This window comes from Durio zibethinus, chromosome 4 (assembly GCF_047325235.1).
Source record: "Durio zibethinus cultivar Kanyao isolate XHJ-2024 chromosome 4, ASM4732523v1, whole genome shotgun sequence".
In the NCBI taxonomy this organism is placed as follows: Eukaryota; Viridiplantae; Streptophyta; class Magnoliopsida; order Malvales; family Malvaceae; genus Durio; species Durio zibethinus.
Genome location: NC_143165.1, coordinates 19,263,265 through 19,335,353, shown reverse-complemented (window position 1 = coordinate 19,335,353; position 72,089 = coordinate 19,263,265). Strand labels below are relative to the sequence as shown.

Below are 72,089 nucleotides of genomic sequence, written 5' to 3'. Positions count from 1 at the left end.
TTTTATGGTTATTGGCAAATTTGTCACTTAAGCCAACAACTCACCTAAAGAACTAAGAACTAAAAAAGGAAAATGAGAAGTGAGGGATGATGAAAATGGGTGAATAGCCTTTCTATTTATAATGGAAGGGTCAGCTAAGTGGGGATATGCCTCACAAGAATTTGTTTTCAACTCAAATTCAAATGGATAAGCTTAACCTTGATCTCTAAAGCTTCATGGCCGATTAGACTTTCCATGGTTGAGTGATCCTAGTTGAATGGTCTTTTGATGGTTCAATATTGGCTTTTGCTTTCATCTTGATCAAATTTTGGATAATCCCATTTAATGGATTCGACTAAGGCTTGGTAATTCAATAATGGTTTGATTTTTATCCAAGTTTTTTAATTTTAAATTGATAATGTCATACTCTAAGTTAGATTCTTCAAGGCTAAGCAAATGAGTCATGGTGAACTCCAAATTTCTCTTGGCCGAATACACCTAGTCTTCATTGTAGAAATAGTACATGGTAGGCCTTTTGGATTGCCTTAACTAAACATGATAAAGTTGGAATAATCCTTATGTACTTTAAACACTTGCTTTGCCACATGGATGGATGATGGGAAGTTGTAAGGTTCAGCTACCACTTTACATTATATGGTCGAATGTGCATCTTCATGTATGGATTGCATGAAAATCAATTCTAAAAACGTTAACCCTAAAATCATGAAAATAACATTAAAAGTACCAAAATCCATCAAAATTTTAAAATTTAGCACAAATTTTAATATGTAAAAACTCTATATATTAAGGTAATATCAAGGATCCTAGCCCATGTGGTCCAATCAGAGTTGTTCTCACTCATCAACTACATATATCCTACCATCAGAGCAATAATAGTTTTCACTTTTGTCAAGAGGTGGCAGTTGGAGATAAACATATTTCATATGCCATTTAGTGAAATGACTATCTCGTTGGATGATATGTTCGCTTTTCTCTACATACCAATCATTGGGACCCTGGTATGAAGTGAACATATTATTATTAAGGTTGCTTGAAGTTTCTTATGGTGATGTTAGAAGAGAGACCGAATCAAGTAAGGGATCTATTGTTTGACTATCTTGGCTATGTAAGACCTTTAGGCATGTCACCGATGCATTAAATGATGAGACGATTACACGACCATCTCAAGCTTTTTTACTATATTTGCTAAGAAGTACATTTTTTATGACAAGACCATAATAGGAGTTTCAATAGCATACTTACCCCTACTAGAAGACCTCACTGTCACTAGAGGTATGCTTGGGGGATGACTAGCCTCACTTACTTGTATAAGCAGCTTGTGATTGTGAATAAGGCACACATGCATTAGATCACCAAATATCTTACAATTGTTCATGTATGTATTTATACTTGTATAAGCAGCTTGGGATTGTGAGTAAGGCACACATGCATTAGATCTTTGAATATCTTACAATTGTTCATGTATGTATTTATAATTATTTAAAAATATATTATCATTATTTGATTTATTTATGGGTCATATCTATGATTATTTAATCAAATATTACTTATGTATTTCATGTAGGTGTAAAATTATGAGCATTTTATGTCCTTAGGCCTAATCGTCAGTTTGACATACTCAAACGATCTGTTGTATGCTCAACGATAGAAGGCTCGTACTTATGCTGATACATTGCTTACTTTACATGAAAGGTTGGATAGGTTGATAGAATCGAACATGTGTTAGGCCCTATATGTCGATAAATGGGAGGGATATCTAGCGCATGAGAATGCTAATAGACAAGAGGCATATCCATTCCATGAGATTGTCATTTTCACTAGATGTATCAAGTGCAGGACAATTGTAAAGCCTATCACCTGGAAAGGGTTCTATGTCAGTTCGAATTTGTACAAACTATTTTGAGCAGACCATTGGCCTCATTTTATGCTTGATAAAGACTATCATTCAACCAATATAATGTTGCATATAGTTTTCTAAACTAGTACTAGGAATGATGGAATATACATGTTGTGTCAATTAAGCATCAAGGCCGGACATGTCAGAGATCAAAAAAGTGTTCATCTGACTACAATGCTTGGTTCATAACTATTGCACACCCTTAAATTCAAAATTTCGAGCATCGATACAGATTCCATCCTCTATCAGTTAATACTACACATACTAGTGGTTTAGCAAGTTAGAAATTAAAACATTTTAAGATTTTTTTTATTAATTTGTTAATTTTAATTATATGATATTAATAGTAATAACTTTAGTAATATTTTTGTAATGGATCTCGGTTGCTATATCTTTTATTGATCATATCTTGGTTGGTGATTATGCTTAGAGCATTGACTATTAGAGAGACGTCATTATCCAAGCACAAGCCATATTAGACAGACCTGACCATACTGTTGTAGGTAATAATAGTTAGTCTAGACTGGCATTGACTCCTGCACTTTTAGTTTGTACATTCAAATTGCCTAGACCATCCAAGCTTCATATGCCCATTCCATCCATAATCCCATCGACATTGGCACTTTCAAAAAAGATAGTAGAGCCCACTTCTAGCCTGTTTCTATAAAGTCCATTCGTATCTCCTGTCCTGTTCACATCTGTGTCATCCCTACCACCAATAGCATTAGCCACATCATCATCTTTGCCTAGTTCTCCTCATTGTGTAGATGATTGTAGAACCTAATCCACCTATATCATGTGTATATCATCGAGGCAAGCAATCAAGGGAAAGGTTAATGGATAGGAATAGGCATATTTATTACTATATGATGATACTGATTTTATATTTAGTTAATTATGTTTAGATACTGATTTTATATGTAGTTATGTTTATGTTTAGTTTATATTTATAAACTATTCATTAGATTATTATCTATTCAATGTGACACATCCCATTAGATGTTCAAAACACATGTTTTCGACATGTTTTTTACATGGAAATAAAGAGTAAAAAAGCAAAATTATTGTAAAAATTCGAAAACATAAATCCAATTGTCTTCTTCCATTGTATATATAAAGCATGAAAACATATATTAAAAGAATGAATCTCTCATATTTGAAAAAAAGTCCCCTTAATTAGTAATTATCCATTGGACAACATGTTCATAATATAAAGCACAAACAAATATAAACCATAAACATTAATATAAAATGTTTAGGATCATTACAAAAAATAATCAATCAATGTATATAGTTTCTCGAATAGTTATATCAGAATTTGAATTAAATAATAACTTAAAATCCTCAATGCATGGTACATATAGAATCCCCCACCGTCGAGCACAATTATACCAAAATTTACACTAGTTGCATGCAATGGGAGGTATTGGTACGAATGGTTGTAAAAACACTTGCATAGTATATCAATGTTATTTATATAATGTCATTAACACCTGCATAAAATAAAAATGATAAATGTAAACAGAAATTGACAACCCTAATTAATAGTACCTGTATAAAATGATAATCATTAACAAATTCAATCATAATTAATTTGTGCTCCAATGGTGCAACCAGTACAAATTACATATCTAATAGGGAGATATGTCAAGCACTGTTTCAAATCGATGTGGGCTAGTACAATGTTATATCGAAAGGCAATCAAATTACCCATATCAGGTAAGGTCATCCACTTTTCACATGATGCAAAAGTTTTGAAAAATGATAAAATTTGTAATAACCCCTCAACACACTTCACAAATTCATACAAAGTTAAATAATCACCTCAAAATCGATTTAGCCCTTCAATTAAATCTCGTTGCACCTATACCTAATCATTTAATCTCAATCCAAGCAACCTAGCAATAGCATGAAACCCACAATTTCCTTCGACCTCAACATCAATGATGTTTTATATAGACAAATGTAACTTTATAGGCAAACTATCCAAATATCATATTTTCTATTTACTATAGGGTTAGTGAACAAGAATTTTTACGATCTGTGTAGTTGGTTTCTTTGAGTTTGCAATGCTTGCTGGTAATGTAATATTTTGAGCTGATAACACAATCTCCTAGTGTGATGGGTTACGTCATGTAGAGTTATATGCTTTTAAAGCTCTACAACTTTTTAGCTTAGCCATCTTTAATGGTGGCATCAAGACAGTTATGGATGAATAACCAAGTTCTTGCAACTTTTTTTCCATGGCCAACTTACCTAACTTATCACATTCATTGAAGCATTTGATGATTTGGTCAACCTCATCAGATGTTGCATTATCTTTACTTTTCATTAAATCCAACTTTTTCCAATATGGATGCACTTCAAATAAAGAAATTAGACTTTCCATTCTTATATGCTTTGCAACTTCATGAGGACAAGGTAATCTATATGTGCTTCTAATCACATAACCATAAATATGTGCACCAATCCCAACATGATTAGCTTACTTGACTTCCATCAATATCATATTCAGTGTAGATACCAAACCTTGCAACCTTTTAAACTATGAAGGCTTGAAATTATGCTACACAATGGTAAGACTTCATTTAAATGAAGCTTTGATCTTTATATGTTAGAGCTCAATAAGTACATTGACTATCTTTTATGGTGAATCAAAATCTCCTTACAATGATCTAGGAGTGCCTGTTTAATTTCAAATATGCACTCTCGGCCTTAAAAGAAATAATAAAGGTATATTAACGATTTGCTATGAATCATTAAAAACCATAAATAATCTTAGTAACATAAATCATAACCTATTTGTTATAACATTGCTAAAGTGCATTATTTTATTCGTCTAAGTTGTAATAAATCTGTCCTTATACTTTGTCAATCACCAATCTTTCATATATTTTAATACACTTAGATAAGTTTGGTAACTAATTTCTAATGAGTTCAGATGCTTTTCATACTCATTATAAGTAGATGAATACATTAGTACACTCTAACCAGACATGAATGCCTTCCATTTCTCTTTTCACTTAAAAACTTCTTATAATTCGTAAACACATATCTATTGATATGCAATATACAAAAAATATTGATCGTGCTTGGAAACACTACCTTTGTAGCATTCATCAATGCCAACTTTTTATTAGTAACAATGACAATAGAAAATTTACTAACAAGCATCAAATATTTTAACTTATCTAATGTTCAAATGTAATTCTCAACATATTCAGCCTCCATATACACAAATGCAACAAAAAATGTCATCTTAGTGGAAGTCACACCAATAATTTCAAGCAATGGCATATGGTACCTATTTGTTTTATAAGTGCAATCCATAATCATGATTGATAGGAAGGCTTACAATAACTTTAAACTAGTAGGATGAGCCCAAAATAAGTATTTCACACAATCATTTGACTCATTATACCTATGCCACTCCAGGTATTTATAATCTATTAACTTCTTCATCAATAGTTGCATTTGTGATCTATTAGCTTTCTTAACATATTTGTGTTTTTTATATTCATTGTATATTGTCTTTATAGCATTGACATTCTTCTCATCATATTGTTTTATGGTGAACTATATATTTTTAGGTCTAACCAACTGTTTGAGATATCAGCAACTAATCCTTTTTTTTTCAGTTAATCGACCTGCATATGAATGTCTTTTTAATTATTGTGTTGGTAGATGATTGTGAATTCCACAGACTACTTTCAAGCCCCATTCATCATTTGTTTCCAAATTAATCCCATATAACTCAAATAGGCAATCACACTTTTTTGTTTTCGTTCTCTTACTTTTTTTTTCTTCTACATTGCCCTTATTCTTAAACTGTTTGTATTTTCAACTCATTCACATGCCAATTTTGTTCTAGATTTCCTCAAGCCTCCCACCTCAAAGTTTTTAATCACTATCATGAAACCTTGTTTTTTTCCAACATGTTTAACCCATGAAATCAAAGTTTTTTTACTACAAAACACCTACAAAACATTTTTAACTTATTATGTATATACAAACTAACATTCAATGCTTTTATGCCTTCCAATAACTCTAAATCTTAAAAATATAATCTTACCTTTTCTATAATAAATAAATCGATGCAATCATATCTAGTATCTAAGTTGTGTGGTGATTAATTCTACTTTATCGGTGCAATTTCCAAATTGATTTACATTTCACAATATGTTAAAAAAATATTATTAAAAGAAATATAAAGATTGGAAAAAATTATATTACATTCTCAAAAATTAATTTTTAAAAATTAAAATAATTCTCGAAAATGAGTTTTTAAGAATTAAAATAATTCTCGAAAATGAATTTTTGAGATAAAATTATTCTCAAAACGAGTTTTTGATAATTACATTATATTTTCAAAAATCTATTTATGAAAATACAATATAATTCTCAAAAATATGTTTATAAGAATATAGTGTAATTCTCGAAAATAAATTTTTAAAAATTGCTAAAATTCAAACTCGGTTGGGTTTTGTTTCCTTACATCGTCAAGCTCTTTTCCCCTATTGTTGTTTCTCATTTCTGAATCCATTCTTACACGATTTGTAGGATTTAACTAAAATTTTAAACATTGGGTTTTAGTTTTAAAGATTTAGAGTTTAGTATATGAAAAAGAGGGATGAAAAAGGACGAATGAAGAATGAAGAAGAAAAAAAGAGGAAAAAGAAGAAGAAATGGATGTATAAGATATTAAGGGTGTTTTTATCATTTCCTAAAGCCCAAATTTAGTATTTGATATGTGGGTATTTTTGAAAAAAATATTTATGAAGTGTATACAAAAGTTTTTGCAGTGCATTTAGAAGCCTCATCTAGAAACCAAACCTAAATTTAAAGAGAGATGTGAGAGAGGTAAGGGAAAAAAGGGAGGGATCTCATAGCACACCAAACACCAACAAATAAATCATAAGAGACTTCTTGATAACCAAAAAAAAAAAAACCCTCAAACTACAACATATAAGAGAGAGAATGGGCAAATTCAAAATTAAAACCAAAAAATTAAACAAAGAAATGAAAAAGTTGGGAGATAAGAGAGTTTACAAAATAAAATTTGTAAAGCATTTTTTTGGGTCTGATGAAATGGACGTAGAATTTGGTGAATGATGATTCCATACTTTCACAACCATCCAAAAAAATCATGTGAAAAAGAACCATTCAATATAATCACAGACCTATCAAAGTTCAAGGAGTTAGAAAAAAAAAAGATTGGAAGAAGAAGAATGATGTGGATTAAAGGAAGAAATGACTTAGAATTGTTTTGGAATTTAGTTGCATAATATTACCTTCTTTTAGAAATAAAGTTTAATAGTACAGCAATTAAGGAAATAAAATTATAAAATAACTTAGTTTGGGAAAAAAAACTAAAAAAAATGCATATCAGGATATCATTTTCACACATTTACTAACATTCCCAATTATCCAAGTCTCTCACTCACTTATTCTAAGTGTGTAATTGAGTCGACCTGAATTAGTACACTATAATACTCAAGCTCGAGCTCAACTTGAAAATTAAAACTTAAAACTCAGTGTGAGCTCGATCGAATTCTATTTATTTATCTCGAGCTTGACTTAAGATAAAACATGAACTGAGCTCGCTCGATAAAACTCATTAACTAATAAAAATATGTTCTTCATAATTTACAGCACGCTTTCTCTTTTTTTAAGCTTTTTAACTTAAGCCCCATACCTGCAGAGCCAATAAGCTTTGACAGTTACCACAGCAAATAATTTTAGTGAATGTTTAAAGGTTGGGGCATACATCAAATTTGTTGAAGAAATCAGCAACTTTGCATCTAAAATTAACACAAACCCAAGTCTTTTCTAGCTAATTAGAATTGAAAAACAATATATTTATAGGCAAAGAAAAAACAAAAAAACTAGAAAGAGTGAAAAATGTGATGATCTAACCTTAAACGGTGGGAGTTGAAGGATGAATAAACTAGTGGATCCAACATACCTAGCAAAACAAATTTACTAAAAGAGTAAAAAGACAGTAAATGGAATAAATCAGATAAAAACAAAGACACCAAAATTAGGAAAGAAATTTTTTTTACCTGAATTTGACCGTAAACTATTGTTGATCAATGGTAGGGGTAGGCATGTGGATACAACATGTTAAATTTACAGACAAGCTATGTTGAAACGAAGCATGAAAGAAAAATGCTAGAAAAGAAAAAAGTGGCTACTAAGATGATATAAGAAAAGAAATAAAAGAGGCATCGATGAAGGAGAGTGAAAAAAAAAAAAGCAAATGAGTTTAAAGTTTTATATATATATATATATTTAAGAGTAAAATTATAAATTTTAATTAAAATAATAAATATATATTTAAATAAAAAATTTTGATTAAATTTACGAACCACTCGAATAAGATATTAAATTACTTGAATTTGACTCAATCAATAAATTAAATTATTTAAATTCTAACTCAATTCGATAATATTTAAATCAAATTTAAATTTTATTCTAATTGAATCTAAATAACTAATGATTTTTAATATATCTTTCACGGTCCTAACTCTACCAATAAACAAAGCAAATTGAATCCAACCCACGTTAACACCTTTTACTTCGTACCACCCTTTTTTTCTCCTAAAATCCTTCATCCGGCCGCTCTTTCTATATAGCCCCCTATTTCCCCACCACCAACACCTCTTCGGTGGTGTTCTACCCGAACTCCGATCACCCACAACTACCAACAACAACAACCCCTCAAATGGCGGCCGCCGCAGCAACAACAGTTTCCTCCGACGCAACAACCACTACTTCTTCGGACGGCCCCGTCCTTAGCCTCATCAACAAACGCATCCGTGCCCTACGCAAGAAATACAACCGCATCCTCCAGATGGAAGAATCCGTCTCCCAAGGCAAAACCTTAAACAAAGAACAAGAAGAAGTCCTCCGTTCCAAACCCTCTGTCTCCGCCCTAATCGATGAACTCGAGAAGCTTCGCCAGCCTCTCTCATCCGCCTTCTACGAAGAAATCTCACTCGCCTTGCAGCGTCAAACCATTTCACCGGAAGAAACAACCTCAGAAGCCCAACGAGACAAGACTGAAGTCCAAGAACTACAGCCGAGTGAGCCCGATCATGCCGTTGAGGATCTCCTCTATCTGCTCTATTTCGGGTCGTTGTTCGATGTCAAGTCTCAGAATGATTTTACTTCGATCATATTGACTAGGACTCACGAGAGAGGCTGTTGCCTGACTTATGATTATGTCACCGATGAAGCTACCGATCTTCTTAGTGAGAAAGATTTGGATTTGGTTTCGACGCTAAGTGGACTATTGACTTCACGGCCTGCCGATTCCAGTTTGTCTCATAAGAACGCTTTGCACCGCTGCATCCACCATGCAAAGCTTTGGCTTTCTAACTCTGACCAGCCCATTGACGCCAATGCCGATGTTTCCTGTAATAAATCACTCTAATTATTTCGTGGGGTTTATTTATCGTTAAATTTCTGGATTTTCGGACTTGGCAGTTCTTTTTGTTGCAGATGCTGAGTTGAGAGAGAGACTTAACAAGATTATGGCTTCGGATTATATTACAACTACGCCGGAGATGAAGGCTCCTGTTGAAGTGGCTGCTGCTGCTGGGACGTATACCTCTTTCCAGGTTCCAGTGCACGCTGCGCCCATTTCTATGCCTGTTCAGGTGGAAGATTCAAGCGAGCAGTACCAGCAGAAGGTATTAACTTTGTTTTAGTTAAGAAAAGGATTGAAGAGTTTGGTTAGTGGATTTAACGTTGCATTTTGTTTCTGATATATGTTTTAATATAAAAATCTTGGCTTCCCTTTTGTTTCTATACTTTTACCATTATTGAAATGATTGTTAATTTGTTTGGTTCGATGCAATACATTGAGCTCTTGCCTTTCAGCTATATCACAGCCTAGTGTGGCTAGGGGGTGGGGGGGGGGGGGGGGGGGGGGGATGAAATAAGAGAATTCTCAAGGTGTTTGTATAAATTAATAATAACTAGAAATTGGAAAAACAAACTTTTACATTTCAGTCTAATTATGCCCGCAACCTACTACTGTATTTATTTATTTCTGTATAGTGTTAAGTCAGGGTTACTGCTTTGCTATGAGAGAGTTTGAGGATATTCATCTGTACGTACTAGGGTAATATCACCTTGCCCTGTAGAATTTCTAACGTTCTACCATTGTAGCTATTTGTTGTTTCTATCAATTTTATCTGTCCTTCTATCTTTACCCTGCCATAGAATTTGACTTTCTGTCTATATTCTAGTAATCACAAAAAGCTGAAATAGACTACATAACCTTTACGAGACTTAACCAGTATGTTAGAAAGAAATTTTGTACCAGTGTGCTTTAGCAGATTAAAGATTGAACAGTGAATGATTGTGTCTGTTAGCTATCTATCATTATGTATTGGCAAATATCATTGGTTTTTTGGTGTTGTCTGAAACTAGATCATTTGTACTTTCCAAGAGAAGGAAAATATTAATTATTCGCAGCGGTTGCAAGATCCTTTAGACATCAACATTATTGAACTCTATCAATTCTCTTTTTTTTTTCTCTCTTATGCATAAAGATATGAACAGAAATGAGAATTCAAATCCACTTCATACATTGTTCTCCCTTTTGCTAAGGAGGGAGAGGGTTGTTAATGATGAAACTTGATGTTAGAAAGCTAAATAGGAAGCATTTGGAGACTGAGTTACATGGTTAACTAAAAGCAAATAAAATAGGAAATTATGGGGGCCAAATTGAACTTGTAGAGGGTTGGTATTGGATGGATGAATTATTTGAAATTCTTGTAAGGTGTATGTACTTGTTGGCGTCATATATTGAGGAGAGCTAAATAGATAGTAACCCTTGATCAAAGGTTGTATGTAATGGCCAATTGGTGCAAGCTAGGATAGGATTATAAGAAGGTGTTGGTACTGATTCAATGTTGATTACCGGTCTGGACTCTGGTTTTTGAGTTCTTAGTGCTGGGACCAAGTTAAATAGGAGCAAAAGTGTAAAGTGGTTCTAGACATTACTTCTAGTTTCCTTGGACATGATGCCTAAGATCGAGCAACTTAACAACTACGCAGACAATTACTCAAAAATCTCTCAGAATATATGTTATTAATCGAAAGAAGTGCCAAAATATTCATAGAGTTCTAGCATTCTACTTCCTGGTTCCAAAGTCGACTTGAACCAATCCAAAAATATAGATAAAAGCTTACACTCAGAATATGATGATGAGAATTAAGAAGAGTTTTCTACTCATGGGGATTGTTTAAGACTGATTAATTCTCTGGACTTTGGCTGCATGCAAATACCTATGAGAATCAATGTTATCTTGCTAGTTTTCCATTGACTTCTTTGTACCTGTGTATATGTCCTATTTTTTAGTTGGCAGAGGTTGCCCCGAAGTCCCTTGGGTATTTTGTTATTTTACATCATGTATTTGTTGCATTGTGAACATTAATTCTCTAGCATTAAGCCTTTCTCTATACTAATATCCCTCTTTGTTTGTCGCAATAAGAATTCTTGCTAATTTATATCATCTCTTTGTCTATACTAATATCCCTCTTTGTCCTTGGAGCTTGACCATAAGTGAATTATACATGAAACAAATATATATAAATATATATATATTTATAAATATTTGTTTCATGTATACTTTAAGGAGGAATGGAATGCTTGGTTATCTTTGTTATTTATTCGTTCCTTGCAGCTGATTGTTGGATTTGACATCATACTTGATTGAATTCATTGATATAATTTTCCCTTTGCTTCAAATACTTTCAATTTCTATTGCTTCTTTGTTACTTTTTGCTTGGTGGTCACCGTTAGAACAGTCTCAGGAGGCATGCTGTACTTTAGGTAGGTGAAATTTGGTTCTAAGCAGGCACGTTTGATATAAGAAGAATTTGGCAAAGGACAAGATTATGTAGGATTTTTTTCAGAAAGAAGTATTGGTCAACAAATTTGACTTCAATAGTTGCAAATTCAGAAGTTGACTCTGAAAGAATAGATGGCCAATTTCTTTGGTGAGGCTGTTTATTTAGCTGAAAGAAATGATGACATGGTTTCATTTCAATATCACATGGAGAAACTGAAAGATTTTGAATAGCTGTTTGGTTTGTGTAGGATGGATTCATGCCTTGGCTTAAAAATAGACTAATGGAACACAAAACTGAAACTAGAACGGCCTAAAGCATTCAAGATGTTGAGAGGGAAAGCTGAAAGAAACAGAGGGTTGTCTTAATTTTTCTCTTTCAGTTTGTCACAGGAAGCTGTGAGAAATTAAATTTGCTTAATGAGAATTTTGATGTGCCCATTTTAACGTGTCTGGATGAATTTGCATGGTATTTTAATGATTCTTCAGATACAGACCAATAAATAATATTTGTCTTGAGAATAAAGGATCTTATGTTAGCTAGTTCTCTCTGCCTCGGGCTCGGTGTTACTAGGTGATGCTTACAGAGATGAAGTAGGAATGAATTGATAGGTAGGAATTGCATGACTTGAATATGATGTCTCTTAGTTTTCCTTCCCTTAACCTGTCTTAGGACATGATGTTTGTTGTTTAGGGCTGCTTCTTTTTTCAGGTCAGTGAGTATGTTGTTTCTGATGGGGTATATGTTATTTGTTCTGCATTAACATGTGTTTAAATTTTAGTTGGAGCTGACCTTCACTGGTTAGTTTTATGATTCCAAGTGGGGATTATGTTTTCAAGTTATTTTCATTTGCTGTAGGAAGAAGATACATCTAATTATCAAGAACCTGAGACTGGTGACAATAAATTTAGTGCTGCTGAGGAGCTTCACAAGGTGCTTTCAACTAGCTGTAACATTATATTTGTTGCTTTAGGATTTTATTTATTTGATTTAATATAGGAGGATTGTGCTCTTCAGGATGAACTGGAGATGGAAAATCATGCAGAGGATGTTGCAATTCAACAAGAAGGCGACAAATTAAAGGCAGATGTGAACCACAATCTGAGGGATGTAGGACCCAAGGAGCAACAGTATGTTCCTCGAAGATTATATCAGAACCAAAGAGGTGGTCCTGGTACTTGGGGTGGTCGTAGGGGTTACTCTAATGGTCGTGGAGGTAGAGGCGGTGGAGCCTACCAGAATGGTCGAAGCCAATATTTTGATCAGCCTGGCAACTATTATTCTAGGAGCTACTATAACAACAGGGGAAGAGGTGGCAGAGGCGGTGGCTATGCTTATAACAATCACAGCTCAGCAGTTCAGGGTGTCTCAGCGGATGTTGGTGTGGCCTCATGACAGCTTTAGAGTGATGGTGGTGTGGCCTCATGATAGCTTTAGACAGCTTCTATGGGGTCTGTTTTTCCAGGTGGGTGTACTTTTTTGCTTTGCATGAAACATGGTATGAATGTGGGTTGATGTTTATATCATACCATCCAGGACACCCCATTTACCTTGTTTTTGTAGTTCAGTTAATTAAGGACTTATATTGGAATCATTGAAAAGCAGAGAGCTATCTTTTTGGGTTTAACACGCAATTCTTGTGGCCATTTATTGATCCATCGACCATGGTTGGTTGATTAATCAAAAGTGGCCATCGTGTTTAATTACTATCTTGGCACGTGAAGAATCATAGGGTTGATGAAATAAGATGATCAATCCCTAGATTACTCAATAACCATGTTTTCGAGAATGGGATGCTGCTACAGCTATGTTTGGAATGTCTTTTTCCGATGCTCATGCCAGGTTAATATTCCAAAGATGTAGCATGTTTCCAGCTAAAAGCCATTGGAACATAAGTGAAAATGAAGTATAAATCGTTTCTCCCCCCTCCAACACCCAAAAGATAAAAAAAATCTAAACAGTTTCTACCAGACGCATCTCTTGATGATTAAACAACAGCTGCTGCCTGCAATTGCAACAGCAGTTGTCCGCCTGCATGTCTTGGAACCTTGTCAAATTTGAGATAAGCAAAAGCGGAAGGCTGCAAGCTATGAATTATGATCTGAGATCAAAACCTTCCACTATGATCTGAGATCAAAACCTTCCACTCTTTCCCCATGTTTTTAAATGAGTTTGGTTTCTCGTTTCTAAACCTTTCAACTAATAATAAAACAGTTTCCATTTTATGCATCTTCAAAGAAAACATTAACCTGGTTAAAGTGTAGCTTATAAAAAATATATATAACTAATTTGCTAGTTGTTAGAAACTAAATCAATAGCAAAGTGTTTTGAGGTCAATTTGAGTTGGTTCTGCCACAATAATTGATAATTACGACTCATTGGGCATTGTGCTCGTCAATTACTTCATCACGGAATGAGATGCTTATGGCCCATTTCATGCACAAAAGAAAGCTTCTCGAAATTTGATTTAGTAATTTGTGCATATATTTTCTTACTCCATAAGCTTCGAATTTACTTTTCTTCAAATGAATAAAAAAAAAATAAAAGTTTGTGGAAGCAGAATGTCAGAACTACAATTCAATTGGCAGACACCATGGTTGATGGTGACTTCAACTGTTGAACATCAACATCAGCTTCTTGTCGAACAAGTTCGTTCAACTAGGAGAAAACATTGACATTACAAACAACTTTTTTCTCTTTTTTTAAGAGTGGTTTAGAGAAGGATGCAAAAAGATAAAGGCTGCTTTGGCAAAACCTTTCTTTTTTTTTTCTTTTTTTTTTCCAAAGGAAATGATTATAAAAACATAGCATTTGAGAAAAAAAAAATCTTAAAAGAAAAAAATTTTAAAGTAAATCGTCCATGCTGCCGGCTAATGAGTTTGAATCTGATTTTTGTTTTTTTATGTTATTCTAGAATGGATAGCGGAAATGGACAAGTAATTTTTTTTTTTTTGTTTTTGTGAGACTCTTTCTAATTATTTCCTGTTGGTTAGTCAGGTGGAATGGAATTCAGAGTAGGATTTAGAATATTTACAAACTTCAGATTTGTTCAAATTTAGTCTGACTTGAAATATGAAGTTAATTTTGATATCCAATCCATCTTCAGCCATGTAAATTAGATTTCACCTTACCCGCACATTATTAAAATAAGAAAAAAAAGAGTTGCAGCAATTGATCAATCCTGCCGGGATAAGTAGTTTTTATGTCATAACTTTGTATCTGCAAAGCAAATGGGCAGGCGATGAATAAATGGACCTTCCATTTGCACCACAACAAGCTAGGGAAAGAAAAGGACTCGGATGCTCTTTTATCAGCCGCAAGTAAATTTTGTCACGCATCTCCTAGTTTTTATCATTTGCTCTTTGGAAATCATACTTTGTTATGGGTTCATTTTAGGTATTGGATGTAAAGGGATGTCAATTACGCACGAATCTTTACAAAAAAACTTGATTCGATCCCCATCTCCACCAACATGAATTCCAAGAATAAATATTAGGGATCGGACGGAAACGAGAAAATAGAATTTCATTGTGGGCACGGCGAATATTGTCCTTTTAATATATGTATATAAATACTATATAATTTTAAAATGAAATGACACCTTAAAAATATCTAACATAGAAATAAATTAGATATAATTTTGATAAATTTCAAATAATCAATATCCAATGTCTATTTTCTGTCATCTTCAATTTCTTTTTTATTTTTATTTCAATTTCTTTAATCTCTTAAATCAAGTCCTGATTTTCATTTCAACTTTTACTTGTCATAAATTTAATTATTTAATATTCATTTTTATCATTTTTATTTTTAATTAAATATTTAAAACTATTATTTTTAAAAATAAACCCGCACGACGAAAAATTCCTCTCAAACGTAGGGACGGGGATGGGATTGGAATAATGGGGTTTGGAAAATTCCAATTCATATTGCTGATATCTTAACATTTTCCCTCAATTACATCCAAAAAAAAGCCTTGAACCTATAAATATACTAAAAAAAAATCTAAACTCAGTTCAGACTTGAATTAGTCAAAAAAATCAAATTTAAAATAATTTGAACATGAGACCAATCTAATCTAAATCTATAATGACTTTAGTTTAATATTAAAAATCAAAATTAAGAATTTTTAAATTAAAATTTTAATTGATTATTTTATTTTATGTCCAAACTCGAACAAACTTGAATTTTAAAAAAATTTAATTAAAAATAATTTAAATTCAAAACAATTTCAACTCAAAATCAAAATGATTTAAATTTAAAATAGCTTTCATCAAAATCCTGATTAGCATCTCTAATTTCAATCATTGGTGGTAAATTGTTGAATTTTCTCAAGTACTAATCTTGACTTTAGAACCGTCGAGTCAGGCAAACTTTTACCAGACCCTTTTCCTTAAGAGGCTTAATTTTTAATTACTTTAATTCCAGAAATTAAGAAATTGAAAAATTTAGCTTGCAAATTTAATCATGCTCAATAAGAATGCATATAATTCTTTGGGTACATATTAATCAACAATCTTAATAAAAGAGATGCTTTATCATGAATGTGCGGTCGTGAGAGCTTGAGGGGACACACCTTTAGTTTACAAACCAGGCTCTTAGGCATCAAATATTTCCAGATTATTTCAAACGATCTTAGAATTATGAAACGAATAAATAGAATTCATGGGCGTGTTGATGGTCTTCTGAGGTGTTGGTGAGCTGGATAGTGCTCTGGAAGTAGTATTAAAGATGCATTACATGAAAATGAAAATTTAGTGACTATTTTTTAACGGTGTTTTTAAACAAACACTATAAAATTTTGTATTTTTATAAGGTTAGCAGCGTTTTTTTTTATAAAACGCCACTAAATTTTATATAGCAGCATTTGGATTTAAAAATGTCACTAAAAATATATTTTTATAGCGTTTGTTGACTTAAACGTCACTATATATTTTGCTTTTATAAATTTCGCGGCATTTACGTAAATGCTGTTAAAAACAAATCTACAAACTAAAAAAAAATTAAGGGAGCACTTGGTTTGAAGGAATCCAAACATTTTCTTCCAGAATCTTACTATTGGGTATTTGATTCTAACATTTGATTCAAAGTAGTCTAATTCCGAAGAAAACTAATAGATTTTCAACAGCACCCAAAGTCTCGGAATAAAAAACTCACATCTCCCTATAGTATTCTAGGATTCCAATGGGAAAAGTAGCAGTATTTTGAAATTTGATCTGACTAAAAAATTATGAAATATCCGTTATCATTTTGAAAAGCATGTCTGAAAGTGAATACAAGTCAGTTGTAAGTTTCTGCTAGTAAAAAATTTGGTTTATATATGGCACTTGACATGAAAAATGCTTTCAATAATCTCTTACAAAAAATTAAATGGTGTTAATGAATGCGTCGTTAACAAAAAACGTATAGAATAATCTCTTTTAATTTTTATAAAGGGATTATTCAAAACGTTTTTGGGGTTATTAAAGACGTTTCTAAGAAAAAATGCCTTAAATAATCTCCAAAAATATTAGAGGGGATTATTCAAAGCATTTTTGACCAAAAACGCCTTGAATAACCCTATTCAATTTTTGTAAAGGATTATTCAAGGTGTTTTTTTACTAAAAATACCTTAAGTAATCCCAAAAAAAAATTTGGAATGGATTATTGAAGGTGTTTTTGACCAAAAACACCTTGAATAATCACACTTTCTTGCTGCTAAATTTCAAACTCACGAGACGCCATTTTCTATTTTTCTTTCCCCTATTCATTTCTTTCATTTCTATTCATTTTGGGTCGCTTTTTTTTTCATTTTTTACCTAAGTTTCAGTTATTTTATAGTCAATTTTCATCCTCTTTCCTTTCGTTTTTACAAATTTTAAGCTAGTTTTCTTGCATTTTAGGCCAAATCTCTAAATTTTCTATCTAATTTGTTGCATTTTTGCTATCGTTCAAGCTCCATTAGTAAGCTTCATTTCAACATTGGCAATTTTAGTGTTTGAACATTCTTTTTCTTTTTTTACCAATTTATTTTATTATTGTAGTTATGAGTTTGATTTTATTTGGTTAGTGAGAAAAATTCAAGATAAAACAGAAAGTGAAAATAATAGAGTTTTTCTTTGAAAAACTTAAAATTGAATGTTAAATTTAGTTACAAAAATGAATGAAATTTTAGGTTTAATTTTTTTTAATAGAATATTTTTGAAATTACTAAAAAATTGTTGCTTGTTAACATAAATTTGTTTATTTATTCAAGATATCCTTAGGAAACCATTCTAAAATAGGCTATTATGTTTTTTTTCCATATCATCTTGGCATTTATTTTGTTTATTTTTTTAGATTATGGTGTTCGATGAAATGACTTACTCTTGCTTAAAAGAATTCGTTATGCATGAAAACCATCAACAACAGAAGATAGAGAACTAAAAAAAGACATTTATAATCATTTGTGAATACTACAAGGTAAAGGATTTGCCACATACTTAATCATCCTCTGTTACACTGTAGGTTTCTATATGTATGAATATTTAATTAAAATTTGTATAATTTTTTTTGTTGATATTATCTCTGTTCCTTTTTTGCATTTTTTAAAAAACATAATATCAATGCATGACACTTAATAGGTTCGTTTTTTTTGCATTGTAATAGGTTATCTCTAATATCATCTTGTTATTATTTTTTATTTAATACTTAGTATAATTAAGTATATTACAATTCATTTTCATCTAATTTAACTATATAATTTTGGTCTAATAATGTAGCAAGCACTAAATTGATATATGCAAAAGTCAAGATTAAGTCAATAGGTTCTTGAGTACGCTAGTGACCAAAGTGAAAAAAATCTTTCATCAAATGGTAGTGTTTCAAATCTATGCAGTCATCAATTTCATACATTTTAGATGTTTGCTTAATGTACTAAAATAATTTGAATATTATTGCATATATTAAACTTTGTGTTCCATCCATATTGGAACAAATCATATATTTATAATATTTAGTTTATGAATTTAAATTTATTTTTATTTCTTTTAATATTTTTATTTAATGATAATAATCAGTATTAAAAAAATTTTATAAAAATAAATTTATTAATTTAGCGACGTTTGTGTCTAAAAACGCTGTTAAATGTCAAAATTTAGCGACGCTTTCTGCTATGAACCCTACTAAATTTAGTGGTGTTTTCCACTATAAACGTCGTTAAACTTAGCTTTGTTTTATGATAAAAATGTCGTTAAGTTAATGACATTTTTTTAAAAATACCGCTATTTTTCCTAATACAAGTATAACCAACACTCTTAACGGCATTTTTGGCAAACACCGCTAATTTTTTAGTGATGTTTATAAATGCCTCTAAATGTGAAAAAAAATCACCACTAAAAATCTAATCTCCTGTAGTGATGACTTGCACTTGGAGCAAGAAAGTGCGATCAAAGAGTAGTGGAATTGGTTTTTTTGCTCCAACACTTAAATCAATCTAAGCATTTAGGATTTTGACTAAAATGAAAGTGAATTGTAGAAAATGCTTGAAGAAGTTTCAAGGAGAAGAATTCAAAGTTCTTATTGTACCTGAACCTTTTTAGGGTGATAATGCGATTAAGTTTGTTTACAATTAATAATATGTCTATGTGAAGTTCGAATAAGAGTTACATGGGTAAGTGTGGACGCCATTTAATAATTTTAAGTCAATGTGGATTGTATTTAATGATTTAAGACAAGTTGAAATCTATTTAATTTATTGTGAGATGATGTCTTGATTAGACATTAATAGAAGTAGGTGGACGAGTCTTCCCCAAGTGAGGACAATCTCGTTTTGTAGCAAAGAATCTGAATGTCGATCCTTTCAAGTAATAAAGTGGTAGTGGGGTGCATACTGACTTGGCGAGTATAAGATTAACCCTCTTGATTGAGTGGGTATAACACGATGAAAATGAATTAATTCTTATTATGCAGTCCAATATCATTTGTATCAAAATTAAATTCCATCCACCTATATAAAGGCCGTCCCTGCATCCTAAAAATCCAATCTAAAGCCCCTCCTTCCTATAGATCAAGCTACTAGAAAGTTTTTCTCTAATTTCAACCTAGGTTCATAAGAAGAAAACAAGAATGGGAGCTAAACCTTCCACTCACAAAATTGTTGAAATGCAGTCGACGAGCCAGTGGACAGCCCAGCTTGAGGCCTCCAAACAAAGTAACAAGCTGGTAATAATACAACTGCCAACTTCCCTTCCTTGCAACTTTTCTTTTGCAGCATTACTTGTTTTTTATGAAGCTGGTAATTAATGGTTGTGGCTAGCTAGCTAATGTTGACTGATTTACTTCTCCTCTTTGGTGCTGAAAGTTGGTCATTGATTTCTCGGCGACATGGTGCGGACCTTGCAAATCGATGGAACCGACGATTGAAGAGTATGCAACTATATATACAGATGTTCAGTTCATCAAGATTGATGTTGATATGTTGGCGGTAACCTTCTTTCTTCTTTTGGTCTTCTTTTGCAGTACGGTTTTTACAAGTACATTACATTTGATCATGATTCTAATGAACATATATATTTATGTATATATAAACATGGAAATAAACAGGATGTGGCTCGGGAATTCAAGGTCGATGCGATGCCAACATTCGTTCTTATTAAGAAAGGGAAAGAAGTAGGCAGGATAGTGGGGGCTAGAAAGGCTGAACTGCAGAAGATGATTGAGAAACACAGGATCTGATTATTATAATTCTGAATTGTGAATGCGTTAACTGTGTTTGTGGGGGAGAGAAGGACCCTGGAACTATATTCCTTTTGCATAAGAGGATAACAAAGGGAAGATAAAATAAAAATGGCAACACAAAACTGTTGGTCGTACTCATCATTAGGCCACAGATAAGTAAGGTTGCTGTAATGTATTGCCGGTATAATAAACCCGATGAAGGGTGATTCACTTTTGCTATAAAAAAAAGCGTTAATACAATAGAAACTTACCATTATGATAGAGCAATTACACTTTCACTTTGGACATTTTTAGTCGAATGAGTCATCGGATTTAGGTTGAACTAGAGCTTGCTTTTCAGGTCGCGTTAGCTTTTGTCACCTTTACTCTAATGGTTACACTTGAAACAAGTCAATACATTAAAATTAGTCATTTCCAATAAATAAATAAATAAATTTATTTATTTATATATAGTAGCACAAAAGGTCTTCCACCGCATATCCATCTGCCACTAAATGCAAAAGTATAAAAATTTTCATTTAGAAAATAGTGGCAGATAGGGCAGGCTATCAAGCACTGCTTGCAACCCTTCAAACTCGTTTCCTACTATGCACAATCTTGCCTGTCTAGTAGTTGAGAATTAAAATTAAACCTATTTACATTTAGTTTATAATCAATAGCAATCAGTGTTAATAGATGGTTGAGACCTCAGGGATGGAGTATTTGACTATTTATCAGCTCCACCCAACGCCATCTTCAGATCAGACTTCTACTCTGCATTCAGCCTTGGAGGAAAGATGATCTCAAATTTCATTTTAAGGTGCCCCTTCTTGCTAGGTTCTTAGGAGATTGGCATCCCTTCATTTGGGATCAGCACCACCTGACCTGGCTTCACAATATCTATGACCGGGTTAATGAGATATCCAAGGATGTCAAACAGAGGGAAATAGCAGTCAAGGCCTCAAGAAGAGAGACTTTCTGATTGACAACAAGATCATTCCCTTTCCTCTTGAAAATAGCATGGGGTTTCTCATCTATCACAAAGATAAGATTCAGCTGGAGTGACACCAGGTTAATGGTTTCCTTTCTCAGGAAAAGTAACTTTTGTGCCCTACTTCCAGCCAGGCTTGATATCTATTTTTAAAATTTCATCCACGATTGTTGGCTTACTGCAAGAGAGTTACTTGTACATCAAACACAGAAAAAACAGAAGAATCTAGAAAAACTAGAAAGCAGTAATCAAATCAGTACATCATGTTGCTCCCACCAGATACTTAACAGTGGCGAAAACATGCAAGAACAAGGTGGGAAAAGGAAAGGGACGGCGAAATCCTATGCTTTTCAGATTTATTTGACTGCACTACACTACACTTTTATGAGTTTTGTCAAAGGTATGGTTACAATTTGTTTTGAATAAACTGGATTTGATCACACCTCAGAGACAATTGATTGAGTTCAAGTGAGGAAAAAAACGAAGGCCCATACCGTCTACGTCACTTTTAATCCTGAAAATTTAACTAGATAAACAAACATCAAGGATAAACACATTCAATATTCCAAGTGAAATTTCAAAAAAGAAGCTACTCAACAAAAAACAAAAAAAAAACCATGTTTCAGGTTAATTACAATTAATTTTCTTAATAAACCTGTCAGCCAAACAAATATACGACTAAAAAGAAGGGCCATCTTCCATTTAAAAGGTTGCACAGATGGCAACAAAAGAGACTATCAGCCTGTAAAACATTCACTAGACAACAAATTTATAAGTAGAGTTTCCAACTTCTCTTAATAATGCCATGCTAGTCTTCCTGATTAACTTAGCAAAGATTGCCCAATGCCAACGTTCAAGTGATTTAATTGCTTTATCAGAGAAGAAACAGGAATTTTCTAAAAAGATGATAGGATGAGAACATACAAAACGAAACTGGCAAACAACAAACTGGCTTAATATTCTAAGACTGAAAATCATTTCCCAAAGATAACAATCAACACCTAACATTCATTCTCCAATACTCGACATGTTATAGCATTAACAACAAACATTTCCAGAGTTTTAACATGCCAACATAAAAAAAATTCTAAATGATGGCAAATACAATTACTGGATAAATCCACAAGCTGCAAGTTTTACAGCGGTCAACTGATCAAATTTAGCAACCAAATTCTGATTTTCCCAATTTGTATTCCTGGCATAACTCAAGGCAAATTCAGTAAAACAGGAAATAGAAGAAATTGAACTGAACCATATACAGCTTTGCATTGATCATATCCCAAGTGCCATCAATTTACAGCAGATCCACAAAATATCAACTGATCCAAAATAATTTCATAAGAGCCCGTATATTTCCACTTTGAACAGGTTGACACTGCTAAAACCCCTAGTTACTGATGGGTGTCATCAATTACCCTTAAGTCTCCACAACAAAAATTGACATAAACCAAAGCCAAACCATCAACTCCATTTCAGAAAAAGCAAAATCATCTTTCAAGATGAATAAGTTTTATGCATTTCTTAAATTCTAAAAAAGTTTAATACTTTAGAAGGGAAAAAAAAAAAAAAAACCTAAAAATAATCAATCGCTCTAGTTAATGACATAGTTATAAATTTCCCTCGACTAACCAAAACAACAATGAAGAAAACACACATACCATGATTGCTCCTTCCACAAAATTCAGCTTTAAATATGCGGCAAACAAAAACAGAAGAAAAAAGAAAAATCAAACTTTGAACATGCAAAATTTTTCTTTAAATACCAATTAAAAACAAAGAATAAAACATTCATCATGAAAACAAAAAACCCATAAGGAATCTCTACAAATAGAGATTGAAGCGTGTTCATTTGAAATATAATTCAATTCAAAATTACACATTTCTTTCTCCCAACTTTCTGTTAGAAGACTAGTTGTTTTAGTACGTTTATTGTAGGAAATTTTGTTGAAGATAAGGCATTTTCGTTTCTCACTAAAGAGTGTTTAGTGATTTTGTTTTTCTAGTGAAAATAAACCAAACTTGGGCTTTATTGTATCTTGGAGGTTATTTGATTCAACCTCTCTTACATGTTATAATTGGTGAGGATGAAATAAATCTTAAGAAAAGTGGTAATTGCTTACAACCATTTCCATTCATGATTAAAGCTTCCATTGCACTACAAAATGGTTACTAGAAGATTATAAGAAAATCACATCTGGTTTGTATTGTTTGGTGTTCTTAATCTCGTGATTTTTTCTAACATTTCCCCATTAACAACTTGCAAAATGTAACAACACCTTCAGATGTTCTTTGAAGCCCTTAACATTTAATAGGATGGGATGTATCTAAAGTTGCAATTTTAAACATGCCATGATGACATAATATGAAAAAAAATATAAAAATTATATATTTTAAAATTTTAGTAATTTTATATAAATTTGATAAAAATAATAAAATTTATTTCACGTTTGATGTATAGATATGAATTATGACACAATAACTTTAATATTTTGTGTTTAATATAAAAAGACATGAAGATATGAATTGTTAAATTTAAATGTAACTTTGGTTGACAAAATTTACTTGCTAATAATCATATATATATATATATATATATATATATATATATATATTATAAAAGAGAAAACTTTATCATTAAAATTCGAGACTCTAATTTAAAGTATTTGGATGAAAAAAAAGAGACAATTTATGTACTAGAATGACTATATAATATATATAATATATTCATGTTTATGCTTACATAATGGTAATTAATCATGCATATGTTAACAATTTAAGATAACAGTTAGTGAAAAAAAACCTTGACACATCAACCCTTTTGAACTCTATCAATAATTGCGTGAATTATTTGATAAAACGTTAAATTTTTAATTTTAAAGATTAGAATTTAAACTTTTACAACTTTACATAAAAAAAATCTGGTTGGAATCATCTGATACGTAACAAAACAAATATCTCATCCTTCAAAACACATCGTCCATTCCTACAACTTTTATTAATCCCCCGCTACTCTATGCTATGTTTTCTTTTTTTTTTTTTTTTGTTGCAATATAATATATTAGCTATATTTTTTGTTTTTAATTGAAAATATATTTTTAAAAATAAAAATTTAGTTGAAATTTTAAATTCTTTTTTTAAATTCAATATAATTTTCAAAACAAAAAATTATTTTTTATTAAAAATATTATTTTACTCATAAATCATTATAAAAATATCTTTTTCAATCCAATAAATATATATTTTCTTAAATATTAAATATCTTTTTTCATTTTTCAAATATATTTTATAAAAAAGATAAAATAATTAAAGAAAAAAATTGATTTTTATATTTCAAATATATTTTATTAAATATTTCAATTTTTATTATGATATGATTTATTAATAAAATAATATTTTTAATAGAAAATATATTTTTAAGAAATTAAAATTAAGCTAAGATTTTCAAAATAATCTTTTTAAGATTAAATATCATTTTAAAAAATTTATTCATTTAAAAAATTAAATAAAACTCCATATCATTTTAAAATATTATGTAAAACTTTCTATATCATTTTGAAAAATAGATTTATTAATCTATTCAAAAATTTATTTTCTACTCAAAATCTAATTTGAGTCTATTTTTTTTATTAAAAACTATATATTTATATAAAATAAAAATATAATTAAAACATTTTATTTTTTCTTTTTTATAAAAAGATTTTGTAAAATATATTTTAAAAAGAAAAATAAAGATATTTAATACTTTAAAAAAATAAAATTTTTTAGATAGAAAATAATATTTTTTATTATGATTTATGAGTTATATAATATTTTTAGTAGAAAATATTTTTTTTTGTTTTTAAAATGTATTGAATTTAAAAAAAAAAAAAGAATTTGAAAATTTTAACTTAATTTTAAGTTTTGAATATCTATTTTTTATTTAAAAGAAAAATCTAACTAATATATTACAACAAAAATATAAAAATATAATTTTAAGTTTAATATTTTTATAAGATATGTATGAAATATATAAAACTTTGGGATAGTTTTGTCCTTGGTCCCTAAATTTTGAAAGGATTCTATTTTGGTCCCTCCTTGCCATGTGAATCCTAGCAAACATCGTCATATGGTGCCAGTTGACATTTAACTCAATTTAGCCGATTTCATAGATGAAAGGATCAAAAACTTTGGGCAATTGGGAATTTAATTAGAACCTTTTAAAGATTAGGGGTCAAAACAAAATTTAAATCAAAATTTAAATTAAAAGTGCTATTAACCCTTTTATTTGTCCCTTTCCTTGGTCCTATTTCATTCCTTAATTAGGTTTCCTTTATTCCTCCTAATTTCTTGATAGAAATATTTTCAAAATAATGAAAATATGATTAAGTAAGAAATTTAATCAAAGCGAAACTATGTTGAGCTAAAATATAGCTTAAGAAAAGCTCCTATAATCATATTGACATGATTCTAATATAGAAAAAATAAAATTAAAATACTACTTTGTATGAAAAATTGTAATTTTTAGAAATGTAAATAGCGATTTCTCTTTGTATGAACAGGTTAATTATTTAAATGAAAAAATATGTTTGTAATCTTTCAAAAAGACATATTTTTAATTAAAAAGAAGTAATATTTAATTGAAATACCACAATTAAAAAGTCACAACTTTAGATTAAATCTCTATAAATAAAGATTGATGTGAGTTCATTTGAAATACTATTCAATTCAAAATTACATTTTTCCTTCTCTTAACTTTCTCTTAAAAGATTAGTTGCTTTAATATTATTTGCTACAGAAAACTTTGTTGAACACAAGACACTTTTATTTCTCACTAAGGAATGTTTTGTGGTTTGGTTTTTCTAGTGCAAAGTAAACCAAACTTAGGATTCATTATATCTTAGAGGTTATTTTGTTCAACCTCTCTTATATACCATAATTGGTGAAGATGAAATAAGCCATAAGAAAAGTGGCAATTACAACACACCTTGAAGCCATTTATGTTCATGATTAAAGGTTTCATTACACTATAAGAGGTTTACTAAAAGACTACAAGAATATCGCATCAAGTTTGTATTGTTTGGTGTTCTTAGCCATGTGTGATTTTTTTAATAATCTTAAGGCTTATTTTGCAATGTGGACAAGTTTAATTATAATAAAGAGATGGCAACCAATTTCCAAATATTGGATAGGTTTGATGGAGGCAATTTCCTAAAGTGGTAACAAAAGATGCATATTCTCTTAAGCACTTTGAAGATTATATATGTTATCACCATTTTAAGACCAGAAAAGAAAGAAAATGAAACTCGTATTTAAACTTGCAAAGGCAAAAGTGGGAGAATGATGACTACACATGCATGGGTTGCATTTTAAATGGCATGTTTGATTCCTTGTTTGGTGCATACATTTCATGTTCATTAGCAAAAAAAGTTTGGACAAGTTGGATGCAAGGTATATGAAAGAACATGCAACATCCAAAAAGATTCTTGTTTTAAGGTGGAATATATAATACTAGATGATTGACATAAAATCGATTATGGATCAATTCCATGAACTTGAAACTATCTTGAATATTTTCAAACAATACAAGATAGAAATGGATGAGACATTTGTTGTGTCCTCTATCATTGACAAGCTCACCAACATAGAAAGACTTCAAGAAAACATTGAAACATAAAAAAGAGGATGTTAATCTTGAAGAGCTTGCAAGTCATATTAGATTAGAAGAGCGGTATCACAAGAAAAATGATAAAAAGAAAGAATCTATTTTTTCAAAGGTCAATGTAGTAGAAGATGTTAAGCTATCCATATCCATAAAGAAAAAGGAACTTTCATCACAAAATTTAAGAAAACAAAAGGTGCATGCTTTTATTATGGAAAATAATGACACTTTAAGAAAAATTACCTCACAACTAAAAGAAAGAAAGAAGCATCTAATGCAACTAAAGAAAATTTTGTCACAATGATTTTTTAAATCAATGTCATTGAAGAAAAAAAGGCATGGTAGGTTGACTCTAACGCCACTAAACATGTATGCTCTAACAAAGCATGTTCAAGACTTTTCAAGAAGAAAAAGGCAATGTGTTGTACACGAAAAATTCATCTATTATTGAAATCAAAGGCAAAGAATCCATTGATTTAAAATTCACATTCAGCAAGACATTGACCATTACTAATGTGTTGTATGTTCTAGAAATTAGGAAAAATCTTGTATCTGTGATTTTGTTTACAAACATGGTTCCAACTTAGTATTTGGTAGCATATTTGTAGGAAAGAGTTATGCCTTTTGTGGCATGTTCAAACTCAATATACTCCATAATAACAATAACTCTAAACCCTAAACATTAAACCTCAATAATAATAATAATAATAATAACCTTTTGCCTACTTGATTGATTTTTTTTATCTTTGGCATTATAAATTAGGACATGTACGTTATAAAAGGATGAATGTAACACCTAAATCTTGTTTAATTCCAAGCATTAAAAGAAATGATGAAATTGTAAAACATGCACATTAACCAAGATAATAAGGAAGCCTTTTAATAAGGTTGAAAGAATATCTAAAATATTAGAATTAGTATACACTGATATGTGTGATTTATATAGTACTCCATCAATTGGTGAGAAAAGGTACTTTGTAACTTTTATTAATTACTATTCAAGATTTTGCTATGTTTACATGATGTATTCTAAAGATGAAGCATTAGATAAGTTTTTAACTTATAAAAATGAAGTAGAATTGCATTATAATTCTAAGATTTTGACATGAAAAACTATGAGGGGAGATGAATATTTTTATCCTAACTTTTTTTGTCTCTAATGGAATTGTTCATGAAGTTACACCACATTATAGTCTATAATCAAATAGTATGGTTGAAAAGAAGAATAGATCTTTAATCGAAATGGTTAATGCCCTGTTATCCTACTCCACTTTAGGATAAGATTTTTAGGGTGAGACATTGTTAACAACATACCATATCCAAAATAAGATTCCTAAAAAAAGGAACAATTTAACCCCATATGAATTATGGAAGAAAAGAAATCCTAACCTAAATTATTTGGAGTTATGGGGTTATAGAGCTATTGTAAGAGTTCTCGAACCTTAAAAAAAAAATTTCGTGAAAAGGGAATCAAATGTATATTCATTTGATATGCGTAGAATAGCAAGGTATATAGGTTCATAGCAATAAAACCTAATTATTCAAAACCTATAATACTACGATTGAATTTAGAGATGCCATGTTTAATGAAAACTATATTCAAATTAAAATCTAATTCTAAGGACAATCTCTACAATACTCACAAGAGCAAAAGAAAAAAAAAATCATAAATAAGGAAGATAACCTTGTACCTAGAACAAGTAAAATAGTAAGGAAAATTAAAACCTTTGGCTCGAATTTCCAAATGTACCTAGTTGAAAAGATAAGGGAAAATGTCAATAAACACATTGAATATAACTTCAACGTAAAATTGGATCCTAGGATATTTAAAGGGGCTATCAAGTTTCAAAATGTAACTTTTTGGAAAGAAGTTATAAATAATGAAATGAATTCTATCATGAGAAACAATACATGGATCTTAGTCAATCTTTCTCTTTGTTACAAACCAATTAGTTACAAGTGGCTTTTCAAAAAGAAAATGAAAGTCGATCGAACTATAGATAAGTTTAAGACTAGACTTGTTGCTAAAGAATTTACACAAAAGCATGATATTGATTATTTTGGTACTTATTCATCAATAGCCAAAATTGTTACTATTAGAATGCTTATAGCATTAGCTTTCATATACAAACTTGAAATTCACCAAATGGATGTTAAAATGACATTCCTAAATGGTAAATTGGATGAAGAAGTTTATATGAAACAATCAGAAAGGTTTTTACTTCCAAGTCAAAAAAAAAAAAAGTATATAAATTGATTAAGTCGTTAAATGGACTTAAACAAGCTCCTAAGGAATGATATAAAAATTTTGATGGTGTGGTATTAGCAAATGGATTCAAGATAAATGAATATGATAAATGTGTATATAGTAAATTTGACAAAAGTAAATATGTCATCATTTGCTTATATGTAGATGAAATGTTAATCTTTGGTACAAACTTTAAACAAGTTGAAAGTACTAAAAGATTTCTTTCGAGCAATTTTGCTATGAAAGAAATTGGTATAGCAAATGTGATTTTGGGAATTAAAATTGTTAGAAATAGTTCAACATAAGCTTAACACAATCATATTATATTAAGAAAGTTTTCAAACAATTTAGTCATCTAGATGGTGCAATAGTTTTAACACCTTTTGATTCTAGTTTGAAATTAACTTAAATTAAAGGAATGTCGATTGCACAACTAGAATATGCAAAGGTTATAGGTTGTTTGATGCATGCAATAACATGCACAAGACTGGATATAGTCTATATAGTTAGCAAACTTAACAAATAACCTAAATGTAATTTTAAGAGTTCTTAGATATTTAAGGAAATCTATGAACTATGGAATTACATATTGTGGTCAACCTTCAAATTATGTTGGATTACATATTGTGGTTCTATAAGGTTACACAAATATAAGTTGGATTACAAACATGGAAGATCATTCATCCTCAAATAGATGAATATTTATGTTTGGTGAAGGTGTAATTTCTTGGAGTTTTAAGAAACAAAAATGTATAATTGATTATACTATGACCTCAAAATTTGTGGCATTAGCTTTTGCTTGTAAAAAAGTGAAATGGTTAAAGAATTAGTTATTTGAAATTCTTTTATGGTCAAAACCAATGTCACCCATTTCTATCCATTGTTATAGTCAAGCCACATTGACAAGGGCTTATAACCAATTGCATAATGGAAAATCAAGACACATTGATCTAAGACATAGTTATGTTAGACAACTAATTTTAGATAAGGTGATTACTATAAATTTTGTTAAGTCATGTGGGAACTCAGGGGATCCATTGACAAAAGGTTTAGAAAATGGTATCTAAGACTTCAAAAAGGATGAAGGATGAGACTTAAGCTTTTAAAATAAGTCACACGTAATGAAACCTCAACTTAATACTTAATTGCACATTAAGTCTTGAATTTTAATGAGTTAAAGTATAATATTTGAATATGACTACAAGTACTTATATTATTTAAACCATCCCAACAAAGAAAGCACTTGACCCATATGTTTAAGAAAGGTTGAGAAATTATCTCTTTAAAATCCATAACATGAAAAATTAATGTTGAAATGCTTATATGGTTGCATTCTTGATAAAGTTCACTTATATGAGTGGAAGTGGTGATGCTTTTAGAAACAAAAACTTGACTCCAGAAACACTCATGAATATAAAAGACACATGGCCATTAAAATGGTATCAAAGCATTGCTAATTGCCTTTTAGTAAGGATTTGAAGTCTAGTGTGTGGTATGTTATATGATTAGTCACTTAACTTGGTTCGTTCAAAGATCTAAGGTTTACTAATTTTAATTACATTAACTCAATAAGACTGTATCACTAAGGTAAAAATTTTAAATCATAATATATGATATTTTTACTTTTACATTAAATTTTTGAAAGTATTGAAGCTTCTCTAATCTTGAAAATATGTGAGAGAATGTTAGAAATATTTTAAAATAATGAAAATATGATTAAGTAAGAAGCTTAATCAAAGAAATTTTATGATGAGCTAAAATATAAGTTAAGAAAAGTTCATATGGTCAAATTAACATGATTTTATAGTAAAAAGAATCAAATTAAAAGACTATTCTATTTGAAGAATTGTAATTTTAAAAAACGTGAATATTCTTTTATTATGAAAAGTTTAACTATTCAAATGAACAAATATGTCTATAATATTTCAAAAAGACATACTTTTAACTAAAAGAAAGTGATCTTTGATTAAAATAACACAATTAAAGAGTCATAATTTTAGATTAAATCTCTATAAATAGAGATTGATGTGGGAAATACAATTCAATTCAAAATTAGACCTTTTCTTCTCTTACTTTCTCTTAGAAAGCTAGTTGTTTTAGCATTGTTTGCTACAAAAAATCTTGTTGAAGATAAGGTACTTTCATTTCTCATTAAAGAGTGCTTAGTGGCTTAGTTTTTTTAGAACAAAGTAAACCAAACTTACGCTTAATTGGTTTTTGGAGGCTATTTGATTTAGTCTATCTTGCATACCATATTGGTAAGGCCAAAATAAGCCTTAAGGAAAATAGCAATTATAGCATACCTCGAAGCTATTTTTATTTGTGATTGAAAGTTCTATTGCACTACAAAAGGGTTACTAAAAGACTACAAAAATATCACATTAAGTTTGTATTGTTTGGTGTTCTTAGCCTTGTGATTTTTTCTAATAATCTTAAGGCTTATTTTGTGACATGGATGAGTTTAATTCCACAAAATAAATGGTAACCAATTTTCAAATATTGGAAAAGTAGGATGGAGGGAATTTCCTAAGATAGCAACAAAAGATGTATATCTTTTTAATCACTTTGAAGATTGCATATGTTTTTACGATTCCAAAACTGAAAGAAAAAGAAGATGAAACTTGCACTAAAACTCACAAAAGGCAAAAGTGAGAGAACAATGACTACACATGCATGGACTGCATTTTAAATGGTTTGTCTCATTCCTTATTTAGTACATACATTTCATGTTCATTAGCAAAAGAGGTTTAAGACAAGTTAGATACAAGATATATGAAAAAAGATGCAAAATTCAAAAAGTTCCTTATTTCAAAGTGGAATATGCACATATGACTAATTGAAAATCGATCACGGATGAATTCTTTAAACTTGAAACCATCTTAAATAAATTTAAACAATAGAAAACAGAAATGGATGAGGCATTTGTCATGTCTTCTATCATTAATAAGCTTTCACCAACATGGAAGGACTTCAAGAAAACATTTAAACATAAAAAAATGACGTTAATCTTGAAGAGCTTACAAGCTATCTTAGATTAGAAAAGAAGTATTGCAAGGATAATGATAAAGAGAAGAAATTTACTTCTTTAAAGGTCAATGTAGTGGAAGATGTCTAGCTATCCACATCCACAAAAAGAAAAAAACCTTTACCAAAAGCCAAAAAGTTCAAGAAAAAGAAAAGATGCATGTTTCCATTATAGAAAGTAAAGACACTTCATAAAAGATTACCACGCAATCAAAAAAATAAAAATAAAAAAGCACCAAATGCAACTGAAGAAAACTTTATTGCAATGATTATGAAATTAATCATTGAAGACAAAGAGGTATAGTGGATTGATTCCGGTGCCACTAAACATATATGCGTCAGCAAAGCATTGTTCAAGACTTTCCAAGAGAAAAAAGTCAATGTATTGTACAAAAGAAATTTATCTATTACTAAAATCAAAGGTAAAAAACCCATTGATTTAGAATTCACATCAAGCAAGACATTGACTATTACTATGTGTTGTATGTTTCAGAAGTTAGAAAAAATCTTATATCTGCTAGTTTGCTTAACAAGTATGGTTTCAAAGTAGTAGTTGAAGGGGATAAGTTTATCTTTTCTAAGGGTGGCATATTTGTAAGAAAGGATTATGCTTTTTGTGGCATATTCAATCAAACTTAATGTAATAATAATAATAATAATAATAATTCTTTTGCCTACTTAATTGATTCTTTTGATCTTTAGCATTATAAATTAAGACATGCATGTTAACCAAGATAATAAAAAAAGCTTTTAATAAGGTTGAAAAAAGTTCTAAAATCCTAAAATTAGTACATAGTGATATATGTGATTTACATAGTACTCCATCAATTGGTGGGAAAGGTACTTTGTAACTTTTATTGATGACTACTTAAGATTTTGCTATGTTTACTTGATGCATTACAAAGATGAAGCATTAGATAAGTTTTTAACTTATAAAAATAAAAGAAAATTGCATTGTAATTATAAGATTTTGACATTAAAAATAAATAGGGAAAGTGAATATTTTGATCATAACTTTTTTGTTTGCAATGAAATTGTTTATAAAGTTACACCACCTTATAATCTATAATCAAATAGAGTCATTAAAAGGAATGATAGGTCTTTAACTAAGTGGTTAATGCCTTGTTGTGATACTCTAATTTAGGACAATATTTTTAGGGTGAGGTATTGTTAACAGCATGCTATATCCAAAATAGGGTTCTTAACAAAAGGAACAAGTTAACTTTATATGAATTATGGAAGAAAAGAAAGCCTAACCTAAATTATTTTAAGTTATAGGGCTACAAAGCTATTATAATGGTTCTTGAACTAAAAGAAAAAAAAATTAGCTGAAAAAAGAATCGAGTGTATATTCTTAGGTATGTACAGAACAACAAGGCATATAGATTCGTGGTAATATAACCTAATGATTTAATACCTATTAATACGTTTTGGATCTAAAGATGCCATATTTTGATGAAAATAGATTCAAATTAGAATCTAATTTTAAAGACAATGCTCTAGAAAACTCAAAAGATCATAAAAAAAAATCCAAGAGGAATATAAGTTTATACCTAGAACAAGTAAAAAAGCAAAGAAGGTTAAAACTTTTGGCTCAAATTTCCAAATGTACCTATTTAAAGGGAGAGAAAATGTTGATAAACACATTGAATATAACTTCAATGTATAATTGAATACTTGGACATTTGAAGAGGCTATGAAGTCTCAAGATGTAGCTTTTTGAAAAGAAACTATAAATGATGAAATGGACCCCATCATGGGAAACAATGCATGGATCGTAGTTAATCTTCCTCTTGGTTACAAATCAATTGGTTGCAATTTAATTTTCAAAAAGAAAATGAAAGTTGATGGAACTATAGATAAGTTTAAGGTTAGACTTGCTGCTAAGAGATTTATACAAAAGCGTGATATTGATTATTTCGATACCTATGCACCGGTAGCAAAAATTGCTACTATTAGAATGTTTATAGCATTAGCTTTCATACATAAACTTGAAATTTATGTATAGCATTAGCTTTCATACATAAACTTGAAATTCATCAAGTAGATGTTGAAACAACATTCCAAAATGGTGAATTAGATGAAAAAATTTATATAGAATAATTGAAAGAGTTTATACTTCGTAGTTAAGAAAAGAAAGCGAGTAAATTGATTAAGTCACTATATGGACTTAAACAAGATCCTAAGCAATGTTATCAAATGATGCGGTACTAGCAAATAAATTCAAGATAAATAAATTTGATAAATATGTTTATAGTAAATTTGACAAAAGCAAAGGTATCATCATTTGTTTATATGTAGATGAGAAGTTAAAATATGGTAGGACTTTGAACAAGTTAAAAGTACTAAAAATAATTTTTCGAGCAATTTTGCTATGAAAGACATGGGTGTAGTGAATGTGATTTTAGGAATTAAGATTATTAGAAACAATTCTAATATAAGCTTAACATAATCATATTATATTGAGAAAGTTCTCAAAAAGTTTAATCATCTAGATGATGCAGCAGTTTCAACACCTTTTGATCCTAGTTTGAAATTAATTTTAATTAAAGGAATGTCGGTTGCACAACCAGAATATGCAAAAGCAATAGTTTGTTTGATATACGCAATGACATGCACAAGAACATATATAGCCTATGTAGTTGGTAAACTTAATAGATATACAAATAATCCAAGTAATTTGCATTGGAATGCAATTTCAAGAGTTATTAGATATTTACAAAAATCTATGAACTATAGAATTACATATTATGTTGAATATTAGGTTCTAAATGGTTATACAGATGCAAGTCAGATTATAAACATGGAAGAGCATTCATTCATAAGTGTATGGATATTCATGTTTGGTGGGGGTGCAATTTCTTAGAGTTCTAAGAAACAAACATGTATAACTAATTCTACTATGGCCTCAGAATTTATGACATTAGCTTTTACTTGTAAAGAAGTGAAATAGTTAAGGAATTTGTTATTTGAAATTCTTTTATGCCAAAACCAATGTCACCCTTTTCTATCTATTGTGATAGTCAAGTTACATTGATAATGGCTTTTAGCCAAGTGTACAATAGGAAGTCTAGATATATTGGTCTAGGACATAGTTATGTTAGACAACTAATTTTAGATGGAGTGATCACCATAGATTTTGTCAAGTCAAGTGAAAACTTAGTGGATCCATTGGTAAAAGGATGGAAGCTCAACTAAATACTTAATTGTACATTAAGTCTTAAGTTATAATGAGTCAAAACACATCATTTGAATGTGGCTACAAGTACTTAAATTATTGAAACCATCCTAAGAAAGATAAGTACTTGAACCATATGTTTAATGAAGGTTGATAATTATCTCTTAAGAATCCATAATATAGAAAATTAATATTAGAATGCTTCTATGGTTGCATTCTTGATGGAGTTCACCTATATGAGTGGAACTGGTACCACTTTAAGAACAAATGCTTGAGTCCATAGACACTTATGAATATACAAGACACATGGCCATTCAAATGGTGTCAAAGTATTGCTAAATAAGCTTTAGTGAAGATTTGAAGATTAGTGTGTAGTATGGTGCATGATTAATTGTACAAGTTAGTTAGTTTAAAGATCTAAGATCTACCAATTTCAATTTGTCTAAGTCAACAACACTATATCATTAAGGTAATGATTTTAAATCATAATATATGGTATCTTTACTTATGCATTAGATTTTCAAAAGTACTTAAACTTAGCCCTTTTTTGAAAATAGGTGGGGAGATATTAGAAATATTTTCAAAATAATGAAAACATGATTAAGTAAGAAACTTAATCAAAGAAAAATTATGTTGAGTTAAAATATTGCTTAAGAAAAGTTCCTATAGTCAAATTGACGTGATTATATAATAGAAAGAGTCAAATCAAAAGATTATTTTATATGAAGAATTGTAATTTCCAAAAACATGGATAATGATTTCTCTTTGTATGAAAAGTTCAACTATTCAAATGAACAAATATGTCTTTAATCTTTCAAAAAGACATATTTTTAACTAAAAGGAAGTGATCATTGACTGAAACAACAAAATTAAAAGTCACTACCTTAGATTAAATCTCTATAAATAGATATTGATGTGGGTTCATTTGAAATACAATTCAATTCAAAATTACACATTTCCTTCTCCCAACTTTCTCTTAGAAGACTAGTTGCCTTAGTACTTTTGCTAGGAAACTTTGTTAAAGACAAGGCACTTTCGTTTCTCACTAAGGAGTGTTTAGTGGTTTCGTTTTTCTAGTGAAAAGTAAATCAAACTTAGGCTTTATTGTATCTTGGAGGTTATTTGATTCAACCTCTCTTGCATGCCATAATTGGTGAGGATGAAATAAGTTTTAAGAAAAGTGACAATTGCAAGCACGCCTTACAACCATTTCCGTTCATGATTAAAGGTTCCATTGCACTACAAGATGGTTACTAGAAGACTATAAGAAATACTATAAGAAAATCACATTAGGTTTGTATTGTTTGGTGTCCTTAACCTTGTGAGTTTTTCTAGCATTTCCCCATTAACAAATTGCAAAATGAAATGACACCTTTAGATGTTCTTTGAAGCCCTTAACATTTGATAGGATGGGATCTAAAGTTGCAATTTTAAACATGGCATGATGACATAATATGAAAAAAATATAAAAATTATATGCTTTAAAATTTTAATAAAAACTTTATATGAATTTGATAAAAATAAAAAATTTTGTTTCACGTTTGATGTATAGATATGAATTATGGCACAATAACTTTAATATTTTGTGTTTAATATAAAAAGACATAAATATACAAATTTTTAAATCTAAATGTATCTTTGGTTGACAAAATTTACTTGCTAATAATCATATATATACATATATATATTATAAAAGAGAAAACTCTACCATTAAAATTCGAGACTCCAATTTAAAGTATTTGGATGAAAAAAAAAATTTATGTGCTAGAATGACTAAATATATATTTTATATAATATATATACTCACGTTTATGCTTACATAATGGTAACTAATCATGCATATGTTAACAATTTAAGATAACAATTAGTGAAAAAAACCTTGACACATCAACCCTTTTGAACTCTGTCAATTGCGTGAATTATTTGATAAAACGTTGAAATTTTAATTTTAAAGATTAGAATTTAAACTTTTACAACTTTAAATTAAAAAAAAAAAAAAAAAAAAACCTTTTTCAACTCTGTACGTGTCTTTTTTCATGGATGGTTGGCTTTACCTTCTGTCTTAAACATAGAAAAAGCTATAAAAATGAATAAATACAATCCGAGCAACGTGCAAGACCGACCGCTTTTTGGAGTACAAGAAAGGTTTAGTCGTTAGAGATAAGAATGAAAATAAAGGATTATGAAAAGGATTCGGTGATTCAACCACGCAAGCTCTATGTGGTAGGAGCGTTTAGATTAGTTATAAGAAAAAAAATGATTAGCAGGTAGTAATTATCTTTTCAAAAGGCTAGTTGCATTGGCTTCAAGATTATATTAAAGTTGAAAGCTTTTCTAAACTTTTCAATAACTTTATACGTCTGAATTGAACCGTATCATGTGGCTTATATTTGTTAATGAAGTTACAAAGTACAAGTTTCTCGGTCCTTTGATCATCTTTTCCCAATATTTCAAACTTTTTTTCTTCCTTCTTTTTCTATCACTGGAAGGATTGCTGTTAAAGTAAATATTTTCACACAAACTAAAAGTTGGAAAAGAGTGGCCTTTGTGAAGATGACTTGTAGTGCCCAACTATATATGCTGCTTTCTTTTCAAGTTGAACACATGGTCGAGCAAGACCAAGTCCACTTTTGTGCTCCACGTTAGAAAAAAAAAAAATCCTTACCCAAGCCATACGGCCATATCATCAAAAGTATAGATTTTGGTCAACACAAGATCAATATTCATACTTACTCATAAGTTGAATTTTATAAACTTTTTTTTCTTTTTTACGATGGAGTGTTAGATATTTAATTTTAATAATCAAAATTTAAATTTTGATAATTTTAAATATTAAAAATTTTTTAAATTTTGAGGGCAACTGAATTATGTACTTACTGTTCTTTTAATGTTTGAGGTAGTTAATATTTAGATTTTAATCATTAAAACTAAAATTTTGATATTTTACCGATAAATCATATGTTTGTACCCTCTCAATGCTCCTTCGGCACAAATCAGAGATGTCGTGAAACCTCTCCCACGTTAATGGATCCCTTTTCCCCACTAAACTACGACAAAAGGACCCTCTAGAGACATTTAGTATTTCCTTAACATGTAATTCAAGCCAATATAGTGCTTGAAGATTGAAGTTCCAAAATCCAAACCTCAATCTCAAATCATAAATGAGGAAAACATAGCATATAGTAAGTATAATAAAGATGTAAATGAATATTCCAGAATATTCTTAGACACTAGATTGAAGTTAGATGTCCCAATTAATTATGAGTCATAAACCCATAGGTAATAATGATCAGTTGAGCTCTTTGTTCATAAATTTTAAAGGTGGTCATACATTAGTCTATTATTAGGGAGCAACATTTTGAAAAATATTTTATCTTTCATATTTTATATGACACATTTTCAATATTAACTTTAGAAGGAATCTTGGTGGATACATATTACAAATGTGGGTCTTCAGAAATAGCTGCGCAGGTCTTTGAGAGGACGCCGAAATGTGATTTAATTTCATGGAATCATATGATACTAGGATTTGCATTGCAGGGCCAAGCTGAGGCAGCAATTGGATGTTTTGATAAAATGAGTAGGATGGAGAGTTTCAGACGTAATTTTATTAGGTTTGTTGGTGTTTTGAGTGCTTGTAATCATGAAGGCATGGTTTCTGAGGGTTCTTCAGTATTTTAGTGTGGTGATTGATGGTTACAAGATTAAAACTGTATTAAACCACTATGGGTGTTTGGTTAATCTTCTGGCCCGTGCAGGGTTTATTGATGAAGATCTTGACCTTGTATAAATGATGCCTATAAGACCTGATGCTGTTATCTGGAGAAGTCTTCTCAATGGCTGTTCTAATTAAGAATAGTGCTGAGTGTTGAGCTAAGTGAAGAGTTGGCCAGGCAAGTCCCTGAATCAGAAGGAGATATTGGCAGTGGTGTAATATGTTGCATTGATTAGGAAATTAATGACTGATTAAGATGCAATAAAAGAGTCCGGTTTCAGCTCAATTGAGATAGATGATGTTGCTCACGAACTTTTTGCCTCAAACTAAAGAAATATACCAGAAGGTAAATGTGATTGACGAAAAACGAGCGTCGGAGGGTATTCACCTGACTATTCATAAGCAACCATGATTGATGAGCTAGATGAGACCAGACAACAACATTCTCTTAGGCTGCAAAGTGAAAGACTTGTCTTTGCTTTGGACCTTTTGAAGTTGCAGCCAGGCATTCCAATACGTATATAACTGATAACAAGAATTTTCAATGTTGAGATTATTGTACGAGACATCACTTTATAGATGGCTCCTGCTCATGTTTAAGGGTTATCGGTGATGATTGTTTGAAGTGTATATCAAGTAATATGTAAATTTACAAAATGCACATGACATCAATTTTAGACACAGCTAGACGGTTGTGTTGTGCTGCTGTAACATGTTACTGAAGTCACAACAGGAAGAGCCTATAAAATAGTTTTTTTTTTTTTTTCTTTGGATGCATCATTGCTTGCTAACATATGACTTCCCAGATTTGGCATATGCTATCCAGATGTAACAATAACAATCCTCAAAACTACACTGGAATGGACTGCTAATATGTTCCAACCAGCATTCTTCCAAGATTTTTTGTGTTCTTGCTGAATTCAAAGTTATGTGCCAATGATAACATAAATATTACAACTTGATCGAGCAGTAGTAGCTGAAACAACTGCAATAATTCCATTCAATAAGCATGCAGCAATTTGCAACAAAACAAGCTCCACCAGACCATATGGGTGAAAAATAAAAAATGCAAGAAGTTGGAGAGAACAAGCAATAAGATCATCTAAATCTTGAATTTCAAATAAGTTTGGCAGAAATTTTTACATCAAAAACCAATCAATCAAGCACATAGGAAGCAAGTATCAAAATTCACATTTTACACAAGACAAATTTGTAGACAGCTTGACATAATTATCCTCTGCCATAGCGGGATCATTACTCTCAACTATACTCTACCCAACTTATCGCTGAAAAAAATGCAATGAGATGTAGGTGACTCACTGAATGCTTTTAGAAGTATAAGAAGAAATTTGAGTGGAATGTACAAAGCATTTGATTTTGAATGTGTAGTGAACAAAACTATGAAGTTCCGTTGATGAAGCTCAGAAATTAATTCCTTGTTTTGCAAAATCTCTTGCTACTGCAATAACCAAAGTATAATATAAGATAAGGAAGATAGATAAGGAGAAACCATCTCATATGAAACAGAAAGGAAGGGCTGAGAATAGATAAAATAGTACATGGTTACCATAACCAATGGTGCTATGCAGATGTAGTGAAAAAGAAAAGTCTCAATGTTATGATTAAACAATTTATCTAATCAGATGCAGTGATCATTAAATTTCTATGTCTGTTAGGAGAGAGTAGGTAAACCAAAATAGTTTAGCGGAGAAACAGACAGACGGGCAGTTTCATTGGCCCAACAAAAACTACCAAGTTGGAAAGGTGAGAGCCGAGAAAATGGGAAGGATGTGAGTCATATTTATAAATTTACCAAATTGCTGTTCTTTATAAAAATTTTCCTTCTTTATCTTCACTTCAAAGCAATATAATGGTTAAATTAGTGAAGTATTTTTTTTCTCATTTTATTTTTTACTTCTTCAAGCAAAGAAAAGAAAAACAAATCCTTTATTTCAACATATTTCCTAGCTTTCACATCAAATAGACCAGTGAAAACAATTATTTAATTAAGCCACTAATTACTAACAATAATAATAAATTTTCTTTCATTTTTCTATCTTTTCTACTGAAGAGTAAAAATTGCTCTTCAAAAGAGTTATACAACTTTGCTAATTTGTAGTGCCAAATGCTTGCATCCATCTCCTAATGACGCACCTCGCCATCTAGGAATCAAGCAAAATTTCTTAGCATAGCAGAATAACTAGTTAGTAGCAATGACAAAAATTTCTATGAAAGTTTCTGTTAGTTCTATAATGTTTTGCAAATCAAACCTCCTAAAACAGACTCCAAGCATTGTCAGCATATCAAGATTCTTGGTTTGATTAGTCCTTTCCTTCCAAAGAATTTTTAAGCTTCAATAAATATTAAGTTAAAACAAAAGACCCTTTCAGCAGCAGATATAATTTTTGACAATAATTTTCCGCCAATAATTGGGCTTTCTGACAATAATTTTCAAAATTCAGACATGCACCAAATGATGAAACCACTGAATTCAGTACATTAACTCTCTATTTACTTGTCTAATGCACCATATATCATGCCTGGTGATGAAACCAGTCAGAGTTTAGTTTTGCAGTACATTCACTTTCTACCTACCAGCCTAATGCACCAGCATACTATCTAATGCTCACAGGAAATATTCATTCTCAACAAACTCACCATATAGTCATTCAAAAACCCATTTTTTGGGTCCATTTAGCACGGTTAAGAGTATATGAGCAATAAAATGAGACATGTAGTTAACTACATAGTTTAAATGACCATGAATTTGGCAAGCTGCCAAGGAAAATTAGTCAAGAATCCTAGCTCCAAAAATTAAAACTCTGAAAGAAAATATTGAACTAGCAAAGCCCAAAAACCCAATGCTTGAGTTTAAATGGTACATTATAAGGTCAAGAAAAAAATCACATAAGATAACCGGGCATACGAGAAGCAGGAAAAGAAACTGCTTCTGAGCTAGAAATGTTCTCAACAAAATAAAATACCTCAATGTCCTAATGCTACACATATTTGGTGTTAAGAATGAGAAGATGTTGTAGATGGACCTATACAACTAGAACTACACTTGCAAATGCTTGACATAAGCAATTGTTGTTCGTTGCAAGTTCAACCACCAAACGGAACATGAATAATAGATAATCCAAGTAAGCTACTTACTTAAGCTCTCAACATCATGTTCAGAAAATTCAACATCAGAAAATGCAAAATGGAAATATATATATATATATATATGTATATGCATTAAGAATAAGATGCATTGCAAAGAGTGAATTGAAAAATCAGAGCAACTCAAAGAGAAGTCTCACCTTTTGACGCTAATGGAACTACAACAACATGCATATCTGCATTATTGGGAGGAAGCTGCAAGCGAAGAGGAAAAAGCTTCCCATTCAAAGGACTACGAGTACACACTACAACATCCTCAAGCCCTGTCTCTTCCTTTAATTTGTGAGTCAATTCATCTACACCATTACCCTTAAAACTAAAAGAGTACCCCTCCAAAGCCTCATCATCAACCTCCCCACCATCATCTGCTACATGGTAGTATATTGTCCTACCTTCGGATTTTGGTGGTGAACCCACATAAGAATCACTTGACTACAAATTAAAAGGAAAAAAAAAACCATATAAGAATTACTTGGCTACAAATCAAATAGTAATTTAAAAACAACCCAATTACTCCAAAAAGTTGAATTATTCAAAAAAGATTTCAAGAAATATCTTTTGCCCTGCTCTAACTCTGATACTATAATACAAGCTTAATGCAATGTATCATCAATGAGTATCAAATACCGCAATTGAAGATTTAAAAGGACAAAAAAATGAAGAGAAGTTAAAGACAAGTTCAGATCTTCAAACCTCTTGTGTTGAAAAGTTTCCAGATTTGCCTGAAACTGAAGAAGGTGAAGTAGATTCAAAGTCCAATGAATCTGCGTGAGGAATAGCAGGAGGAAACGAGGGCTGATGATTACTCCCTGGAGAATTCACTTGAATCTCCACAATATCCACATCCCACAACACCCAACCTTGAGTAGCAGTCCTATGAGGAATATCGTGTGTCACTGAGTTCCTCCAAGGCGGTAACCCTCCATTTGCTCTCAAAAAGTTACCGTACCGAGTCTTGAGCTTAACATGAGACCCCTCTCTAATGGGTTCCCACTCGACCGATGAGTCAAGCCTCCTAGGCAGTGTCTGAATCACCTTTCGACCGGTCATCCCAAGTAAAAAGGGTTGGTTTGAGGCGGTAAGGTATCTGTTGTAAGAGCTTTTTAGACGGATGATATTTTCTGATCCGGGCACGAACTCGACGATCCATCGGGCGTTTTTTGAGGATCCATTTCGGTCTTGAGTAACGGATTCTTCATCTTCCTCGGCGAGGAGATACTTGTCGTGGTGGCTGCGGAGACGCACCGCTTTGGCGTTGAGGAACAAATCCATTCCCGTCCGATATTTGTTAGAGTTTACCTGCTAAAAAAAAATGCAAGCAGAGGAAGTTAACAAACAAAAGCAGACCCTTTTTTCTTGTTATCCAAACTTTCGTCTTTTTTTTTTTTTTTAATTATTTCGGGAAGTCTTGAAAATGGGGATATTTTCCTTTTAATAATGAAGGATGAGGAAAGTGAACCGGTTGTACGAGACTGGCTGGATTCATGGCTAAGGGAGGGGTGCCAGTCAGCGCCAGCCGCTGTAGAAAGGGACATGCATACGTGGCGGGGAGGCGCACGCGGCAATTACGTGGCAAATTTCCTTTATTTTTATGTTTTTTGTTTGCAATTTGATTTCGCCAAAGCTTCGTGTGAGCTCCTGATTGGGGACGCCGGTCTACTTTGGCGATTTTGGATCAAGAGAGAGAAGAGGCATACCCGGATAAAGAGATCTATTTTCCTTGCACAAGTTACTTTCTTAACTTGTTGGGGTGTTGAACTAGTCAATGTTTCAGTTTCTGATGTAACCTTGAATTGACAATTTGTTTTGTACGCATAAAGTAACGCTGACACTTAGGTGACAGACCTCTGGGTGGTTTAGCTTGGATGTATCTACATAACTAGAAAACGACGATCCACACAAAAATAATATAAAACATATAATTTTTTATTAAAAATTATATATAAATTTTAAAAAAATAAGAATATATTTTATATAAATATAATTTATAATTTTCATAAAAATATAATATAAATATATAAATTGTTAATATTTTTAAATAATATAAATATACTAATTATCAAATCTAATTATATTCAATAAATTTATAAAATATGAAAATATTAAAAATATATATCAAATTTAATATTTTAATAAAATTTAATAAAAATAAAAATATATTTTTATATTTAATATGCCAATACTAATTATAATATGATAATTTTTATATTATATATTTGACATGTATTAATTATATTATAAAGTTGATTGGAGTTCTTAAGTTTAGCCGAATTGGAAGGGCTAATCCGTCAAAAAGACTAGCATAACAGTGTTAAATGAAGACACTGCCGCTAAGGAAAAGCAATAAAAAGGGGACATACATTACTTTAGATATAATAAGGAAATGACAATTAACCCTTATAAGACAATTTGAAATTATTTGTAATCAGAAAATTAACCCTGCTAAAAGACACTTTGAAATTGTTTGCAATCTTTAAAAGATGAAACCCCACTTGGGAAAGGCCTTCACTTTTTTCCCTTTACTAAAATTAAAAGCCAATGGGAACAATTGAATATACAAATTCTCACAATCTTTTCTTTCCTTTTCTACATAAGAAACCGTGGAGAAAGGGGCTTAGGATTATCTTTTAAAAACTGCTGTATTCATGAATCGTGAAGGAAAAGGCTTAATTGCCTGCCACAAAGGTGAAGGCTTCGCGATTCTACAAAAGCACAAAAGGAGTAAATATTGACCTCAATTTTTTTTTCTTTTAAAGTGGCTTTAATCATAGATTTTTTTATTTTTTTTTTTCATTCAGGAATGATAAAATTAATTTTAATGAAACTGAAAATAATAATGGAAGTAAAATAAACTATTATTTTAGTATAATTTATTATTATTATAATAATAAAATTAAAATCAATAATAAAATATGATTGGATGTAAAAATAATTTTAATGATAAAATTAAATATAATAAAAAAATAACTATTAAAAATATTATACTGAAATTATTTTTATTATGTACGTAATTATATATATTTATTAACTCATATTAATTACAAATTATTAATTTTTTAATTTATTAAATATTTATTTGATTATAAAATTTAGTATTTATTTCATTTTTAATTATTTATTATATAATTATAAAAATTTACTTATTTTATCAAATTAACAAAATTATTTTAAAATTTTAAATAAAAATAAAATAAAATAAAACAAAAAAGGATAGAGAGCAAGATTTAAGGGTAGAAAAAAAAAAGAAAACAGTAGTTTAATTAAAAAAAATAAAATAGATTATGAGTTTTTGACCGGAACCTTAAGCTCTAGTCAAAGAAACAACTTCAACGCGATGAAAATGAAACATATCTTGTAACCTAACGGCTAGTCCAGTTGGAGGGAATAATCTTAGCAGTAACGGATCATTCAAATGGAGTCTAAGCTAGTAAGCTACTGCGAAAGAGTTTGTGAAGTCTATCCCTTCCACATTTCATTATTAATTAATGAATAATATTGCATACATATAGTTGATACACATAAATATTTTTTTTTGTTTTAATTTTCATCGATTTAATTTTATTATTAATATAATGTTATGTAATTATGTAGTTAAATATAATATTATAATTAAAATATTATCTAAAATTATGACGCAATTACATTAACATTTATATTATCAAATTTTTATGAATAGACTGTTATTAGTATAAAATTTTTCTTAATTTAATAATAATAATTCTTCTTTCTCTTTTGTTGGCTTGATGCCTTGATCCTATCTTAAGTTATAACTGATATTTAAACAATGGTACAAACACACCTGGACTCTAATACGGCTCCGGCAAGTTCAAATCTATAGATCCTACTATTAGTGGTATTAAACCAATCATTAATCATTACTAAGGAAAACATATACTGATTTGGGGATAATTATGCTTCCCAACTCTGCTTTAAAAGTATATATCTTTTATTTATTTATTTATTATTATTATTATTAATATTCATTAATATGGTTGTTAATTTGTTGATATCGTTTGATTTGCATTAAAGGAAAGATATAACAAATGTTACCATCAATCCTAACCCGTTCAAGTATACGTCTAATTTTAACAACTAATAATATGTCTTTTTCGTTCATGTTTTAATATCATTGTTGATGAGAAAGAGTTTGCATTAGGCAAAAGCTTCACATAACAGTAGTAAGTTTGTTTTCCCCAACCCACTTGGTCAAAATCTAAGTATATCTTATTCGAAGTTTAATTTAATTAATTTATATTATATTTTTTAAAATAATATTTAATAATTTTAAATTTTAAATTATAATACTTATAATTTTTTTTTAATTCTTAAATTACAATCCCGTATGTAAAAAAAATCCAATTTTACCCACAACTTATGGTCATCTTTAGTCTTTACCACCATTTCATCGGCAGGTTACTTAATTCTGTGGATTGAAAGTAATTTAGGTTATATGCATAGATTGTCAAATGTAATTATTGGGTATAGGCATAGCTTTGAATGACAAAACTCCTACTTTGTTTTTTCTTATACGATCAATAAGTGAACCTAACAAGATGAAGCGTGATTACAATACCAAATCATAATCAACTTCCTTCTGATGTCAATTAACATTAATAAGAAAACTTAAATTAACAAGTTAATTAAGAAAAAGATAAACTGCAGTACCTGTTTGGCAGACAATTTTGGCGACCCTGTTGAAACCATTGAAAACCTTGGCGACTTCTTCGATGACACGACATAAATCGGCGACTGCGGACCTGACGCTAAAATATCATTGCTCAAAGCCTCCAAAACTTCATCAGACACCGAAGAAAAGCTCGAAACTGACGACAAATACTCCATGAACGACTCGGACTCAGACTCTGGCACCTGCACCACCTCTACATCCCATAATATCCACTTCTGTGTAGCTCCAGTATGAGGTTCGTCGTGAGTGATGGAGTTCCTCCATGGCGGTGTCCCCCCGTTTGCGCGTAAAAATTTACCGCACCAGGTCTTCAGCTTGATTTGGAACCCGTCTCTTATAGGCTCCCAATGGAGTTTCCAATCCATATTATCAGGTACCGTTTGCAGCACCTTTTTACCCGTCATGCCTAAAAGAAAGGGTATATCAGTGGCTGTAAGGTACTTTCCATGACAGCTTTTCAGGCGGATAAAGTCTGGTTTATCTTGGACAAGCTCGACAAACCACCTAGCTCTTTTTCCTGAGCTGTTTCGGCTTTGACGGACGGTTTCTTGATCATCGTCGGCTACTAGGTATTTCTCAAGGTGGCTCCTGAGTTTCACGGCCTTCGCTTTTGCAAATAGCTCCATGTATGAACTAGACCTAAAAAAGAGTTTAATGGAAAAAAGGGCTTTTTATAAGTAAAGAAACATTACTATGTAAGTACATAGGAAAAAAACAGGGCGATTTTTCTTAGAAAGACTGATGTGGAGACAGGAGATTATTCATGGCATTAATTATTTAGATTTTGTCCGTATAATAATGGACGAGTAAAGGTTGTTTCCTTTGATATTTCTTGTAAGTAATAAACTAGTTGGAATTATTTAATTTCTTACTTTAAAAGATTGCGAAAGGTGCATGGGTTGAAGAAGAAGAAGATGAAGATGAAGGGGAAATGACCAAGGGGGAAGTCTAAATTTTGGGTTGACGAGTGAAAGTTCCAGGTGCATGCCCAAGTGAGAACTAAGGGACCAAAGTCAATTCCCACGCGCTCAATGGGCGTGAATTGATAGGATGATGATGTGGGACAGACAGTGAGAGACTAGACTAGGTCTACGGCTCCATTTGGATTCAATGCGGTGAGGGCGGCTTTTGGCTTCAATCCTGTCGGTCATCCGTTTGAATCGTTTTCAGTGCAACACCGTATCGGTCCGGGCTTCCAGCGGCCAATTAAAGGAAGAACCTGCAGTGGTCAACAGGATACTTTTTTCAGTTTTATTTCTGGACAATTGACAGCCCAATAGAGAATAGTTAATAGCCCTCTTATTTTTAATTTAAAAATTATAATTTTTATTAAAATTATGAAAATCTAAAAGTGATACAGACTATGTTTTTTTGAATAAGCGTTGTTTCTTGTTGTAATAAATTACCTTTATTTGAACAAATGCCATTTATTACGATAATAGATGATGTTTATTCAAAGTAAATATTGTTTATATTGTTATTTTAATTAAAAAATTGTTATTTTCTTTAAATTTTTTTTAAAGAAAACATGAGTATGATTTCGAATTCACACGCTATCAAATTTTTATTACATACAAATATAAATATTTTTCTATTATTTTTAATAATATTTTTATTATAATTTATTTTATTTGAATTCAAATTTATATTTTTGTCATTCATTTTAATGATATAATAATTATTTTTATTTTTACTTAAATTAACCGATTCAGATGGACCCGAGGGATTTAATCCTTGGAAGGGGAGGAACGTGGAAGACTAACTAGGGACCAGGAGGGTTACGCCTTGGGGGACCCATGGCAACGCGGCATCCATTTGAATTAATGGACGACCAGGTTTGCAAGTACCAAGTACACTGTTGTATGACGCGTGGGCTTTGCCCTTGGAGGAAGGCCTCCCAACCTCTAGAAGCTCAGGCTGGGACGACAACTTCAATTGTACAAATTTCTTATATAGCGGCGGCGTTCAAACTGAAGGCGGTCTTCCCTTGGGTTGATTAGTAATCGGTCGTTTCAGTCCCAGTACCCCAAGCTGGCGGTTAAAGAAATTTAAATTTTAAAGATGTCCTATAATTCTGAACCAATTAGGGACTGAGTAGATTTTTGTGAGAATTTATCTGCTGATGTCAGATCACAGTTGCCCTGTTCTGCCCACACGTACCATGTAGCAGTTGAGCACAGAGCAGGGCATTTTTGTAATCAGGGTAGCTGCCTATGCGATGTGAAGTTTGTTAAACGCACTAAAAGGGCTTGCAACCGAACCCACCCCCCCGCCAGCTAAACCAACGTTGTCTCTAACACGGACAGTTCAGAACAGATTCAACCTGTAATGCCTAAAGATTTCGGTATTCGTGAAGTTTAAAAATAAATACATTTATGCATTTACACACTTATTAGTTGGTCCTTTGGTCAAAACTTGATGTTGCTGTTGCTCTTTGTGTGGGTTTTCTTTTTTTTTTTTAACAGAAGAGATCTCTGAAAATAAATAAAAAATACAAATATTAAATATTTTTTATATCATTTTTTACAAATGATTCCACGAACAAAATTCAAAGTTAAAAAATTCCTGCTCTTTGGTTGTCATTTTTTGATAATTTTAATGCAACTTACACTAATTTAAGGTGCATCCATTTTATTACATGACTTAAATATGTAATTTACAGGACAGATTAGCTTCTAGTTTCTTTGTATCAGATAATTCGACCTCTTATTAAAACGAAAGCATATGAATTATTATATAGAGCTAGCCATGCTCAGACAGGCTAGGTGAAATACGCAGCTTCCAACACTCTGGCCTTCTCACCAACAGCTGCAGCTTCCTGCCTGCCACTCAGACTATAACCTTTCTCCTTAACATCAGATAAAAAGACTATACATGCATTAATATGCCAAAATGTCATGTTTAAATATGCATAGCAAACAGCCATATATATATATATACCAGCAAACGCCACAGGAAAGGAGCTCCTTCCCCTCTTCTGGATCTGTTTCTGAATTGATTCAATTGCTGCAATTCAGAAAACGAGTCAGAAACCAATTACCATAAATAACTATACATAACTTTCAACAAGATTAGGAGTCCTATCTTTAGTAACTTGTCCAGTATTCAGCAACATAATGTACTAGACTTCATTAAATACATCAAGCTGTTCATCAGATGCCCCAATCATCTGACATACAGAAACAAGAATCAATATTATTCACCAAATATTTGACAATGCAACCGGAATTACCAACAAACTGATTAATAGTTAATAATAATACCTTACAATTATAAGCGTTGGGTCAAGTATTTCTACTGCTCCTTTTTCATCACCTTGTCCATACTCGAATATGGCTTCTGCAAGCTACGAATGAAAATTCAGACAGACAGAAGGACAAATAAGGAGAAATACTTGTTGAAAGAAAAAGAACAAGCATTATAAATAAACTAGATCTCGATAAACGGTCAAATCTTGAAGTAAAAACAACGACACTACTCACAACTGAGGCTGCATTAATATAATAGATACAAATCCTAAAGCCATCAACATTTTCTAATCGACCTAAAAACGTTGAGAAAGAAAATAAAGAGAATTATCTTTCAATATCTGAATAGGTGCTACAGTCCCTTGTGAAGGTAATACCAAAATTCTTAACTGCTTCAAACACATATTAAGACCTCAGGCCCTCTATAAAGTTCAATGAAAGTTATATGGTAGGATGGATACATGTTGCTTATCAATAATAGCATAAAAGTTTAAATAGATTGAAAAAATTCCTTACATCAATAAAAGAAAAATCATTATAAATGCCAAAGGAAGCAAAAATCAGAACAGACCACCATTGCTCCTTGAATTACTTGTCGCTTCTTCTTCCACATCGTTGAAAGTCTACACAGAGAAATATAACAGCAATGAAGCAACCACATTAATAATGTCAAAAAGGAAAAGAGAAAAATCTTTCTAACCTGAATTTCAAGCCTTTTAGTAAATCTTCTGCTTTAGAAAATTCCCTGGTAAAAGCTAAGGCCCATAATATCAACAAATCAAGGTGCCACTCCATAAACCAGCTAGCCTGAACAACACAGCGAACATAGACATATGAAAATAACAAGGTCATGCCCATAATAGTACTGTGTCGAAAGGAAAGACCACATACTTATGGTCATTCTTCATTAAAAAATGGAATAAACATGACCCAAGGAAGCTATTACGCCTGAAGTACCATTTTATTTTACAGTGTTAGTGATGTCTCCCTCTTGTTGTATAAATGTGATACAGTACTTAAAATCCTCATACTTTTTGGTCTCTGTAAGAAAAAGTGACTCCCCTTATCAAATTAAATAACAGGAACCAAAGCAAGAGTAGCTAGAACAACATCAAGACATTTTAGCGTCTTCTTAGAAGATCAAAACTGCTAAATATGTCAGTGAAACACTGCTATCAAATTTGTATTAAGTGAAGAGAGGATAAAGACCTAAGGATTTAGAAAAGGTATAGTATAATGCACATATTGTTGATCCTTCATCCAAAGTCAGTCTAAATGATTTTTGAGTTTTTTTTTCCAGCATTAAGTCCTTGTCAAACTCCCCTTTGTGTGATCATACTGTCAGTGCCAAGCCCGGATAAAGGAGGAGAGTTGTGATAGATTGACAGTCGGTGTAAAATATAGTCAAATCATGATGAAAGACCAAACTAAGAATTCTCGTTGGGTCGTCGCTCCTAGTGACGCACTACATCGGAGCTCGAATGTAGTGTTAAATATGCAAGAGTTGCTAGGTTGTTGTTTGGAAGTGATGTGCCGCATCAACACCCATGTGTAATGTCAAATAGGCAAGGATTCTCGTGTTTTGGTGGACAAACATGAGTGAAGAAGCTAGTCCATCGGGTTAAGTTACACTTAGCTACTTGGAATATAAAATCATTAACTGGTAAGCTTGTAAAGATAGAAAAAACAATGGCTAAAAGAGGAATTAATGTTATGTGTCTCCAAAAAATTAAGTGGGTAGGGGAAAAGGCTAGAGAGATAAAAACATAAGCCTCTAAGCTTTAGTACATAGGGAATGAGAGGAGTAGAAATAGAGTGAGAATAATTGTAGATAAGAATTTAAGGGATGACGTGGTTGAGGTTAAAAGAAAGGGAGATAGAAGTCTACTTGCTAAACTTATTTTAGAAGAGGAAATTGTTAAAGTCATTAGTGCCTACGTCCACAAATAGATTTGGATCAAAAGAGTAAGCAAAAATTTTGAAAAGATTTAGATGAGACAATGCGAGCCATACCATACTAAGAAAAGTTGTTTATTAGAAGAGACATGAATGGTTACGTAGGCCAGGATGGTAATGACTTTGAGAGGGTAAATGGGGGATATGACTTTGGAGAAAGAAACGAAATCAAAAAGACTATCCTAGAGTTTGCTACTATATTTGACCTAACGATATTAAACACATGTTTTAGGAAAAGAGAGTCACATTCGGTGACATTTAGGAGTGGATCAAATGCTAGTCAAATTGATTTCTTTTTTACCAAAAAAAAATATAGAAGTATTTTATAAGGATTGCAAAGTTATACCGTGTGAGAATATGGCGACACAACATAGACTGTTAGTACTCGATCTATTCCACCTCAAGGGGTCAAAGAAGAGACATCAAAGTCATGAACCACGTATTAAGTGGTGAAACTTGAAAGGAGACAAAATGGCAACGTTTAGAGATAGACTAGTAAAAGAAGTTGATTGGAAACTTGATGAGGATGTAGAAGTAATGTGAAAAAATATTACAGTTAGAATTCAAAAGGTTACTAAAGGGACACTTGGGGGAATCTGGGAATAAGGCACCATTAGGAAAGACTTCTTGGTGGTGGAACGAGGATGTGAAAAAGGTAATTAAAGCTAAGGGAAATGTTATAAAAGTTTATGGAACAATAGGGATAAGGGGAGTTATTGAAAATATAAGATAACAAAAAAAGAAACCAAGAAGGCTATTCAAGATCCATAAGGAGTTATATAGAAAATTAGAGATAAGAATTTGAGAAATAAAACTGTTCAAAATTGCTAAGATGAGGGATAAGAAGAGTAGATATTTTAATGGCATTAGATGCATCAAAGGCAATGATGTAAGAGTTTTAGTGAAAGATAAAGAGATAAAAAAATGATGGAGGGATTATTTTGATAATATCTTTAATAGCAGTTTTGAACATGATATAAGTAGGTTAAACATACCTTTTCAGGATGTAAATCGTGTGTTTAAGCGTAATATTAAAATTTATAAGGTTAAAGAGGTTTTAAAAAGGACAGGATTAAAGAAAGCTGTGAGATTAGATGGAATCCTAATTAAAGTCTAAAAATGCTTAGGTGAAATAAGGATAAGATGGTTGATGGATCTTTTCAACAAAATTTGATGTACCCAAAAGATGCCAAAAGAACGGAGGAAAAACATTCATGTGCCTTTATACAAGAATAAATGTGATATACAACATTGTTCAAACTATCGAGGAATAAAATTTATGAGTCATACTATGAAACTTTGAGAGAGAGAGTAATTGAATGTAGGTTGCGACATGAGGTCACTATTTTTGAAAACCAATTTAGGTTTATGCCAGGATGCTCCACAATAAAGGCGATCCACCTTTTAAGGCTTTTATTAAAAGGTTTTTGGGTGAAAAAGAAATACCTACATATGACATTTTATTAACTTGGAGAAAACATACGATAGAGTTCTTTAAGAGATGCTTTGGTAGGCCTTAATGAAGAAATGAGTTTTTTTAAAGTATATTAACATAGTTAAAAATATGTATGAAGGAGTGGTAACAAGTGTGATGACAGTTGGGGGTAGGGATTTAAATAACGGTCGCAACTACGTTTTCGGTCGCATCGCATTTATCGCATTTTCGGATATAATGGAGATCATTACAGTCATTAAGGTCATCGTGTCGTGATTTTTTTTTAATTTTGCACAATTTTTTATAAAATATAATAATTATAATTATAATCATAAAAACTCTTATTTAATGATTTTTAAAATATACCATACTATATTTTTTATTTTCTAAAAAAAAGGTATTCACAATTTTAGTTAGATTATAATAAAACATTCATATTTGATTAAGCAACAAAATTTTTGCTTGAGCCAAGTTCATATTCAATGTTAATTCTAGACAAATCAAGATATTAACAAAACATAATATATTAAATACCAAGCACCTATATTTAATAAAATTACAAACTTAAAAATATAATAATTTCAAATTCTATCAACTATAACTAGTGATATATATATTTCAAAATTTATCACATGGTAGAATGACGAGGAGGATCAAATTCTTTATTTTTATTTTGAGAGTCAAGTTGACTCCATCCCCATCCTTATGACCTTTGTTCTTGATGCATTTGAGGTGGAAGATATATTTAAGGATGATATATTTGTGGTGAGAGATACATTTAAGGTGGATAATAACTATATAAAGGTGGATAACCATGAGGACATTGAAAATTAGGTTGTTTCGATAAATAGTAACATCTTTGAGTACTAGCAGATGATTCACTATACTCAAAGTTATCAGAATTTGGTCTCCTACCTGAAGATGAAGAACCTCTAGAAATATCATAGTGGTACTTCTTGGCTTTTCCTTTGGATCGAGCTATATGTGCACTTTGACCCCACTAAATTCAGTAGATGGATTTACTCTATATTCTGCCATGTTAATAAAAAGTCCATCAGTAGCAGCAAGGCCAAACTCGCCTCCAAATGAGCTATAAGGTCGATTTGCATCAATATTACCACTAAAATTTGCACCGTCACCATCATCATCAGCATCATCTAGACTTAAACCCCCATCATCATCACTCTGACTTAGTGTTAGACTTGAACTTGAATGAGACACGTTCTTTTCTTGAGATTGGTGTGACTGTTCAACATTCATTTCATTATCAGAATTATTTGCAGGCAACTAATTAGAGTTTTAATCATCTAACAGAGGATTTTTTTTCTCTTGCAGCCATTCTGTTAGTAGATCATCCTCTTCAAAAATATGATCAAGGCTAATAGGATTAAAACTATTATTTATCTCGTCAATGCTTATTCTTTTTTGATGTCTCATATTCAGCCTCATGTTGTAATGGGTATATACAAGTTTATAAAGTTTTTCAAACTTCAATTTGTTTCTTGATTTGGAGTGAATATAGCTAAATGTGCTTCAGTTATGTTCACAATTTGTTGCAGATGTTGTTTGACTAAGCACTTTGATTGCTAATTTTTGTAATTTAGGAACACAAGTGCCACATATCATCCACCATTTAATTGTATAAAATTATTAAATTTGAATATACTCTTCAATTAAATAATATAAATAAATTATAATTATTTAATTTACTAATTACCTGGATTCATTTGCTTCCGAGCTCTTTGTGCCTTTGGAGTACCAAATGTTTCATGCTTGTCTTAGAATAATAGCAACTACATCAATTGAAAATACAATAATAAATGAATAAATAAAAAATAATTTTATTTTTAATACATAAAATAAATGTCAAATTTATAAAATAGTATTAAATACTAATCTGATTAATCATTCTGATTTGAGTATCTATATAAGGTTCTAATCTTTGAATAACTACTTTTGTACCATCTAATGTTTCTTAAGTACATTTTCAAAATGCTCCACTTCAAATTGAAATTGTAGATTTAGATAGTAACCTACCAATAATTCATAACAATATTATATTAAAGTAATAAAAAATAAATATATGAGCAATTTAAGCATAAAAAATAAACATATTTTTTTTAAATACAATTTATATTCTTTGTTTACTTACTAGCTGAATGTAAGTCAGAATGCATGAAACTCCATCTATTATCAATAATCTTTTCATATTCAGTAGAATAACAATAATTTTGCTGAATTACTTGTTTAGCTCTATCCATTGCCTCGTAAATAAATCTCATTGTTGGTTTTTCATCACCATCAACAAGGCGTAACACTTTTACCAAAAGCTTGTAAACTTCTAATATATCACTTGCTTTTTTCTAAAAATCTTTTCTCAAAATGATTTTTCTGGCTTCATAAGCAGGCTCTGATTTTTGTTGTCCCCATTTTGATTCTTTAAATTCCTATATATTCAATAATAAATTTTTAGAGCAATATATTTTAAATTAATATTTTGAACAATGATATCATAAAAAAGATACTAGATTTAAATAGTTATACTAATTACTAAGTACTAACCTTTGAATTGAACATCTCTCTCAAACTTTACTTTTGCCTTGTTATTTCTTCTAACTGTATGAAATGAATGGCAAATAGGGTAAGAGCAGGATGAAGTATTTACTTCCCTTGTGTATATTTCTTCATCAAATTAATAGTCCAAATATGATTGTATATAAAACAAGTTACTTTTTTTGCATCCTTCAAAACTTTTACCACATTTTTTTTCTTGCCAATATCCTCAAGGCACAAGTTCAAACAATGAGCTGAACATACTGTCCAATACAAATGCTATGTCTTTTTCATTAGTCTTTTTCCTGCATCTTAAGTGCTGCCTCATTATCAGTGACTATTTGAACAATGTATTTTTTCTCAATTTCTTTCACAACTTCATCCAATAATCTGTAGTAAAAGTTTGTATCTCTACTACAAACATTTGAGACATCTATAGATTTTCAAAAAATAGTCCCTTTACTACAATAAACAAGGAAATTAATGATATGCATTTGATTCAAACTGTTGGTCCAACTATCACACATCAAAGTGGCACCCAATTCATTCCAATGAGCTTTTAATCCATTAACCCATTCATGAATTTGTTGATACTCAGACTCTAAATACATATCTAAGACCTCATAAGGTGTTGAAAGTTTCACATATTGGCCAATTTTTGCTGTCATAGAAATCAAATTATGCAACCATGAAGAGTTTGCTAACTGAAAAGAAAGTTGATCATATATAAAAAATTTTGATACCGATTCACCCATTTGCCTTTTTAATGTCTTTAAAAATGAATCGCTTATTTTTTGTTGCTTTGAACTCTTACTTCTAACTAAATCAGGTATAGCCCCTCTTAATGAAAATTCAGACTTATTTGGAGTTGATTTTCTTATTATTTTCTCAAAATATTCAGCAACTAAGCCATGAGAGTTTCGTCCCTCTTCATGTATATTATTCCAACCACCAGTTCTTTGTTTGAATTCTTGTCTTTGGTGCCATTCATATTGTGATTGGATACTATCTCGCATGACTTTGTCTAGTAGCGATGTCTTCATCAATAAAACCTTCATAGTCATAGTCTTTCTCTCTTAATTGTGATAAGAATTCATCATTTCTCCTTTTGTTCTCAACTTTCTTTGATCTATTTTCTTGAAGAAGTTTCATCATACTTTCTCTTACTAAACCTATTAATAATATAGTTAAGAAAAAAAGAAAAAATTAGTTGTATATGTTTATGTAATTTTGTAATTTTTATTGAGAAATTAACAATAATATTTTCAAAGGACTTATAAAAACATAACATACCAGTAATGTTAGGGCATGATGCAATATTGCCAGTTTTATGAGAATGTGTTCCTTGAAACGTGTTATTCTTCATTTTACAACTTTACCACAAAGTTTGCATAAAACATTTCCTTTGATATTTGGCATGGGTGTTCCAAAATGCCAACCTATATCATTATTTGGTACGCCCTCTACTCCTTTGCTTGGAAACTTTTCACGTGGTGGTATATTTACTATTTTGTATAAAAACAAAATAAACTTATATTTAGAAATATTAATGTTATTTATTTCATCATTAAAAATTGAATCTACATTAATTTTTTTAATTTTTAGTTTTAATCTTAAAAGTAATAGATCGTAAAATGCTAAATTTATTTAGTAATTTAATCTTTTTGATATACTAATTGATGTAAAAAATTTTTTTATCACAATTTACTTTTAATATATTATATAATAAATAGAATATTCAATAATTACACAAAAATAAAAATAAATTAATAAGAATTAATTTAATAGCAAAAGAATTGACAACAATATAAATGCCAAAACAATAAAAAATTATTAAATTTTAAATATAAAAATATAAATTAATAAATAACAAAATCAAAATATAATATTTAATTTTAATTATTTTTCATCTAACTTATACAAAAAAATTTATTAAAAATTTTCATCTAAAATCCCTATGTATTTCATATTAAATTATTAATTTTTTAATTTTTCAATTATAAAATCTCAATCCTCTAACTAAATTTTATAAAAAAACTTTTTTTTAAAATTACAAAATTTTAAATATAGATTTTAATAAAATTAATTATAAAATTAAATAAAAAACACACACTTCATCCTACCTTCTAATGCACCCAACTTCACCCAATCTTACCCCACCCATCTCACCCTACCCTCCAATGCACCCTACCTCACTCAATCTCACCCCACCCCTCCACCTTACCTTCCAATGCACCCCACCCCACCCCCACCCTAAACCCTAAACAGACCACCCCACCCCTCACCCTTTACCCCATATCAAAAATTATGAAACCGCCCCTCCATTCTCTTTCAGCCCCAAATTCTTCTCTTTTCCTCTTCATTTTTTGATGGCATCAATGATGGATCTCTCAAATAAACTCAACCAAACTTTTTATTTTTTCTTGATCTCTCTTTCTCACATACCTTCATCTTTTTTAGCAGATCAAATTATCACAAATACAAATATGAGCATTATTCTACAAAAATTTCACAAAAAAATAGGTAACTTAATTTTTTTCTTATCTTTTTTTATTTTGATTACTAATGGAGGATTTGAAGCTGATTTGAATTTGGGTAGTTACCGATTGAATGACTGATAGTATCTAAGATTTTTTAGATGAATTTTGAATCTGAGAAAAGAGAGAATGATACTGAGTTATGAGCATTGGGCCGGGATTTTTTTTCTTTTGGCTTTTGTCTTTATTTTTGCTTTTACAGTTTTCTTGTTTTATTTTGATTATGGAGAATCTTGGCTGTTTACTGTTGAAATCTGAAAGGTATTTTTTTATTATTATTATAATTTGTGCTGAACAACTGAGTGTGGACGAAAAAAATAAGATAGGGACAATAACAGACCGTTATTGTCGCTATTCCCGTTACGCCATTTTTTAGCGACCGTTACACACTGTTTTGATCGTGATTAAATTTCTCAACCATTTTTTTCTTGATAGCGGTGGCGGCCAGTGGCGCTACCTCGATTTCGCGGTCGCTATTCTGTTATAGCACCGCTATTTGAATCCCTGATTGGGGGCATGACAGATAGCTTCCCTATTACCTTAAGATTATATCAAGGCTCAGTACTAAGTCATTTTCTTTTTGCATTAGTTATGGACAAACTCATTGAATGTATTCAAAATAAGGTGCCATGGTGTATGTTATTTGTCGATGGTATAGTCTTAATTGCAAAAACTTGTGATGGCCTTAACACAAAATTAGAATTATGAAAGAGTACATTAGAGTCTCAGGTTTAAATTAAGTAGATCTAGAATTGAATATATGAAATGCAAGTTTAGTAATCACAACAAAGTGGGCACTAGTGTGATTAAGTTAGATGGTGAGGGAGTACCAAAGTGTAGCCAATTTCGATATTTGGGATCAATTATTCAAAGTGATATTGAGATGGAAGCAAATATCAAACATAGGATTTAAGCAAGATGGGCAAGGTGGCGAAATGCGTCGAGTGTGTTATGTGATCGCAACAAGAGATAAAATCATAAATGAAGAGATTCGAGAAAAATTAAAGGTAGTCCAAGTTGAAAAGAAGATGAGAAAAGGCCACTTGTGATGGTTTGGACAAGGGAAACGTAGGCCTATCAATGCATCGGTTAAGAAAATTGAGTCTCTAGATCTAACAGAGATCAAAATCATCTAAAGGTAGACCACGAAAGATAACAAAAAATGATATGATAATTAAGGAATTAAATGAAAAGGTAATTATTGATAGAAATGAGTGGTGCAAGAAGATTCAAACTACAACCTAATTTGATTCTCTTATTTGATTTTTCATACAACTAACCCCAAAATATGATATATAAGACTTAATGTGTCGTAGTTGTTGTTATTAAGCCATTGCCGAAGAAATTGAAGCTGCAATTAATATAGTGCTGATAATACACATAATCAAAACAAAATCACATAGATAACTGGGTGTATGATTAAAACATGTGTTCAAGAATATGCCAGAAGTTTGACTTCATTATGGAAGATAGCCAATCATTTTAAGTATCATATATTCACGTCCTATAATGCTTATGTATGCACTAAAAATTAATAAATTACAACGAACTCAAATGTCATTTCAGGTTAAGCCAAAAGGCAGTCCAGAACCCAGGTAACGGGAATTTAGCAACCCATATCAATTATTCCGAAATTACAACATGCTTATAAATGCGTAGTTCAATAAAATTGCCCACAATTCTTTTATGATGTCATAGAAGGCATACAAAAAAAGAGGCACTTATTAGAAAATATGACAGTTTTCAATTATATTGCTAGACATTACAACCTTGTAATTCCAATTCTAAACAGATATAAATCATTAAAAAAGTAAATTATATGAATAAACTTGTACATGAGGGTCAACTCACTTGATCTGTTAGACATGCTGCCAAAATTTTCAAGCGACCCTCAAAGACATCAAGTTCTCCCCGTACATCCACCCGCAACAACAGACCTAAAGCATTTACGTACACCTAAATGTGCAGGGGAAATAAAAAATTGTAATTTGCAATTGTGGATGTTGTTGGGAAGAGGGTAAAAAGAAGAAAGTACCTCTACACACACTTCCATATACAATGGTCAGAAACTTCTCTGACCTTTATAATTTGAGAATGACCTTCCAAATAACAAAGAGCCACATGCCACCATTTGTTGGTTAACCTAAATATTTCTTTCAAACTTTAATACCAAAATAAGACAAGAAATAAATGTACAATTAAAACTCATTTGATAGCCTAAAAGGCTAAAATGCATACATGAATTATGAACAAGAACTCCATGGAGAAGAGCATTCTTCCATGAATTGCACTGCTTCTTTGTAACGATTCAAGAATTGCTCGGAGAATGAAATTTCTCTTGCAAAAGTACATTCATACATAATAATTATTATTAATATTACAAACGTTTTGTTCTGTTATAAACAGGAATTTAATGTGTTCATGATCAATCTTCCCCAGTTTGTTGTATAAATTAAGTGAAAACAGCTTTCAAACACAACAGGGCGTTTTTATTGTATATTCAACAACGAATCAGTTGAACATCCAATTTCAAATGCATATGGTAAAAAATAAGTTCAATCAGCATACAGATTATATAATTGGAAACAATAACGTCAAATACATTAATTGAAAGAAATTTAACGTCAAGTCTTCAAAGCATATCACAACAATTAGAACTCACAGCATTTTGTGCCCAAAAGTCTTGCTTGTTGATCTCAAATCCCATTTTTGCAGCATTTTGCACATCTGCCATTCGTTCAAGTTCTAAGAGGGGGAACGCAAACATGCCATATATGTAATTTTCTTGTTGATTTTGAGGTATAACCTATTGAATACACAAATCATTACAGGAAGCCAGGCCAAGAATAATCGAAAGTTCTCATTGGAAAACTGAAAGTTGTTTGAATAACAAGTCAATTCAAAATAATATGGCAAACAATAATAATGCCAGATATGATACACATTAATTCATAAGTGCAACAGACATTTGCAAGAAAAATGGTTAGTGAAAAGTACCTATTTCCCCACTTCTTTTAAGAATGAGGAAAAATAATTCTTTACAGGATAGAAGGTCGCCTGTTGGACAAGACCTAAAGACAGATCAGGTCGACTCATATAAAAGCACAGTACTTGCGCCCTCTTCAATGAAACAAGATCTGTTGGAAAATCGTTCAAGAGCTGCAACAAATGTATGGGGAATCAAATACAATAAACAAAATTAGCACAAAAATTCAAGCTTACACTTAAAGGAAACAACAAATTGAGATTGGAGCTTGAATAAATGCCCTAATCATGGAGCATGCCACCCCTATAATTGCATAAAACTGCCAAATTATTCAACATGTAAGCATTGGATTTGGGACATTAGTTATCTGGTCCTAGTGTATGAACACAAGTTAGAAAGGTTCAAAAATCAAAACTTATGAAACCCACTACCCTTCTTGCCGTTCACCGTAATCTCTTACTATTTAAGCCCTTAAATTTTGTATTATATCATGGATTGCCTTGTTCAGAGACACCTGATAACACCTACTAAATTATCTAAAACGCAGGTAACTAATAATTATATTATAGTTGCAACATTAATTTACATACAGCTGTAAAAAACCTGCAAAACTGTTACTCTACCTTAGAGTGTAACAGCAACGTCATCATCTCTATTCTCAGAAATCAAACAATTGATAGCCTCAACAACGGCTTTCTCATGAGAGGTGGCCTGCTCCTGCTGAGAACAACGAAAAGCCAATTTACAATTAATTCCAATATCAAAATTTCCAGTCAGGATTTCGTCGTATTTTCTAACGGAAAACTATATATATATATATATGTATGAGAGAAAATTACAAGCCTATACTTGGCAGCTTCTATACGTGAAGAAGCCTTAGAAGGGTCAGAGGAACAGAGAAAATGGGCGGCCAAAATGTTGGCCTAAACGCAGTCTTTGTTACGAACAGCCGCATGTAAGGACACCCGGAATTCTGGACATATCGATTTTAGCATATTTGAGTACTCGAAGCACTTTAATTAAATTCACTTACATTTTATATGAATTGAGATCCGATCCAATTTAATTTGAATCAATTCAAAGTTTAATTATTTGAATTTATAGACCCGAAATATAATGATTTCAAGTTCTTTTTATAAAGCTCAATCCAATTAGAACTGGAGCCGATGTCACAAGAATTTCAAAGCCCGATAAAAGTTCAAGTGTGAGCCCAAATTTAATTTTAAAGGTCTAATTTCATTTTATTAAAAATTAATTACTTTAATTAATTAAAAAATTACAAAAAAAAAAAAAAGAATAGTAGGCGTTCTCTTAAATTACAAAAAAAAAAAAAAAAGAATAGTATGCTTTCTCTTCTCCGTAGATACCTTTCCCTTCTCCTCAATTTGTCTCACTATTTTAAACAATCTTTTTTCTATCTTTCATTTTTTCCCACTGACTTCGAGCATAAAATTGTTAAAAGCACTATGCCCCAAAGGGAGCTCCTTAGCAGTTTCAGTTGCAACACTCAGAAAATAAATTCTTATGTCGTTTTTTTATCAATGGTTCTACAAGAACCCAAGAAGGATACACAAATCGAGGGGAGAGCTTTCTACCGTTACGACTCTCATCACCATCTTCTATAATACCCATCAGCAACCCACTGCCACTATTACCACCACCTAAATACCACCAAAAAAAAAGAAAGGAGAAGAAACCTAAGCTACGCAAGAACCCCATTCAGCCATTCCATTTAATCAATAGCCAACATCAGTCCTTGCATACACCCAGTCTTTGCTCGCACTAGCACAAGCACTAATGCCAGCGCCAGACCTTACAAGTACCTAGCACCAGCTATAGCCTCAACCTAATCACCCACTTGATCGACCTTTGCACATTCCCAACCCTCAACCACCAATAATCCAGCACACACATACCATCCTCTCCATACCAACCCGATACCCAAGCTTAACATAAAAAAAAAAAAAAAATCCCGTGGCCCTAACCGAACATCCTACCCGAATAGATACCAAAAATAAAAAAGGAATAGGAACAACAATCACAAAAAAAAAAAAATCAACACCTCCCTTGGGTAAGGGGAACACATCGCCAACACCCAGAAAAGAAAAAACACATCCACAGGGTAGGGAGAACAAGCTTAAAAAAAAAGAGGGAGAAGGAAATGGCCATGAGTTTTGATTATAGGTGTTTTTGGGAATCTCAAGGCCGGATCTATGGAGAAGAGGAAGGTCTCGAACGTGGGAAAGGTATACTAGAAGGAGGGACTGTTTGGAGGGGCAGTGGGAGAAATTTTTTAGTTTTTGAGCGTTGACTTTCAGCCCAAATTTGAGAGAATTTATAATATAAGCTTTTAGAAAGATCCAATTTGGCAGGGTTAAAGAAGGGTTTGAAAGAAATTTTTGGCATATTTTCTAGGACTTTTTGGTGCCAACAAACGGCGGCCGGTGATGGATGCAAAGGTAACGGTGGCAATCTACTGTCGGATTCTAGGAATAGGGGCGGCTGGCAATTTGCGTTTTAAAAGCTTTAAAGGTTTTTTTTTTTTTAAGGAGAAAGATTTAAAATGAGACAAAAAATATTAGGCTTTTATAATAATCAAAAAAAAAAGAAAAGAAATCAAATGGCCCGTGCACCAATTTGGATCGGACTCGAGGTTCATGCACATGACTCGGAGCGACTACTATTGCTTTTTTTAGCTGATCCAATTGAATCGGAGTTTGAACTGCACGAGCCACTTAAAAATAGTCCAAACTGACTAAAAATAGCTTTAAATCACTCAAACTGGACCAAACAGCCTTTGGACCGTTACCCGGCGTTGACCAACCAATTTTTAGTAGTTTTCTTTATTTTCCTCATTGTTTTTAATTTTTAATTTATTTAAATGTTATTAATGCATGTTTATGTTCTAAATCCCTAGAATTAATTTTTAAAAAGAATAATTAGAAAAATTGATGTGAAAAATTAATAAATTAAAAAAGTATAGGTATAAAAATATAAAAATATAATAAAAATAAAAATCTCCAAAGATGAGATATTAAGGAAGTCTAAGTAGTAATTCCTTAAAATCCCTATGTGAGGATATTTTTCTAAAATATTACCAAAGTAATTGATTATTCTTATAGAGTATTTATAAAAATATTCAATACAAAGGATTGTTATTTATTATTTTCCTAAAGAAATATGTAAAATAATAATAAATAAAATAAAAACAATAAAAATGTTGAAAGGGAAAAATGAATCCTCTTAGTAATATAATTTTATATAATAATGCATAAATATTATTGATTGCAGTAATTAATTATTAGTTTTTTTTTTTGAAAAAAGATAAGGAAAAAAATTAAAATTTTTTGATAATGAGATATTAAAGAAATTGAAGTAATAATTCTTTAAAAATCTATATGTGAAAATATTTTTCTAAATACTACCAAAGTATTGGAGTATTTAGAAATATATTCAATATAAAAAGAATTTCATTTACTTATTTTTAATTTAAAATATAAAAATAATAATAAAAGAATTTTTTTAAAAAAATAATAAATAAATAGTAAAATATAATAAATAAAAAATGAGAGAAAGAAAATATTTATCCGATGATGAGATTCTAAAGTAATTCAAGTAGTGATACCTATAAAATCTTTAAGTGTGAATTTTTTAGAAATATTATCATCATATTGGAGTATTTACAAAAAAAAAAATTCTATACAATAAAAAATTTCATTGTCTTCTAAAAAAAGCAAAAAATAAACAAATAAATTAATGAATTAATAAATAATTAAAAGAAAAGGGGTAAATAAAATATGTGTACTAATATTTCATTATTTGCTTGGCGTGTATGTCACTCAATTTTTGAAAAATAAACACGACCTTTGAAGATAAAATTTTAATATAATCAAATTAATGGTACCTAAGAAATCTCTAGATAAAAAAAAATCCTTTCGATGTGACCAACATATTAAAACATTGTATGAATTCTTTCAATAACAAGATTTTAATTTATTTTTCTCAAATAAAGTAGACCTTTTTGTCACAAATAAAAGTATAAAAAATAAACCAAAATTATCACAAATAAAGGTAGTCAAGAAAATTATTTTTAAATACCAAAATTAAGACTTTTTTGTTAAAATTAAAGAATAACACATAATTAATTGGTATTATTTTTTAACGGGCACTGTAAGGGTACTAATCATTCTTCACATGTAATCAAACTCTTAAATTTAAATTATTTTACAAACCATAAAATTATCTTTTTAATAAATTTTAATAAATTTTAAGATTTTATTAAAAAAGTAAGTTTTAATAGGTGATAATCGCACTTAACAAAAAAAGTTTACTGGCGACTCCTAATTTCTTTTTAAATTCATCAAAGGTCCTAAAAACGTTATGACAGCTTAGCGACTCCATTGGAGAAGTCATTTTTTTTAGGGAATTAGCAAAAAAATTAAATATATGTTATCCTGAATTTTGATTTAATGGTCTTACTTGGCATTTAACTTTAATTTTTTTATTTTGATTTTTTGTAAATAACAATAGTAATAAAAAAATTTATATGCATTTTATTTTAATTATGTCATTTATTCATTTATTATTTTATGCTTTTTTTATATATTATTCTTGATAGATTGCAAGTTATTTAAGGTTAGGTTTTCAATGTTATAGTGCTTTATTCATACATAGCACTTTCATATCATGCATGAGTTTTATACTCGGGTTCCATTTTTTTTATAAAAAAGTAGAATACTTATACTCTCGTGAAGTGATAACCTCTGCAATAGCAAATGAAGTACTCTATCTTAGAGTACCTATACTCTCGTGAAGTGATAACCTCTACAATAGCAAATGAAGTACTCTATCTCAAATTGAACCCTTCCCGTTTGCAGCTCTGCAATAGCAAATGAAGTACTCTATCTCAAATTGAACCCTTCCCGTTTGCAGCTTATCATTGGTGAGGATCGATGTGCTTTACAAGTCCTGTGTGGATGCCAGTGAGGAACAATTTGGGAACCTTTAGACGTATAAATCCTCACTTAGCATATAGTTAACTTTAAAGGACCATCCTTAGGTAAAGCCATGTTGACATTTTTGTAGAAATTACCCAAATAAGGACACATGAGGGACATTATTATACAATTTATATCTAGGGGTAATAATAGTGCAAAAAAATTAAAATTTTGAAAAAACTAAAAAAATAAAAGAAAAATGTTCTTTCAATAAATTTTCTTTTGATATTCTATTCAATTCGTTTGTTGTTTGTCCAAGATTAGTATCTTCAAAAAAATTTTCAAAAAAAATAATTTTTTTTGCACTTTCCAATAATCAAAATAATAAAACAATAAAAAAAACAATTTTTTTTTTTTAAAAGAGATGAAATTTTTTCAAAAAATGAAGTTTTTCTTTATTTTATTTTATTTGTTTAATTGGCCAAATAATAAAAGTAAAGATACGAATAAATTTTTGAATTTTGGTTATTTTATGTGTTTTTATTTTTCATAGGAAATATTTTCTTAAATTCATATTTCATTCTAAAAAAAAAAAAGAGAAAAAAGGAAAGAAAAATATTTTAATTTTGAATGTTATTTGACCATTTGCGTTTCATTTGATCTTTCTTATGTCCTTTAAAAATAATAAGATTGTACATACACTTCATTTCATGCTCAAATATTTAAATGATAGTGTCAATTTTATTGGATTTACATAGTATATGCATTGCATTTCATATAAACATGTCTTATCATGTATATAATATGTTAGTACATTGGATATAAGCATGTTTCATCATTATGTATCTACGTCTCATCACACATATATTATATAATCATATTTCATACATATGGAATCACAAATGATATGATTTTGATAGAACTTGCATTGTATAAATTGCATTTCATATGAACGCATGTCACCATCCCTATAATAGGATTTTACATTTCATGCATTTACATTCACATGGTTTGTGTTGTACATATTCTACATCTCACATAAATGCCTCATCACTCATAGACTGGCATCGATAATTTTATTTTTTTATAGAATTATCATAGGGTTTTATGTTAAATTATAATACTTCTATACTTGATTTTTGCTTGAATTAATCCAATTTCAACCTAAATGTGTTAATTGTCCTAAATGTAGGTAAAATGAAAGATTGAGGAGATTAAATTAAAAATACACTTAAAGGGGTAAATTCAAGGTGAAGTGACTGAATTAAATAGCTAAATGTGGAGGCCAAACGGGATGCAAGATGCTAGCCAAAGACTTGAAGAAAACAAAGCATCAAGTGGTGTCAACATTGGATGGAATTGAAGACTGATTTTCAAGGCTATTTGCAATGATATTTGCCTTGAGTTCAAGACTGGTTTTGAGCTACGTTGGAGCTGCATTTGAAATGTTAATTTCAAGTTTAAGTGGCTGATTTGATGAGTTAAATTAGGAAGCAAACACGGAGCAAAAGCTGGCTGGAAATTCAAGCTAAACAAGGCAGTGGTGGCACCACTTGTGGGCTGTTTATAGGGTTGATTGTTGCAAGATTTGAAGCTGTTAAATGAGCTGAATTGAAGCTAAAATTAAGCCACATTAGATGAGGTTTAAATGTTCATTTTATACTAAGAAGAGTTGCAAAGAAGGAGAGAGCAAATAAAACAAATTGCAAGTCAAACTACAAGTGGAAACACTATGAAAAATAAAAGTCAAGTATGGCTGCTGGTTTGCATGGCTTAAGAAACCATTTATGGGCTAAGAAAAGACCTAGGATAGGGCTGGAAAATAAGACATTTTAAGGAGACAAAAAGGGGGAACCGATTGCTTGTAGGAATTTTTCTTCCTTCCTTTTCAGTTTTCATGTCATTGGTAAGGCAGCCTTTGCTGATTTTGCCGTGACTTTTGGGGGATTATTTTAGCTTGTTTTCATATATTTAATGAGGGCTTAACCTAAGCTTAGGGGGAGGATGGTAGGAAGCTTTCAATTTTACATTTTGCTTTTGTTCTCTTTACGTTTCTGGCAATAAATTTTCAGCTTTCATTCTCGGTTTTTCCCAACTTTGGTTCTCTCTATTTTTCGCCTTAGTTATTTTTTTTCTTCTATTTAAGCTTGTGATTGGAAGAAGAGGATAGTCAAAGGTGGCCTTGGCTTGAGAAAACTCTCACAAGGGCCTAAGAGAATATCATCATGAGGGCCTAAGAGACTTGATAGTCTTTCTTTAATTTTCATTTCATACTCTTTCACTTTGTATTAATTTTGGCCCAGTTTTCTTTTTGTTTTATGTTCTGCCTTGTGGTTTTTGGTGTATGTTTTTTTATGATGTTTTCGCATTGATAAGATGATAGAAAAAGATGTTGGTTTATGTTTGGTGAAATGGTTAGGAAGTAGTTTTGGTTTCTATGCATTTTTCTTTACTAGTTTTCAAAACTGTTTTGCATCCATTTTCAGTTCTGTCTTGGTGAAGTTCCCCCGACTATTTTTGTTCATTTTCATGTTTATTTTAAGATTCTAGGCTTCGATTTCATGTTACATTTATGCATTTTTTTGGGGGGTAGCATTTAGCCTATTAGATTTTCATTTTGGGCCTTTGTTTTGCTTTCGGTTTGAACACCATTTTACTCATTTTCTGGTCAGTTTTAGGCAAAGCTTTCCTGCACCTTTTTTGCTTGTTTTTATGTCTGTTTTAAGGTAGTAAAACAGTTTTTGTAAATTCCTTAGGTAGGATTACATTTGCTAAGCATTTTATTTGATAGGTCTTAGTGTCCAAGCATTCTAGTATTTCGGTTTGCATTAATTTTCTGCATTTTGTGTTCTGTTTTAGGGAGGGTCACATGCATCTTTTTGGTTCATTTTTTAGTGTATTTTAAGTTAGAAAAACAGTTTTTGCAAGGGTTAAATTTGCATAGCATTTTAGGCCATAAGTTACATGTAGTGTGCATTTTTCGATTTGGTTTTGCACTTTAAATTTCTGCATTTATTGTTGGTCTTCAAACCTATTTTCATAAATAATTTTAGTTCATTTTAGGCTATTTTTAGTTAGTTCAATTAGTTTTTACAGAACCATATAGATTTAGGTAATTTTCATTAGGTAAAGTAGGTTAGGTTGCATTTTAGCTTTAATCAAGGTGTTTAGCAATTTTTATTCATTTTATTTGTTGTTTTATTTTTTTTTATATGTCATTTTCATTAAGATTAGCTTAAATTTAGTTCTGGTTGTATGTCTTAGGATTTAGGTTAGTTAATCGAGGAGTTTGCATATAGTATACTAGTTGTTCGATGAAATGCCTCAATGAAAGTTGATGGCCGCATCATTTAGGATTTTAGTTTAGCCTTTAGGTAGCTTTTAATTTTTATTTTTAGAACATCATTCCATGCATTTCTATGCTATTTTCATGTTTAATTTTTGTTCCATACATTTCATGTATTCTAGGATAGATTAGGATTTTTTAAGGTTAATTTTTAAATTAAAATGCTAATTATACTTTTTATATTTTGTTAGGTTAATTTCACTTTTTATTACTAATTCTAGGTTCTATTTTCCATCTCTATGCTTTTAAATTTCAAATTTAAATTTCGCTTTTAATTATTTTAATTTGATTTTTCATTTTGTTACTTTCTATTTTTTGTAACTAGCCATTTTAGGAAATTGCGTTTTTTAATAATTTTCCTTATAGATCTTTAATCTCCATAATTTGTAGTTAAATTTAGGTTTTAATTATCTACTAATTTTATTAGATTAATATTGGTTATTTAGATTTTTTAAAAAAAATTCCATAGGACCAGATACACTCGAAAGGTTGAAATTGGTACTTATCCTTAGGTTTAGAACTCTAAGATCCATGAGAAAATGATATTCGAAATACTTCTAATCTTTATTACATTTGCGACTTGTACACTTGTGTACTCCTGATGGGTAGCAACAAGTTTTGGGTGTTGTTGCCTGAGATTTAACGTATTTAGGTTAGGGTGTAGACTGGTATTTTGGTAAATATTTTTGTAAATAATTTTAATTTTAGTATTTTTACTTTTTATGTATTTTCTTTGTTGCTTTACAACCCCATGGTTGGTACATGCATAGGTCTAAAAGTCTCAATCTTCTTCCTTTAGACCTAGAAATAGAAAGGACTATTAAAAACCTTAAAAAAGAAAGATTTGGCAACCCTACCCCTACCTAACCTATGGCCAACCCAATTGATCATAAAACTTTGCGGGATTATGTTATGCCCAACATTGATGGATTCCAAGCCAATATTAGAAAGCTAGCAATCTAAGCAAATGCTTTTGAAATTAAGCCTACCATTATCCAGATGATCTAAAGCTCTATCTCATTCGGGGGTTTAGCCAGTGAGGACCCAAATGCCCATTTCGGGAACTTCCTTGAAATTGTGACACCTTAAAGCACAATGGCATTTTTGATGATGCCATTCATTTTAAGTTGTTTCCATTTTCCTTGAGAGATAGGACTAAGAGTTGGCTTACCTCTATGCCTCATAGATTGATCACCATATGGAATGATCTGGTGACTAAATTCATGGCAAAGTTCTTCCCTTACAAAGACAACAAAAATAAGGAAAACATTACTACTTTCTCTTAACAAGAGTTTGAACCTTTGTATAAAGCATATAAGAGGTATAAGGAGTTGCTCAGGAGGTGTCCCCATCATGGTCTTCCACTGTGGCTTGAGATTCAAATTTTTTACATTGGACTTTTGGGACACCACCGATCCATCATAGATGTTGTTATTAGCAAAGCTTTGATGAGCAAGTCTATTGAAGATGCATATAAGCTAATTTGAAGAGATGGCCATAAACTATTATTAATGGACATCTGATAGGCAAAATCTTTGAAAACCTATCACTATGTATGAGGTTGATGCCATTACTTTTTTTATTGCTCAAATGGTAGCTCTTACTGAAAAAATAGACACTTTGGGATTTACCATACTTAAAACCTAGTCCATTATATCAACCTAGTTCAGTCCATTAGCCTTTTCTCAAGCAATGAGATATGTGGAGGCCATTAACCTAGTTTAGGCCATTTAGTGGACCGTTGTCCTATTAAGGTAGAAGTTTTCCATTCCATCGCTCAGCCTATAAGCAACAAAACAATCCATACTCAAACACATATACCCTAGTTGGAAGAACCACTCAAAACTTTCATGGTCAAATACTTAGGGTCAATCTTCTAGTTCTAAACCTTAGTATCTTCCTAGTTTCTCTCAACACCTAGTGTCCCAATATCCACCATACCTTTCTCCACCTCAGAAAAAGAAAAATTCCTTTGAAAACATGTTATTTTCTATTTTTTTGAACCAAA

At 30.9% G+C, this 72,089-nt stretch overlaps 4 protein-coding genes and 1 non-coding gene across 9 annotated transcripts; 2 read left to right on the top strand and 3 right to left on the bottom strand.

Annotated features, from left to right (window-relative positions):
* Positions 1–8,430: 8,430 nt before the first annotated feature.
* LOC111287931 (glycine-rich protein) lies at positions 8,431–13,388 on the top strand. The gene is made up of 4 exons (XM_022878628.2): positions 8,431–9,315; positions 9,401–9,591; positions 12,620–12,694; positions 12,779–13,388. Exons 1-4 carry the CDS (start codon positions 8,622–8,624, stop codon positions 13,154–13,156), a joined length of 1,338 nt encoding a protein of 445 aa, XP_022734363.2. The 5' UTR covers positions 8,431–8,621; the 3' UTR covers positions 13,157–13,388.
* Positions 13,389–19,655: 6,267 nt separating this feature from the next.
* Positions 19,656–20,725, top strand: LOC111287730 (thioredoxin H2-like). The gene is made up of 3 exons (XM_022878402.2): positions 19,656–19,942; positions 20,082–20,204; positions 20,324–20,725. Exons 1-3 carry the CDS (start codon positions 19,847–19,849, stop codon positions 20,453–20,455), a joined length of 351 nt encoding a protein of 116 aa, XP_022734137.2. The 5' UTR covers positions 19,656–19,846; the 3' UTR covers positions 20,456–20,725.
* Positions 20,726–40,307: 19,582 nt separating this feature from the next.
* Positions 40,308–48,056, bottom strand: LOC111289103 (uncharacterized). 2 transcript variants are annotated; one of them, XM_022879982.2, is made up of 4 exons: positions 47,062–48,056; positions 43,090–43,695; positions 42,537–42,828; positions 40,308–40,690 (listed from the first exon to the last, which is right to left on the bottom strand). In XM_022879982.2, exons 1-4 carry the CDS (start codon positions 47,707–47,709, stop codon positions 40,653–40,655), a joined length of 1,584 nt encoding a protein of 527 aa, XP_022735717.2. In that variant the 5' UTR covers positions 47,710–48,056; the 3' UTR covers positions 40,308–40,652. The 2 variants fall into 2 exon arrangements, with proteins under 2 accessions (XP_022735717.2, XP_022735716.2); XM_022879981.2 differs by having other exon boundaries at positions 43,090–43,698; positions 47,062–48,000.
* Positions 48,057–49,694: 1,638 nt separating this feature from the next.
* LOC111288436 (uncharacterized) lies at positions 49,695–62,606 on the bottom strand. Of its 4 annotated transcripts, none has more exons than XM_089759825.1 (10): positions 62,422–62,606; positions 61,810–61,971; positions 61,475–61,618; positions 60,848–60,955; positions 60,664–60,768; positions 51,032–51,138; positions 50,848–50,954; positions 50,347–50,422; positions 50,024–50,252; positions 49,695–49,931 (listed from the first exon to the last, which is right to left on the bottom strand). In XM_089759825.1, the coding sequence occupies exons 4-7, from the start codon at positions 60,863–60,865 to the stop codon at positions 50,867–50,869; spliced, it is 318 nt and encodes a 105-aa protein (XP_089615951.1). In that variant the 5' UTR covers positions 60,866–60,955; positions 61,475–61,618; positions 61,810–61,971; positions 62,422–62,606; the 3' UTR covers positions 49,695–49,931; positions 50,024–50,252; positions 50,347–50,422; positions 50,848–50,866. The 4 variants fall into 4 exon arrangements, with proteins under 4 accessions (XP_089615951.1, XP_089615950.1, XP_089615949.1 ...); XM_089759824.1 differs by having other exon boundaries at positions 49,695–49,951; positions 50,347–50,429; positions 50,903–50,954; XM_089759823.1 differs by having other exon boundaries at positions 50,347–50,429; positions 50,903–50,954.
* Positions 62,607–71,334: 8,728 nt separating this feature from the next.
* LOC149519283 (small nucleolar RNA R71) lies at positions 71,335–71,441 on the bottom strand. Its single transcript, XR_016341982.1, has one exon. It is a non-coding gene; the product is annotated as a small nucleolar RNA R71 (small nucleolar RNA).
* Positions 71,442–72,089: the final 648 nt, after the last annotated feature.

Bases quoted from the DNA above. Each gene is read 5' to 3' on its own strand.
- LOC111287931 (XM_022878628.2), top strand. From the start codon at position 8,622: ATGGCGGCCGCCGCAGCAACAACAGTTTCCTCCGACGCAACAACCACT. The intron at 9,316-9,400 runs GTAATAAATCAC...TTTTTGTTGCAG, and splicing joins CGCCAATGCCGATGTTTCCT to ATGCTGAGTTGAGAGAGAGA. The intron at 9,592-12,619 runs GTATTAACTTTG...CATTTGCTGTAG, and splicing joins GCGAGCAGTACCAGCAGAAG to GAAGAAGATACATCTAATTA.
- LOC111288436 (XM_089759824.1), bottom strand. The intron at 50,955-51,031 runs GTTAGAAAGATT...TTCTCTGTGTAG, and splicing joins CTAAAAGGCTTGAAATTCAG to ACTTTCAACGATGTGGAAGA. The intron at 50,430-50,902 runs GTCTGTTCTGAT...TTTCATTCGTAG, and splicing joins TAATTCAAGGAGCAATGGTG to CTTGCAGAAGCCATATTCGA.
- LOC111287730 (XM_022878402.2), top strand. From the start codon at position 19,847: ATGGGAGCTAAACCTTCCACTCACAAAATTGTTGAAATGCAGTCGACG. The intron at 19,943-20,081 runs GTAATAATACAA...TGGTGCTGAAAG, and splicing joins CCAAACAAAGTAACAAGCTG to TTGGTCATTGATTTCTCGGC. The intron at 20,205-20,323 runs GTAACCTTCTTT...GGAAATAAACAG, and splicing joins TTGATGTTGATATGTTGGCG to GATGTGGCTCGGGAATTCAA.
- LOC111289103 (XM_022879981.2), bottom strand. From the start codon at position 47,709: ATGGAGCTATTTGCAAAAGCGAAGGCCGTGAAACTCAGGAGCCACCTT. The intron at 43,699-47,061 runs GTACTGCAGTTT...ATTTTTTTTTAG, and splicing joins CAAAATTGTCTGCCAAACAG to CAGGTAAACTCTAACAAATA. The intron at 42,829-43,089 runs GTTTGAAGATCT...TTTAATTTGTAG, and splicing joins GAAACTTTTCAACACAAGAG to TCAAGTGATTCTTATGTGGG.